This window comes from Dendrobates tinctorius, unplaced genomic scaffold (genome assembly GCF_039654945.1).
Source record: "Dendrobates tinctorius isolate UK_male_01 unplaced genomic scaffold, ASM3965494v1 ptg000028l, whole genome shotgun sequence".
NCBI classification, from domain to species: domain Eukaryota; kingdom Metazoa; phylum Chordata; class Amphibia; order Anura; family Dendrobatidae; genus Dendrobates; species Dendrobates tinctorius.
Window position 1 is genome coordinate 14,209,483 of NW_027361696.1, and position 61,180 is coordinate 14,270,662.

At 49.2% G+C, this 61,180-nt stretch overlaps 1 protein-coding gene across 4 annotated transcripts; it reads right to left on the reverse strand.

Moving 5' to 3' along the window:
• Positions 1–22,991: 22,991 nt before the first annotated feature.
• Positions 22,992–44,826, reverse strand: LOC141085119 (rho guanine nucleotide exchange factor 19-like). 4 transcript variants are annotated; one of them, XM_073570232.1, is made up of 14 exons: positions 44,634–44,826; positions 40,964–41,200; positions 30,952–31,168; positions 29,673–29,737; positions 29,341–29,582; positions 28,838–28,998; positions 28,587–28,739; positions 27,583–27,712; positions 27,439–27,513; positions 27,158–27,250; positions 26,661–26,821; positions 26,274–26,435; positions 25,882–25,965; positions 22,992–23,551 (listed from the first exon to the last, which is right to left on the reverse strand). In XM_073570232.1, exons 1-13 carry the CDS (start codon positions 44,788–44,790, stop codon positions 25,902–25,904), a joined length of 1,917 nt encoding a protein of 638 aa, XP_073426333.1. In that variant the 5' UTR covers positions 44,791–44,826; the 3' UTR covers positions 22,992–23,551; positions 25,882–25,901. The 4 variants fall into 4 exon arrangements, with proteins under 4 accessions (XP_073426333.1, XP_073426337.1, XP_073426336.1 ...); XM_073570236.1 differs by having other exon boundaries at positions 44,614–44,640; XM_073570235.1 differs by having other exon boundaries at positions 44,517–44,634.
• Positions 44,827–61,180: the final 16,354 nt, after the last annotated feature.

Sequence of the window (61,180 nt, forward strand, 5' to 3'; positions counted from 1 at the left end):
TTGATCTTCCAATGAGAAACTCATGGTGGAGGGCGGCATAAGACAGGCCAGTGGACAGGAAGCTGTAGAACAACAGAAATTGATAAATTTAGAATGCCTAAAGTCCAAAAACATCAGTTACATGCCGACCAAACTTGGTAGGAATTGAGATAGAATAACACACACATATTTGGTTGTACAATGACTAAGTGATATGCAGTACATATTAGAGCTAACATTCTGGTGTGTAAGTTGAAACATATTTGGAGTAAGATGAGGGCATAAAACTGTCCAAGAAGGCCAAAAAACATACTTTAGCACACACATTATGAACATAGAGAATGTGGTTGTGTAGTACATACCGTATTGTGAGTAGAAGTCGCTCCTCTGCAGATATCGCTTTGCGCATCCATGTGTCCTGAAAGGTTATCCCAGGGCGCAATGTCTCCAAGAGTCGATCAAATGTGGAAATGCTCATGCGACAGTACTGGTAAAATTTCTCAGGATGCTCCCGCAGAGAAGAATAGAGGCGGTGAAAATGACCTCTTGTGAGTCGTTGACTCAAAAGTGGATGTACCCACATGCGTCTCCTCCGCAGATCCACTATCACTGGGTATGGTTGCCCAAAGCGCCGTGACAAAAGCCAGTTAATGAGAACCTGCTCAGTTGTATTGAATCTCAGACCCTCTGCCATGTTGCACAAAGAACACCAACACACCTCGTGAAAGCAAGCTCACAAATGGACAGTATGGAGGCAGCCACCTGTTTCTGAGTGTATAGATAGGGTGCAGGCTAATGATTTAAATTGTTAGCAGGCCTCAAAACCGTTAAATGTCCATTTTGCAAGGCTGCGAGAAAATCTCGCCATACGGATTACATACGGATGCCATACGGATTACATACGGATGCTGACATGCGCAAAATACGCGACCGCACCTGGCTTACGGATGACCTACGGAGCACTATTTAGGGGTCATTCATCCGTATTACGCATGTAAACTACGGAGCGTATTTTGCGCTGGTTAGTGTGATTCGAGCCTTAATGTCTAAACCACTGGCAACAAAAGTGAGTACACCCCTAAGTGAAAATGGGCAAAATGTTCCCAATTAACCATTTTCCCTCCCTGGTGTCATGTGACTCCTTAGTGTTACCAGGTCTCAGGTGTGAATGGGGGCAGGGGTGTAACATTTGGTGTTATCGCTCTCACTCTCTCTTGTACCTGTCACTGGAAGTTTAATATGACTCCTCATGGCAAAGAACGCTCTGAGGATTTGAAAAAAAACAATTGTTGCACCACATAAAGATGGCCGAGGCTATAAGACGATGGCCGACACGCTGATACTGGGCTGCAGCACGGGGGCCAAGGCTATACAGCAGTGTAACAAGACAGTCACCTCAAAACCTGCCTCGCCATGGACGACCACAGAAGCGGAGTGCATGGACGGACGGGCTCAGCATCATATTCAGAAGTCGTCTGGTCAGAATAGACATGTCAGTGCTGCCAGCATTGCTGCGAAGGTTACAGGGGTGGGGGGTCCGCCTGTCACTGCTCCGACCATACACCTTGCTGCAGAGGTTACAAGGGTGGGGGTCCTCCTGTCAGTGCTCTGACAATACACCTTTCTGCAGAGGTTACAGGGGTGGTGGGGTGTGCCTTTCAGTGCTCAGACCATACATCTTGCTGCAGGGGTGGCGGGTCCGCCTGTCTGTGCCCAGACCATACGACACGCACTGCATCACGTTGGTCTGCATGGCTGTCGTCCCAAAAAGGAAGCCTTGTCTAAAGATGATGCACAAGAATGTCCGCAAACACTTTGCAGACGAGAAGCTAAGGAAATTAATTACTGGAAGCTCATCCTGTGGTCTGATGACCCCAAGATAAACTTGTTTGGTTCAGATGGTATCAACCATGTATGGCGACAACCAGGTGAGGAGCACAAAGACAAGTGTGTCCTGCCTACAGTCAAGCATGGTGGAGTGTCTTGGTTCAGGGCTACATGAGTGCTGTGGGAGGCTACAGTTCACTGAGGGAACCATGATGCTAACATTTACTGTGACATACTGAAGCAGAGCACAATTCTCTCCCTCCGGAAACTGGACCTCAGGGCAGTATCCAATATGATGACCCCAAACACCTCCAAGACGTCCACTGCCTTGTAAAGAAAGTGAGGGTAACGGTGCTGGACTGGCCGAGCATGTCTCCAGATCTGAACACTATGGGGAATCTGTGGAGCAACCGGAAGGTGTAGCAGCGCAAAGTCCCCAACATCCACCGACTCTGTGATGTCGTCCTGGAAGAGTGAAGAGGATCCTAGGGGCCACCGGTGATGCTCTAGTGACCTCTATGCCCAAGAGAGTGAAGGCAGAAAATAATGGTGGACCCAAAGTATTCACACTCTGGGCACAATTTGGCCATTTTCACTTTGGGGTGTACTCACTTTTGTTGCCAGCGGCTTAGACATTAATGGCTGTGTTGTTATTTGGAGGCAGTACGTTTACCCTGCTATACAGGCCGTACACCGACTACTGTACGTTATATCACAGTCAGATCTTCAGTGTCGTCCCAGGAAAAGATAGAATAAAAGATTTACAAAACTGTCAGGGGTGTACTTACTTTTGTGATGTACTTTATATAATGTCTACACACAACACTCAGCCTTAACATTAATGCCACTGACTATCTGCCATTATCTTGCACTTTCTCTTATTGAGATTTAATATTAAAGCTTCTACTTTGTGCCATACCATTTTCCCACTGAGCTTTGGGCTCTTATGTTGGAATCAGGAGACATGGATAATTGTAAGAGCCTGAGTAACTGTGACCAAGGGGCGTCCCCACTGAAGAGCTGTAGCGCAAATTGCCAGGCTGACCCCTGTCCACCAACGTGAGCACCCAAGCTGGACATCGAGGCCGGGTGCGTGGACTTTATTATATTAGGGGCACGAGGATGCACTCTGGCAAGTGGACAAGGTGACGAAGGCAGTGAAATAGGGGCGACGTCCTGCTAGGTTAGAGGGTGATGCTCCTGACATCACTGATATACTAACATGATCAGACATGAGACCCCACCCCCTTATACTGCAGCACCATCTATCACTACTCCCAACCTGCCTGTATACATGTGTGAGAGGTTGTCAGCCCCCCAAAGCTGTAATGTCCTTTGTGTATATGATTTCTGTATTATGCACTTGTCTGGTAGCGGAGATTCCTCGTATTTTTCTACTGGTTGCACAGTTGATGTTTTACATTCAGTCTCGGTCATTGCTTTCCTCCCTGCACAAATAACCGTATCTCTTATTATTCAGAAACTCAGAGGTCATTAAAAATAATTGACTGTGGCCAATGAGTTAGTCGCCATAGTGGCACAGGTGGGCTCCCTGCCTTCTGGATTTCTCAGCTCCCGACTCCATGTCTCCCCGACTTCTTGACTCCTCAGCTCCCGACTCCTTTGCTCCCCGCCTTCTCAGCTCCCCAACTCCTTGACTCCCCAACTTCCTGGCTCCCCCCCCGACTCCTTAGCTCCCTATCTCCTGAGCTCCCCGACTCGTCAACTCCCTGGCTCCCTGATTCATTGGCTCCTTGGCTCGCCAACTCCTCAGCACCCCAATTCATAGGCTCCCTGGCTCTCCGACCCCTCGGCGGCAATTTCTGTGTTTTGTTAGAGCTGCACACAGACAAGTGCCAACCTCAAGAGCCTGGAATAGCTGTGGCTACACAGCTCCAACACCACACACACTGGGTGGATGGAGGCCACTAGGACACCGTTGGCCTCCATTAGTGAAATGTGGCAAATGTGACGTGAATTCTGCTTCCCAGGGTCAGTTCTGTTAGTCTCTCGTATTTGGTGCCACAGGATTCGTCGCTTGCAGATAACGAGCATGTGCGCGGGGATTTTATCTCGTGTCATGGTCACTTTAATTGTAGAATAAAGTTAAAGAAAATGTTCACTTTGTAACTGGAAGAACATGGCAGCGAGCGGTTTCCACCAATCTAGGCCATGTAAGTGGCAGCAGAGGGGTTAGTCTGACATGTCCTGTGATTGCTGGGCTGTTTTTCTGTTCTCCATTTGTCATCTCTCACATTCCTGCTGGTCCCCCACCTCCCATCTATAATCTGTCCCTTCACACTTTCTTCTTGTCCCACTGAGAGTGGCTGTGAAGGTAATGAGGGGGAGGACGTGTTCATGTGTGTGTGTTGTCTCACCTGTGTCAAGGGCTGGCAGCCCCCCCCCCCGGGGGAGGGTCACTACCATTAAAGGATGATTATTGCCAACTCTCAGCCGCATACATTTGGAACGATCACTGACAGCCACATGATTAGAAATGATGACCAGTAAGAATTTATAGTTATTTATGACCTCGGTTGTGGCTGCTCCTGGTCTTCATTCTGTTTTTTTTGGTCTCAAGTCAGATCAGAGCCAGAAAATTTCTGCATGAAAACCGGACTCCTTCCCAGAAAATGCGCGGTTTTTGCGCGTTTTTTTCCGCGCGTCCCCAGTCTCATAGAAAATAACTAAAAATGCGGACTTTTCCGCAAAATTGATGAGCATGCTGCGTTTTTTACCGCGATGCGTTTTTTCGCGGAAAAAACGCATCAATATGCACAAAAAGTGCAAAATGCATTAAAATGAATGGGATGCGTCTTTTAAGCATTTTTGCCGGTAAAAACGCGAAAAAAAAAACGCTTACATGGGCACACAGCCTTAAGAACCAGCGCCCCCATTGTGAAGATTACCAATCGCTAGTCACACCAGGGACACAATACTGACACAGGGCACAATAATGGCAAGGGCACACAGACCCCACACTATGGGGGATGATTATTATTTTCCTTTTTCACAAATGGGAGGTGTTGGTGCAGCTGTGAGGACCCAGAGCCCCCCCCCCCCCCGTAAACTCATTGCCTCCCCTAAGGCCTGTTTCACACATCAGTTTTTTGTGTCAGTTAAAATCCGCTAAAATGGCGGAAAGCGGATCCGTTCCAGTACTGACCTCAACGTTTGCCACCGGACCGTTGTTTTAACGGATCCGGCGCAGGAAGAATCTTAAAGGAACTGCAGCCCGGGGAAGAGAGAGAGAATTTTCAGCCGCCAGAACAGAGTTTAGGGTTAAATTTGCGGCCGAGGCAAGTCCTCCGGGCATGCGCAATGTAAAATGCGGATCCGGCCGCCCGAAAAAAACGTTGCATTGTCCGTCCAGGCATGTTGGCGGACGCCAAAATTTTGGCGGATCCGCAAAAAAACGGATCCAACGGATGAACATCCGTCAAGATCCGCCGGTAATGCAACTCAATGGGGAAAAAAACGGATCCGCAAGCAAAATGGCGGATTCGTTTTTTTTGCAAAATCGGCAGATCTTGACTGATGGTGACAAACGGATGTGTGAAACAGGCCTAATAGGCTCATTATAATCTACTTATAGACAAGTCGGACTGTGTGGAGCTAATAACCCAGGAGATCTGGTGCTTGACAATGGGGACTCCCCGAGAAACAGAGGGGTCTAATAAATAATTTTTCTGAGGGAGGGGAAATGATGTAAGGGATTCCCCAGGCATTTATCATATTGATGGCTTTTACTTAGAATAGACTCTCAATGTTCAAACATGGAGATCTGGCATCAATCAGCCTGTTCTAATGATACATATACATCAGATTACTGATCCTCCCAAACCACCACCCCGAGCACATGAACGCTCGGGTTCAGCTGTGTGTGCGCATGTAATGATCAGGAAGAGGGGGGTAAGTCGCTGCTAGGTCCCTCTGTCCTGTTCAACTTCAGACACCTATGTCTTTAGCTCCTCACTCATATCCCCTCCAATACATCTATGTTTTCTTTTCTGTCCTTTCCTCCAGAACCTTCTGTCCTGTCCAGAGTCCGCTGTCTCCTCCTGTGCTACTCTCCAGGTCCCCTCTGTAGTCTTTTTCCAGGCCCTCTCAGTCTTTGTTCTCCTTAAGGCCCCCGCAGTTCTCGTCTATTTCCTCTTTCAAGCCCCCTCAATCCTTGATTTCCTCCTCGAGGTCCCTTCAGTCCTCATCCTCCTCCACCTCCAGGCCCCCTCATTCCTTGTCCTCCTCCTCCAGGCCCACTCTGTCTTCGTCCTCATCCTCTTCCAGGCCCCCTTGCTCGTTGTCCTCTTCTTCCTCCACGCCCCTCACTCCCTGTCCTCCTCTTCCTCCTCCTCCTCCAGGCCCCCTCTTTCTTCATCCTCCTCCACCACGCCCCCTCAGTCCTAGTCCTCCTACTCCAGGCCCTCTCGGTCCTCGTCCTCCTCCATGCCCCTTCGGTCCTCCCTCTCCTCCAAGCCCCCTCTGCGCTCATCCTTCTCCTCCATGCCACCTTGATCCTCTTCCACCTCCTCCTTCATGCCCCTCTGTCATCTTCTTCCTCCCCCATGTCCCTTCAGTCCTCATCCTCCTCCCCCAGTCTCCTCGGTCGTCCTCCTCCTCCAGGCCCCCCTCGGTCCTTGACCTCCTCCGCATCCTCTGTTGCCTCTGCTGGCAGCGGCTTTTCGCTTCTGAGAATACAAGAATTGGATGCTGAAATTCATCCTGTCCAATCCTTCTTTCCCTGATATCTGTTGCGAGTCTGGAAGAATTATTGTAATGTATTTGGTAAGGTCAGTAATGGCATCACGTAGCAACCTTTACCATTACCTTGGAGCTCTTCCCCGGTGAGGCTCTCGGCCTGTAGCCGGATCTGGGATCACTGCGTGACCCCTGACATTACAGCCCCCAGAAGTTTGTCTTTCTCTAGGTTTGCAGCTCTTCTCCCTATGATTTGGCAGATTTCAGGATTCTTTTGCGGCAACCTCCGTGGGACCTTTAGTGGGGCCATGAGTTGTCAGCCTACGTTCCCCCAAATAGACATAACTAAGAAATGACTGCATAGAAACCTAACACCAGAGGGGGTGAACCCCGCATTGGTATTTCTGCGTATCTGCTGGACCCTCAGAGCAGCGCTCAGCACACTTCTCCCCATGGACCACAGTCTGCCTGCGTTCTCTGGTATCTCGTTCTCACTGCACTGGTTATTGAGGTTTTACCTGAGCTGAGGATGATGCTGATGTGTAGCATCCGGGGATGAAGGGTGGGTCATGGCTAAGGTGTGCTCTTCCTGAGCAGAATACAGGTGTCCACCATTGAGCCCAGGCTCAGGACCTCTTTGTAGTGCGCTCAGACGACTGTAGCGTCACTCCAGCTCCCGATGACTTATGACAAGCAGCTGCCCGGGAACGCAGGAGTGGCGCCTCTGTTATAACGGAACTGTCCCCCTCATCACCAAGCAGGTCACAGACCCCCAGATAGAAGGAGTCACACAGTGTAGTGTAACTGATGTCACAGTATATATGATGTCACAGTATTCAAGATTGTGACAGAATATGAGCTGATGTAACAATGTATGTGATGAGGTCATTGGTGTGATCGCATGGCGCTGACTCTAGCAAGGCATATACTGGAGAGATGTGACATACTGTCACATCTGTCCTGTATATACTGACATATTCTGTCACATCCGTACTGTATGTAATGATGGCGCCGCTGTGCTGTATAGACTTGAGTATATGATGTCAGACGGGATGACATAATGAGTGCATCAGTATCGACCTTTTGGCTGAAGTGCTCCTGTTATGGAAATAGGGGCCCGCTCATTCCCACAGTCTCCAGGGTACAAAATTCTGTACGTTTTCACAGCTGTGTGATATTTACATTTCCTAGAGATAATCAGCCCCTGGGGACCTGACGCCATGTTGTGGCCCTTTCTCTACACTGATGGTCACCACCGGTTGTCTAATACAATAGTCTCATTTTTCTTCTGGTTTATAACATTCAGCGATGTCCGGTCATCTCCTTCTGTTACCAAATGGCCAAATGTTTATCTAGGTCACCCTACGGTCCGAGCTGCTGGACAGACTCTGTAGGACATGTAGGCTGGTGTGTGACATGAGGCTCCAGACATCCCTGATTCTGCTGGTTTCTCAATCATCTTTCATTTCTATTTTTTGACATCTAGGCATAATGGCCATCGGCCATAACCTATTATCATGTAAAGATCGGCTTCTACTGAGTAACAAAGCATAAACCAGGTGAGAACATTCATATGTTACTGTGTTTTATATGGAGAGTGAAGAGTAAGCCACTACCGGACCCCACTGTCCGTCCCCTCCCTCTGGGACCCTCTGGTCCCCTTTTTGTCCCCCAACTCCATACCTCTCTGTCCTTGTCCTCCGTACCCCTCTGTCCTTCCCCTGCCCTCTGGACCTCCAGTCATTCTCCATCCTCTGGACCCTCTGTCTGTCCCTACCCTCTGGATCCTCTGTTCGTCCCTGCTCCCTGTTCCCCTCTCTCGCCTTCTCCCCTTCCCTGCTCTCCAGACCCCTCTGTCCATCCTCGCCCTCCAGTCTGAGGAGAGTAGAGAAGCCTTCTCCACATCAGATGGTTGTCTTGTTGGTCAAAATGGTCAGGTTCAGCAAACTTCAATCTAACATGTATAGCTGCCCTAAGTTACAAGCCTTACAATGCGGTTTTACATGCTGATTATCAGGTTGGTTTCTTCTTTCCCTCTGCGAACTATGAACGTCTCCCCCTATCTCGTGTGCATCTCTCTCGTTGGCGCCATAATGGAGACTCTGTGATTAGTTCCTGACGCACTGATAGCAGAAGCGGCTGGTGTGGTGCCAGCAAGTGTAAAGTGACCTCCAGGCTCATAGCCGGTAACGCGACCTTCAGGGGAGGTGAACGAGCGCGCTTCCATGCACACCTGCAATGGTTACGGTGGATCAGCGGAAATGGCAGAGCTGATAATTACAGCCAGGAAGATCTGTATCTCACAGAGGCCCTCAGTGTGAGCCTCACACACAGGTACAGCACCAGGTGCGGCTGTCAGCAGCCTCGCAGACCGGCCATAATCAGGCCCATATTACATATGCAGATCTCGGTGGAGCGGACAGCATCATGAAGACATTTTATGCTCTTACTTCAGGCCATCAGTCCAGTCATTTTTCAGAAAAATGCAGGCAAAGAAATTACCCAGATGATACTCGTAGTGGTTGAGCTGATACAGAAGTCGCCCCTGCGCTCCGATTTGTTCTGCCATCTCTCAGAACGATGGGCTGGGGTCAAGCGCTGATTCAGCGGCGACACACGTCCATCTCCAGACCTGTGTACCTCAGCTGTGAGAATTAGGGCTCAGGAAACAAGTTTGTTTCCAGTGTGCAATTATCCTGTGCGTACCAATTCTATCCTATGGGCTAATGCACATAGACACGGAGAAAACCCGCAGCGAGCGTTATCCTGGTCACTGATCAACTCCTGAGCACATCCACAATACTGAGGCGCGGAGCTGCCCATCATGTCCGTCTGAGAGCGGACCTAGGTCTGCACAGGCTTTACTCTCTGGATGTGAGAGTGGGAAGTTTCCAGACCTTTCATCATGCGGGGTGAATCTCCTTTTCCATTGATCCATGTGATATGTTCCTGAAGGTTGACCAGAGGGCAGTCGGATTGGCAGGAGCGCCCGGTCTGATGGGTGCCACCGGCACATTCTTACCGAGCATTTAAAGTCTCTTTTACACATTACCAGGGCCACGTTTGACCATGAACACCGGCCGCTCGCATTGTGTGTGACCTCTCCAGAGGGACGTGACATTAATGCTCCTTCCATCTTGTGGGGTCGGCCCCTCGAATCGTCCGGCTCTCGGAGCTTTGAACTTCCCTCTCCCTTGGTATTTTCAGTGCCAGGAGGCACCGACCTTCGGCAGTTTTACAGCACAACACCTGGATGACAGGCTGCGGAGCTTCTCCGTTCACTGCTCAACCAGTAGAACAGGGTTGGCCTGTAGGTATTTACCAAGGTGAACATTTCTCCTGGAGGAAGGGGGTAAAAGCTGCCGTTGCCCCTCCTGCAATTGCTTGTAATCTTGTAAATTCGCCCAGTAGACAGGTTGCAGCGACATGAGACGTGTTTATGTAGAGGCCGCTGCAGGCGCGGGTCGTAAACCTCACCTTTTATTTTTTCCTTGATACTATAAACCAGGCATGTGAAGAATGGATTTATGGCTCTGTAGCAGAAACTGTCCATTCCCAGCCGCATAGTCACCGGTGCCTTCCCGGCAGTCTCCCGGGTCGCCCTCTGCACAGTAACCTGGCATTAATTACCTGCCAGCGGGTTCAGACGCCACCGCTGCTTTGTGTTCATTGTTTGTCACCTGGGAACCTTGTAAATGGTCTGACACATGAAACACCCGGTAAATTACTACCTGCACGACGGCTGCGACCCACCGAGGTTTATTGTAAGCTCTTGAGATTGAGGGGGCGATATAACACGACCAGGGCGTAAGGACTCAGGACAGATGTCACTACTGCTGATCATGAGGGGCATCACTCAGACTGAGGGGTCCATGCTCATCGGGATGGTTTAGACAAATGTCGTACTGCAATGTTGTGTCCGTTATGTGAACTCACATGACACAGCCTGATCGCCCTTGTAGCCCTTGGTATAGTCCGCTTTTCAGTATATGGCCAGTGGAGTTAGTGCGAATTGATTTGCCGAACCCAGTCTAGTGTCTATGTTTGTGATCTGCAGTCACCACCTGGGAGCCCAACCATCCGCCTCTTACTGGACTAAATCATCAGCTCGGGAGCAACATAATCATTGCAGCGTGACGCAGATGTGACGCCCTGCGAGGCAGCTAAGAACCGCGGGTGGCAGATAGGAGGCAGTGAGCCGAGCTCCTGTCAGGCAGCCATTCATTACAGGTGCATGTACACCACCTCTAACCCCCAGACTTCGTAGGCTGCCTCTACTAGTACGACACATGGCACGATTGCAGTCCTTGCTGGTCGTTTTCAATTCCATCCAGATGTCAAAGTATGAGTATTGCTAATATTGGCGTTGTGAGCAGGAATGATCTGCAGGACTTTAGTGAGGCTGCGTACCCTCTGATCGGTGACTTCATCTCCAGGGACCAGACATGTGGGATCACCGCCACTCTGCTGCCGGCAGCTTCCTCGCCCGCTTCTGTCCTTTTTACAGCTCTGCATTTGGATGTTGGCATCAGACTGGGACCATAAAGCCTCTCTTCATTCAGCTTGTCCTCATTTACAGGTTGGCTCAGTGCAATCCTAAGGCCAAAAAGAAAGGACTCGAGGGGGGGGGGCAGGGGTTCACTTTGCACCACCTTGCCACATTCGGTTGGGGGTTACAATAAGTGTGATCCCCCAGTTGACATATTGAGGCTCATCGTCCCCTTGTGAATGTGCAGCAGAGGTAACAGAAATGGCGCAGTGACGCCCGGATGTTTTATATTGAATGTCACAGTTAAGATTAAAGCAAATGTCAAGATAACAGAATAAGGAAATAGGAGGAAAAACCCATCAGACATCAAAAGGCGAAGGAAGGCGTGTTATCTAAAGCAAATAAGCCGAAACCACGGTGGAGAAGGCCAAGCCCGGGGAACAAGGGCACCTGAGCAGAGCGAGGACTGGTGACATCCTGAGGGGCAGCCTCTGAGCTCTCTTGGAAAGTCCCAGCCTCAGATGGAGGGTCCCGGCCGAGCGCCAGACTTCCTTCCTGATTTCTGCTCTTATACGTTTGGGTCATTTACTTTCCACATACGGTCCAGGCCCAGATCACCGGTGTCTACAGAAATAACCCAGGCCCCTATGTGACACCCATCATCCGATGCCAGTGGTCAGTGACTACGTCCTGATGACGGAGGACATCGGACCCACAGGGCTTGCTGGGACCTATAGTTAATTGCTAAATCCCAGATAGAGGATTTTGCCGCTTTCTTCTCTCTAAAACAAGCAGTTTTCTTTCTCCTGCTGCTCTCCATTGACCCTAATACCCCAAAGGCGTCACTGCCTGATTGTGACATGAATGTCATTTAAAGGATCAGAGGATCCCCCTCTATGAATAAGCCACTCAACAAAGAGGATTTATTAATCTCCAGTGTCCTAACACCCTGACAATCATGTCACACCCATCGACTGCAGGGAAGGGGCTTATCCCACCACAGAGTTAAATAATCAGTAATCCCTGTTCTCCATCTCAGGGGGGCATTTACAATAGATGCCAGTGCTGCTTAATAATAGCAGCATTATATAAATACTGCTCTGTAGTTCTCAGGAGACTCTGTGCTGCCAGAATAGCCACATAACAACGGATGCTAGGTGGGTATTATAATCTCACAGCAAGCAGGGGTGCTGACTCTACCCCACATATCCCAATATAAGGTCGCCTATTCCTGTGTATAGCACTCGAGTCTGCATGAATATCCGTATCTAAGCTATATTTACCAGACAGAGACCCAGCCTGCCGGGTGAGTGTCATGCCGAGACCTAGCCTGCCGGGTGAGTGCCATGCCGAGACCCAGCCTGCCAGGTGAGAGCCATGCCGAGACCCAGCCTGCCAGGTGAGAGCCATGCCGAGACCCAGCCTGCCAGGTGAGTGCCATGCAGAGACCCAGCCTGCCAGGTGAGAGCCATGCAGAGACCCAGCCTGACAGGTGAGAGCCAAGCAGAGACCCAGCCTGCCGGGTGAGAGCCATGCAGAGACCCAGCCTGCCGGGTGAGAGCCATGCCGAGACCCAGCCTGCCGGGTGAGAGCCATGCCGAGACCCAGCCTGCCGGGTGAGAGCCATGCCGAGACCCAGCCTGCCGGGTGAGAGCCATGCCGAGACCCAGCCTGCCGGGTGAGAGCCATGCCGAGATCCAGCCTGCCAGATGAGAGCCATGCCGAGATCCAGCCTGCCAGGTGAGTGCCATGCAGAGACCCAGCCTGCCAGGTGAGTGCCATGCCGAGACCCAGCCTGCCAGGTGAGTGCCATGCAGAGACCCAGCCTGCCAGGTGAGAGCCATGCAGAGACCCAGCCTGACGGGTGAGAGCCATGCCGAGACCCAGCCTGCCGGGTGAGAGCCATGCCGAGACCCAGCCTGCCGGGTGAGAGCCATGCCGAGACCCAGCCTGCCGGGTGAGAGCCATGCCGAGACCCAGCCTGCCAGGTGAGAGCCATGCAGAGATCCAGCCTGCCAGGTGAGAGCCATGCAGAGATCCAGCCTGCCAGGTGAGAGCCATGCAGAGATCCAGCCTGCCAGGTGAGAGCCATGCAGAGATCCAGCCTGCCAGGTGAGAGCCATGCAGAGACCTAAGCTGCCAGGTGAGTGCCATGCACAGGGCCATCCCATCGGGTGTGTGCCATGCCGAGACTCAACCTGCCAGGTGCATGCCATGCACAGAGCTTTCCCGCCAGGTGAGTGCCATATCTGGAGTATGAATTACCACAGCCTCCAGACCGCTCAGGTAGACATCAGATTTCAAATGAAAGTTAAGAATCTGCTTAGTAGAAAATGGCAGAAATCTGTCTGGTTTCCTGACTCTGCGCCTGCATCAGCGAATGTTCTAGGACCTGTTGTAGGCCATTCACCTGCTAAGCTCCGTTACAGGAGGCCACTCTCCGCCTCCCTCGACCCCTGAACTTCCTGTTTGTGTTGCTAGAGCCGGAGCAATGAAATGGCTGACACTGTGAAAGGCCGCGTTCAGGATGGAGAGTCAGCCAGATCCTCAGTGCCGGTCCATTCATACAATAAGCTCTCGGCTTCCAGACCATTGTCTCCAAACAAACAGGAGTTCAGCTCATTCCAGCATGCATGCCGGCATCCATTACTCCATGCACTTCCAGAACAGCGAACTGCTAACCCCATGTGTACTGGAGGGCATAGGACGTCATGGGTAGATGGACATTGTATATAAGACTGCAAATGGAGCAGAGTATTATTCATCAATCCTCTGATAGACAGAGTTGATTAGATATTTCACAGTTTATCTGTCTGGAAAAGCTTGGTGATAGCCAGTGTCATCTCTGAGTGGCTTGGAGTTCAGATTATTTTTTTTTATTTGGACCATATTGTGTTGGCTTGCTGCAGTCTGGTGCATGAAGAATGAAAAATGTGTAATTCAAATGCAGCAGCCAGCAGAAGCAGCAGCGAGCCCAGCGCAACTATCAGTGATCAATCCCGTTTGCACCTCCGCTATCTTTCTCCTACTATCAAATGAATCTCTATTGGCAGACTACTACACATCATTTTATCTCTGCAGTTGTATGCACATTACTAGCTGTAGAATTTGTCTAATGTTTTAGGGCTTTGTCTTTCTATCACTGTTATAAGTCACCCTATAAAGGCTGCTGCCTTCCCTGCCTCTGCTTTTATACAGACTCATTCTGATTGCTGTCCAGAGTACGGGTAGTGATGCACAGCTAAATCAGATATGTGAATCTGTCCTAAATTTGTCATGCTTTGCGCCACATTTGGTATGTGTTGTTGACTTGTTCTAGATACCCCAGTAAAGCATATAGAAAACGTGGGGACTATTGGTAAGTGTGTGAAGAAGGATCGTGGCCTAGATCATGATTCCCTGTGTCGAAACTGTGCCAAAACTGTAACTTTGTGAAAAGATGCTGCAGATGTACCCTCCAACACGAGACTGGTGCAATCTGCACCATTGGCCGTCTTTGGCAAGATGCCCACCGGTGTATGGATGAGGACAGTGGGAGCAGCAGGATAAAGCTTCCTGTGAGGCTGATCCTTGGCCATATTGTCCTGGCTTTCTTCCAGCATGGTTTCTATATAATCACAAGGAATTCGACCCGGGGAATTTTTCTGCTTTTGTTGTTTTCCGCCTGGAAGCTCATAAAAACGTCCCTGAACAAGGCTGGGAGGAGGCGACAAGCTGAGCAGAATAGTGACTGTGAAATAGCTGCCCCAGTCACACAGCGGCGGGGGGGGGGGTCCCTGAAGTAGGGGAGCATCTGCGGCACCGAGCTACAGAATCTAAGGCACAAATGTCTGGGATAAATGGAGAAGAAATGAAACTCCAGTCTGTGTCTAAAAGCCCTGCCGCTGCTGGGGGGGGGGGGGGTCGTCCTTCACAACGGACAAAGCTGGGGGCAGCTCTGCTGTTCAGGGGCCATGTAAAGCTGGGTGATAATCTCTGCAACAGAGGCTTCCAGAAACTAATTTCACTTTTTAGGGTTGGCGGCCAAGTTACAGAAAAGTATTCGAGCGTTCACTCTTTTGAGCGTCCTGCTTGCTGTCAGTGAATGGAAACCTTGATTACATTCAATAGTTGGAAATCTGCCCTGACTGAACACTTGTCACAACTCCTCGCTGATCTTAAGCTACAGTTTTCGTGCTGTTACTACATAATCGTTAGCAGGTGCCCTTTGCTGGCCTTTTTCCCGGGTGCTGCCTAAAACAATTGCTGCCACGTTGCATGTTTTGCAGCGAGAGGAGTAAGATGCTGCAACTTCTGCAGTCATGGTATTAAGCCACCAGATGAGAGCGTGTGAACGCAGCCTTAACAATCCCAACTAACGAGCAAAAGATGATTGTTGGTATGGTTACATTGGGCCGATAATTGGCAGCCAGCGTTCCCACGAGTCATTATTGGTCTATGTAACTGGACAATTTCATTTACTGTTCCATTGTAACAAGTCCTCAGTTGTGTGAGCAGGAGTAGAAGGCTGGAGAAACTGTAATTATACAATGACTAGGCTTCATGTTCATGAGCCCGGAGCGGTCCCGGTGTCCAGGGGGCAGTGTGTACTTGTGGGCGGCCATCTTGGCTCCCTGCAGCTCCCCGCATCTCATTGACCTGCGTTGAGGAATGCACAGATCTCCATGACAATGGCCCAGTATGGCGGCCCCCGCTGAGCTGCTGCCGTTTCTTGCCATTGACAATCATTTTTTCCTTTCCCTCCGCTGTTTCCTGTGTCTGCAAGCTCTGCGAGTTATTTGAGCTCAGGAAAGAAGGGTCTGAATCCGATTTTAAGACCTCGTTACCAGGAGCCGGGCCTGCTGCCAGAGACCCTGCGACCTGTGTGTGGAGAGGCCTAGCTGCAGGTTTCCATGAGGAGATGGAGGGGTAGAGGCCCGTGCTGTCGTGTCCCCTCATTCCTATCGCAGTAAATCACGTCCATGGTGGAGAGCCGCGGCTCGATGGCTTTACCAGACTTTCCTCACACTTCATTATCAGTCCGCTCGCCGCAATTCCCACATAAATGGTTTCACAAGACCCCAATTAAGTTTGTCTGCCGCGTGTGAACCACGCTAAATGAACGCATGAAGCTGCTTCCAAGTATGGCGGGGGCTGAAGCAGCTGGCGGGAGATATTAGACGAACGTCCGCTGATGCGTCTGAAATCGCAAATGACTTCTGCAGTGTCTGCGCCAATATCCTCATGACAACACTTCCTGCCCTGTGCTCGGGCCTTGTCCAGCCTGATCATCGCCACGTTGTGTGCGACGCAATGGAGGCCACAGTCGTCAGCTACTCCGAGAACAGATCTGAGGACGTAAGAAAATGGAAAGAACGTTTGATAAGGCCTGTTTCACACTTCCGTTTTTTCAAATCCGTCAAAATCCGTTGGTTTCCGTAAAAAAACGGATCCGCCATTTTTTTGCAGGATCCGTCAAAAAAACGGATCCGTTTGCATCAGTTTCCGTCAAAAAACGGAAACGGATCCGTTTGGCGGACACAAAAACGGAAGTGTGAAACAGGCCTAAGAGAACAGATGAGGATTGTGCTGACTGACAGGAGAAGAGCGGATGACGGATGGCGCATTAAATACTGCTCCCTGTAGTGACCGCTGTGCTGGGACTGCCTTTTGTTCAGACGGCAAGCACAGCATATGGACAGTCTCCTCCGGGGCAGAGAGCAGCCTGGTTAGCAGGGCCACACGGCCACTTTAGTTTTCTGACCTGGTTGCAGGGCAACATCTCAGCAAACGATTGCAAATGTGTTCATACACGTGATGTGACGTAACCGTGTGATGGCAGCCACAAAAAATGTGCACCTGGATGTGTGGTTACAGGTCATAACGACACTTGCAGGATAACGATGTGCGTCCCGGGAGGTTCAGCCGCCCCGACACTCAGGATGGTTTCCTAGGCATCTGGCCACCATCGGAACTAAAAGATGCTGGATGATTTCTGCAGTTGCTCTCTGTATGGAAAAGTGCATAATTGCTGTGTTTTCATATATGGTGAAGGACCGGTATACAGACACACAGGGGCTCGAAGAGCTGATCTGTAGGCCCTGCCTCATCAAGAATGACGCGGAGCGAGCACTCGAGTAAATGCTCCAGTCATTAATGTAGGCCACGGCTACAAGTCTGCGCCAGTCAGGGGCCGCTGTACTTTTCAGTTGTAACTTTGTCACAATTGTGACCCAAATTATGAAGAATTTGAAGGATGCACTTATCTCCATTCCCCTGCACCCCTCCTGCCAAACTTTACCAAGCTTTCAAAAAATTAGCAGATATGTCATAAAAAAAAGCCTGAAGCCACAAACGTTTTGTACAGATACGAGTTGAATAAAAAAAATTACTACAACATTTTACTGCAGTTTAACAACAGAAAAGTGTCGTAAATCGCTCCAACCGGTGAATGGGGTCTACGAGATGCCCCTGACTCTCACGATCGGCTGCAGTCTCAGATTCAGACCTAGTGTCCAATGGGACATTGCAGATCCTAAACCGCATGTGAAGGGGACAGACCTTTTTCTGGCCACAAGTCTTGTATGATTCTTTGTGTTGAGCCTAATCGAGGGGTCTGCTGCGGTGTGGACTGAGGACCAGGACTGTGGCGCTGTACTCAGGTGCACTTGGTGTCTCTCGGGGCCATGTGTTAGCGCTGCTGTAATTGAGCTGTGAGAGCTGGGTACATAATTATCCTTAAAGGTGAAATAACCTTTTAGGGTTTTTGTCACACGGTTCTGAACGCAGGCTGCGTCATATCCGAGTCATGTGACTAATTGCTGCTGTTAACATGAATGGAACTCGCAGTCAGGAGGTTTATTACATGACGGAGATGTAATTACAGGCTTGTTATACTTTTATTTTCGTCTAGCATGTTCTCCTTCCTCCTTTAGCAGATGACAGATCAGACGGCATTCAAGCAGGACATAAATAACCGTGGCCCCTGGTCCCGAGGCTGCGCTGGCTGTGGGAGTGCTCCTCTCTATATAGCATACATCATGACAAAGCAATGTGCTGCTGTTAACTTCAGAATGAGGCCGGGATTGGAGACGGCGGGATCAATGACGCGGAGATTGGAGATGAAGGGATCGGAGACACCAGGATCAGAAGCGGCCAGGTCAGAGATGCTGGGATCAGAAGTGACGAGATCAGAGATGGCAGGATCAGAGGCACTGGAATCAGAAGCGTCAGGATCAGAGACGGTGGGATTGGAGGTGGCGAAATCAGAGATGCTGGGATCAGAGATGGCGGGTTCTGAGGCAGCAAAATCAGAGATGCTGGGGTCAGAGACATCGGCATCAGAAGCGCTGGGATCAAAAGTGTCAGGACCGGAGGCACTGGAAACAGAAGCGTCAGGATCAGAGAAAGCAGGATTGGAGGCGACAAAAATCAGAGATGCTGGGATCAGAGACACCGTGAACAGAAGCGGCGGGATCACAGATGCTGAGATGCCGTGATTGGAGACATCAGGATCAGAAGCGTCCAAATCGGAGGTGGGATCGAAGATGCTGGGATCAGAGACAACAGGATCAGAAGCGAAGGGATCAGAGACGGCAGGATCAGAGACACAGGAATCAAAAATGTAAGGATTGGAGGCAACGAAATCAGAGATGCTGGGATTGGAGACACTGGGATCAGAACTGGCGAGATCACATACACAGATTGGAGACACCAGGATCAGAAAACGAGGGATCAGAAATGTCAGAATCAGAAGCGACAAGATCAGAGATGGCGGGATCAGAGACTTTGGGATCGGAGATGCCATGATCGGAGACATTGGGATCACAAGCGGCGGGATTAGGGGCTCCAGGATCACACCTTGCGGTCATATAATAGGTTTTCACACAAATTTTCTTTCTTGCAGCAAATACTCTAAAGTTGTGGATTATCACTGTATGGCCCTGTGGCAGCTCTAATGACAGTCAGTCACCCACCTCTTCCAGGTCCCCAAACATTTACTCTCTGCTGCCGGTACCGTAGGATGTAGTGATTGTAAGTCTGTGTGCCCAAGTTGCGTTTTTTCAAGCGTTTCCGCAGCGTTTGTGCCGGCTCAGACGTTGCAGAAACGTCTAAAAGGAGCTTCAGGATATTTGCCCACGTTAGCGTTTTTAAACGCTCAGGAAACTGATCCCCTTCCCAGAAAACGCGCGTCTTTTTTCTGCGTGTTTTTTGCACAAAAAGCCAAAAACGCATGCAAATTAATTTGAAGCTTCTTTTAAGCGTTTCTGCAGCGTCTGAGCCGGCACAAACGCTGCGGAAACGCTTAAAAAAGCGCAACGTGGGCACAGCCTTAAATTTGCATGCGTTTTTGGCTTTTTGTGCCAATGCATGGGTTTTTTTTAAACGCTCAGGAATCGCTTACCTGCAAAAAACGCAGCATGCTCATTAATTTCTGCATTGTTGAGCGTTTTTAGCCTTTCCCAATGTTCCCAGAAAACGCGCGGCTTTTGTGCAAGAAACGCGCGTTTTCTGGGAAGGGAATCAGTTTCCTGAGCGTTTAAAAACGCTAACGTGGGCACATAGCCTAACTAGTCACATTAGGTACTCCGTCTATGTACCCAGGTCACACAGGGCATACCTCCCACTACGTGTGTGAGTCACACGGGCATTACTGCCACTACATGTATGGGTCACACGGGCATTATTCCCACTACGTGTGTGGGTCACACGGGCATACCTCCCACTATATGTCTGGGTTACCCGGGCCTTACGCCCTCTATATACCCAGGTCACACAGGGCATACTCCCACTATGTACCTGGATCACACAGGGAATACTCCCACTACGTTTGTGGGTCACACAGGCCCTACTCCCTCTACATGTTTGGGTCACACGGGCCTTACTCCCACTACGTCTGGGTCACACGGGCCTTCCTCCCAGAAGTGCTATTGCACCCTTTCATACACATGTTCTGCTCAGTGACCCCCTTCATGGCCCCATCCTCTGTGCACACTGAATCAGGTGGGGCTATCACAATTCATCCTGAGACTTCTGATTCATGAATGGCATTCTAGATTTGCAGTGAAGACTGACACGTACAGCATCGGACACTTCACACTGGCTGTGCTCCCCTTCATGGTCATATTTGTGAAATCACCAAAAAAACTAGCGCAAAATATATATAAAAAAAATCCAAATGACAAAAGTTCTCGTCTGGCAGGTTTCAGCAAATGAGGTGGAACAGGGAGGCCCAGTGCCGGAGGAGAGGCGCCGCTGGTGTGTACAGACCTTGCCCTATATACATAAAGGCGGCGGAGAGATACCCCCTACATCACCGAGGAAGTAAATATATGGGGGGGTGGGCATGGACCCCAGGAGGCCGCAGCCACATGGGCCAGGTCGGGGATATATTAAGGGAAAATCCTGCCGATGGCTCTACTTGTCCTGTGCATGGGGGCTGGGGTCTGTCAGGGCAAAACCCACTTGTACAGCCATGGAATTGGGGTGCGGAAGAGGACAGGATGCTTACAAACTGTACCACCAGGGGGAAAGCTGTACTCTGAGTTTTGCAGTGAGGCCCTCTCAGAATATTGGCCTAAACTGATGGGTGTACGGACATGTCAGTAATTGGGGTGCACAAACTTACTGCAGCTGGGATCACACCTGCCTTATAGGAATCTCAGGGTCTGATGTGAAGAGTGGTCTGTGCCTCATGTGGCGGGCCCCATATAACAACATGATGATGGCCTTATTGCTGGCAATTTGTGAGCAGTTTTATGAGTGGGCACAATGGTCTGAGGAAGTGGCCACATGCCCGGCTACTATGGAGCAGCCTCCACCCACTAACAGGTTCCTGTGAACAGTGCTTTATGGCTCCTGTAAGGTGCAGAGACCTGGCCTCTCCTCAGTGGGCACCGCTGTAATTACCCCACCACTATTATCTCCTCATCTCTTTGTGCCTTTGATGGAGTTATTTACGGGTCTTTGTTCCTTTTCTCACTGTGATTACAGATGCAGAAACCTGTGCTGCACTGAGGGACACTAGGCTTCTCCAGAGGTCGAGGGGTTAATCGGGTTCTGGGCCGCGGCATTGGCATCAGGTCTGTCATTACTTTCACTGTCAGTCCTGATCTCTATATTGACCAATCACTGAACTAAATGAACGAACGTGACACGGACCGCCACAGGTGTATGAGGGTTCACCGTGCAGGCAGCACGGGTGGCGTGTGACACCTTCACCCATACCCTGGTCCATAACAATATTGATGTCCTCAATCATCCAGATATATGGATAGCTTGCTATTCAAGAGCCTTGGAAAGCTTGAGCCCCTCAAACTGGAGTGGGGGTCATAGTGGTTGTGTGTCATATGATATAGGTTTTAGGGGTGTATGATTCCCATGAGACCCCAGTGTGGGGGCAGATGAGGTCCACAGTCGGGGCTGAAGCTGACATGGGGCTGATTGAAAAGCTCAACCTGTGGAGAAAGGAGACTTCACTCCAGTGCATATTTTCCACAAGAGAAAAATGGGAGATTGATGGATGTGACAGATGGGGGCTGCTCAATCACAGACGTGCCAGCCCCTGTCAGAGACCAGAGAGGGCGACATGGCCCTGGTGCCAGCAGCTGGAGGAGCTCTCCATACTGGTGTCTGATGCCAGGAGCGGCCTGACCACTGGTGGTGACATTTACCTTCGCCAGTCTCCTGCTCAGTGACCTCCTGTAGCATGTCTACAGCCTGTGACGGACTCTGTCCTATCAGACTTATTAATCATGTGCCATTTAGTGTGGAGGCACCTGCGTTTATGGCCACAGACAGGATGGCAACTTGGGTGCCATCCACCATGGGGGTCTCCATTATAAGGAGCGTATACCACCTGCTATTGTTCTTGTTATAAGAATATGCATTTGGCTGCACCGTTCTGTACACTTAGTAGTATACAGAGACCTCCATCTTGTAGTTAGCAGCATCTACCGTATACCTCAGGCTTTGTGCAAGTCTTGAAGAATTTGAGAAAACAAGCTATCTTTGTGTTGATGGTCTGGGGCGTTCTGGCAGGAGATCCTTTCAGTTCGGCGATGGCCTCCAGTTCGTATCGTTTACACGAAAAGGAAACCGCAGTGTAACGAGACACGGAAATCGAGCCAAGCAGACGCAGACGGCGAAGTGACTGTGGGGAAATCGGTGCTGGGACTTGTAGTATTGCTCTCACTGACAACGCAGCTCTCCTCCAAGGGCTCCACACAGACATTGTAGCCTCAGTCAGTGTTTATTCCACAGTGGCATGTCATCCACTCTGGTACGAGATGGGACAGATGCCCCAGAAGAGACTCGCACACTGCACCAGTGGCAGTGTGCAAAAAGGATAAGGATGAAAAGTTTTTCTGTTTTCCTACTGACTGCTCTCTTTACAGCGCTGCAGGATATGAGTGCTACATTGTTCGTCATGATAATGCTTCACATGCAGACACTCCATAGTGTTCTCCACTGTGATCAGAGGGAATTCCAGGACAGCTGCCCCCAGTGGTGAATGCAGCTCAGCACATCATGTCCTGCTCCGTCAGGGGTATTTACTATCTCCCCTCAGGAATCAGCCCACATATTTTCCAGTTTTGGATCATAATGGTGACCCCCCCTCCCCATTTCCCCTTGCAGTAATGACAAATCTGACTCTGAAGTGTTAATGTCAGAAAGGGCTTACATAGGAGCAAGGCTGCCCCCTTCTGTCAGTATCAGGTACTGTAATACAATCAGATTCTTCACCACATGATGACCTTGCCAAGAAGAGAGAGGGCACAAACATTAAGGAACTCGGCAGTGACTAATGCTTCCCATGACGAAGACCTCCCCAATATCATGACACAGTGACCTTCATCGTTAAGGTCTGTCCCAAGCAACATGATCATTAACAATAAGCAATTTACACTTCATTAGTAGTGAAATCTGTGAAGACCCATGTCAGGAAAGGCTGTAGCCCACTGTACAGTGTCGGGACCACCATTACTTTCAGGAAGAAGTAGAGCTGCCAACAATCATCTCTATAAAATACGTTTATTTCATACGTTAATAAGACACATAAAAGACGACGGGAACAAAACGTTCTGATGTCTCAGGACCTGCACGTAATGTCCCGGATACAAGGGTCTTGTCCTGATCCACAATTGTAGATGCACCCAAACAAGTCACTGTATCCATGCACCACACTGACTGATGGACGTAGGGAACGGGGTCCACGCTGCAGATCCGGGGTAAAAGCAGTACAGAAATAAAGTGAAAAGACCAAGACAGATGAGGACGGCTCCTGCTGCTCACAACAGCCAGATGAGTTGTATGCTGAGGCCGAACATTACATGTACGAGCAGAGGTTGTAATATTCGGCCTCGCCATACTACAGCTCACGCACGGGCAGAGGTTGTAATGTCCGGTCTCAGCATACTACAGCTCACGCACAGGCTATAATGTTCGGCCTCGCCATACTACAGCTCACGCACGGGCAGAGGTTGTAATGTTCAGTCTCGGCATACAGCTCACACACGGGCAGAGGTTCTAATGTTCGGCCTCAGTCCCAGGAGCAGATTTTCCAGTTTATCTTAAATCCTACAAAGCAAAGTCAGACATAAGTGACATTGATGGCAGTAAAGGTCGCTGACCCCTGCACCACCCCGATCGATGGCTCAGAACGATCCTATACCGTCCCTTCCCGTCACTAGGACAATATCATTAGTTAGCGTAGATTATATCATGGCGGTTACACAACATACAACTTCCGGATATCACAACCACAGCTCTACTCACTAGAAAACTATTCAACATTATCAAAGCTGAAAATGGAGAATTCCAGATTGAAGACTGTAGAGATAATGACCGAGAGAAAATGGATAAAGGAAATGCTTTTACCATTGTCACCGATAGAAGTCTGCACTCGGAACATTTATCCTGATGATTGTAAAGGCGCAACAATCATCTGTTATTGGTGTAGTGGCAGCGAAGGCGCAGGGTCATGGGCCGAGCGGTCATCACCCACCACTGGATGACAGTGACCAGCCTTATTCAGGTGTCTTATTGGGTTCTATTAAAGGGATAACAAGCGACAGGAGAATCATTGTATCCCCCATCTTACAGACCACCATTACATTCCTGTATACTATTCAGCCATTGTGCAGAACTGTCCACCTGCTCTCCCCAGCATACAGCTGCCTGCAGATCTGAAGAAGGGTCAGGTGTGTAACGGGCTGCTCTGACATAACGCTGGGAACGGCTATTTTCATAGGACACTTAAGCAGTTGTCATCGGAAATGTATTACTGATGAGGAGGCTGTAGTTGGAGGATTCTGGAATCACCAAGATATACGGGAGGGGGAGGGAGGAAAGGAGATTGGGGAATGGAAATGTACGCCGTATCCCAGAGAACACATTGCCCAGGAGGTGACGTCAGCACACACCATATCCCAGAGAACACATTGCCCAGGAGGCGATGTCAGCACGCGCCATATCCCAGGGAATACATTGCACAGGATGAGACGTCAGCACGTGCCATATCCCAGAAAACATATTGCGCAGGATGAGATGTCAACATGCACCATATCCCAGAGAACACATTGCGCAGGAGGCGACGTCAGCACTCGCCATATCCCAGGGAATACATTGCACAGTAGGCGACGTCAGCACGCGCCATATCCCAGAGAACACATTGCCCAGGACGTGACGTCAGCACACACCATATCCCAGAGAACACATTGCTCAGGAGGCGATGTCAGCACGCGCCATATCCCAGGGAATACATTGCACAGGATGAGACGTCAGCACGCGCCATATCCCAGAGAACACATTGCCCAGGACGTGACGTCAGCACACACCATATCCCAGAGAACACATTGCCCAGGAGGCGATGTCAGCACGCGCCATATCCCAGGGAATACATTGCGCAGGATGAGACGTCAGCACGTGCCATATCCCAGAAAACATATTGCGCAGGATGAGACGTCAACATGCACCATATCCCAGAGAACACATTGCGCAGGAGGCGACGTTAGCACTCGCCATATCCCAGGGAATACATTGCACAGTAGGCGACGTCAGCACGCGCCATATCCCAGAGAACACATTGCCCAGGACGTGACGTCAGCACACACCATATCCCAGAGAACACATTGCTCAGGAGGCGATGTCAGCACGCGCCATATCCCAGGGAATACATTGCACAGGATGAGACGTCAGCACGCGCCATATCCCAGAGAACACATTGCCCAGGACGTGACGTCAGCACACACCATATCCCAGAGAACACATTGCCCAGGAGGCGATGTCAGCACGCGCCATATCCCAGGGAATACATTGCGCAGGATGAGACGTCAGCACGTGCCATATCCCAGAAAACATATTGCGCAGGATGAGACGTCAACATGCACCATATCCCAGAGAACACATTGCGCAGGAGGCGACGTTAGCACTCGCCATATCCCAGGGAATACATTGCACAGTAGGCGACGTCAGCACGCGCCATATCCCAGAGAACACATTGCCCAGGAGGCAATGTCAGCGTGTGCCATATCACAGGGAATGCATTGCGCAGGATGAGACGTCAGCAAGTGCCATATCCCAGGGACACATTATCCATGTGACATCATTGTGCACCATATCCCAAGGTATACATTGCGCAGGAGGCAATGTCAGTGCGCGCCATATCCCAGGGAATACATTGTGCAGGAGGCGGCGTCAGTGCGTGCCATATCTCACGGACACAGTGAAGGTGAGAAGTCAGAGCGTGCCATATCCCAGGAAATACATTGTGCAGGAAGCCGCGTCAGCGAGCGCCATATCCCAGGGAATACATTGCGCAGGAGGCGACGCCAGTGCGCTCTACCTTGCAATGGAAGGATTCTGGAAGAAGCATGATAAACGGATAAGCCTGCATATTGGCGATTTACCTTGAGGTCTTCCCTTTCAATTAGCAACTTGATTCATGCGACATCTGTTGTGTTATCTTGGAGATCCAATGCTGCTTCTCCAACCTAGTGGGAACACAACATATAAAGCATTAGAAAACACAGGGCAGCACGAGGCCTTGATTACATATATAGTTTCTCTCACACACATGTACACATCGCCCTGTAGATCAATATTGTGTCGCCATCTGACAACCTTAACCATCCTCACAGTCTAAGGGTTTTTATCTCACATGAGTCACCGATATTCTTGATGTTCTCTTATGAGAGGGTCACTTCACTCAGCTCATGGTCTTGGATTGGACTGCAGATGCTTCACCCTTCTTGGTTTGTGCTATATTGGTCTTGTGTAGTTGAAGGTGGTCTTAACTTACTCGCTGTGAGCCTGTAGGACGATCTCACAGCTTAGGCCACTGTGGTTTTGTGTCAGGCGCAGTAAGAAGACCATTGTGGGGAGGCCGAGGGCCTTGGCCTTGACATAGTCTGCTTTCACTTGCCCGCGTCTCGCATAGTCAGTCACTTGGAAGCGACCAGCACTGGATGGAGGAGAGAAAAGGTACCATCCATAGGTAAGCGGGAACATGGGCTGGTCACATACTCTAATACAAGGCATGAGCGCTCAGGTTTTCATTGTATAAAGCTCTGATTCCGCTTGTAACACATGACATTTACAAGAAGAGCGTCACATCAGCCTGCTTCTTCACCTTCTACCATATTATGCTGGAAAGATGAATTTCTCTAGTTCTCATATACATACTTACTCTGTTTTGCTGGATAGAAGCAGCAAATCGCTGAAAAGATGGAGATAGATAGGTTTGCTGGCAAGACGCGGACGGTGACCAACACCCATCTCTTGGAAAAATATCCTCACCAATTCTCCTTGGTGAACAAGCACACGACCCCTCGAGATAAGCGGAAAAGACTGCAAAAGGAGGTCCAGCAATTACAAGGCAGTCAAACAAGAACAGCCACCATGGAAGCAGTGGAGATCACTGGCCAGAATGAAGGATGTGTGGCTACATGGGTCGGGGGAACAGGGATTTGGGCCCATTCTTTGTACACAGCATTGTATCATTACATAAAGAGGTCTCTAACGTGATGTGGTTTAAGTTTGTGAGGAATAATTGGGAAATACGCACCGAACATTGAGAAGATCCATTTTCTTGCCATGTCCCATAGGTCAGGAAACAAGCGGTTACCGTAATGACTTTCTTCTAAATGATATATACGTGAAGATAAATAGGTGAGAAGCCCTCACCTTGGTGTGGAGGAAATCTATCCTCTTCTCTAGTAAGACCAGCTCCTCTGTTTGCATCATGCACCTCACCCCATCATTACACCGAGACACAATCTGCGGACAGAAGACACAGCCGGCTCTGTAGACTGTTACAGCAGTTTATATCAAATACAATTCATGATGTGATGTTTTAGACAAACTCCGCTCAGAGGATGGAAAGGCTTTACTTCTGGCAGACTGGTCAGCTGTGAACCTACACTCAATATTAGACCTTCCTGGCCAGTTACTCCTCCAGTGCTCACCTCTCCAACTGCAGACGCTGCCTCACGTACAGATGACGACAACACAACGTTACTCTCTGACAACTTCAGGATATTCTGCAACAAAATCAATTTGTTGAAAACCAGATGGGCACTACACCTCTGGATTCACTGACGCCCTTTTACCTCCAGCAGGATTTTCAGGCGCGTTATCCTTTGGAATGGTAGAACCAGGAATGATTTCAGGAGTTGTCTCTTGCATACCGGCTGCTCTTCCAATTGCTGGAGCACCTGCAGGAATCTTCCATTTTCTTGACTGGTAGAAGATAAAAGATCAGCGTCAACAAAAAGTCTTTTGTGATTACATTCTGAATATCACCACCCCCTTTCATAAATGTTAAGGTCTAGAACGTGGAATATGAGCCTGTGCACCTCTGAAGACATCATGCTGAAAACCAATCGAGCCCTCACACTGACTCGTGTGTAAAAATGGCTGCAATATTGGTTGTCAACGCTTTAGCAAATGAAGAAAACTAACAAAGAAATAGCTGAATTATACTTCTAAGAACTTGTAATTGGACAACTCTGAATTCCATTAGAGTCTCAGGCTGGACCTGAAAATGGTTACGACTTATCGTGTGCTAATAGATTGCACACAGTGATTGATATCACAGGATAATGTCATATGAATATGGTCATGTTGCAGTTGCCCACCAGATATGAAATTGTGACTTGCCCGTAGCTGTCACTATAACTTGCAGGCCACAATACAACCGCATTTACACTCCTTATGCTTCAATGTAGAAGCAGTATTTTGAGACTTTTGGTGATATTACACATTTTGGAGTCACTGTGCAATTCTAGCCTTATATTTGAGTTTAGTAATGAGTTCCCCTTAAGACTAAGAAGTTGAACTATGGGAATACTAGGACAAGTCCAATCATTGAAGCTGTTCTTGATAACATCCATGCTACCATTGCAATAGTGAGCGCAATAATGTCAACCGGGTCAGATACCCAATGATCCATATTATACAAGATTCCAGCATTATAAATGGCACATGGAGAGCCAGATGCAGATTTTGCACTAGAGTCCAGGAGCTTCATGTTACTCAACACTTTAAGTCTGTTCTGGAGCGACTGTGGATGATGTAATCAAGAGGCAAACCTTTGTCCTTGTCCTGAACTTACATTAACTGCTGCATCAGTTTTTCTTGGTACATCTGGTTGGTGACATAGGGAATGTAAACTCGCTGGAATTCATTACAATGCCTCAGAACTCTGTCACCGATATCATGTAGGTGTATGTCCTTCTCCAAACCTTCTTCCAGATCCAGAAGAAATCTGCAGATATTGGAGACTACAGAAGTCAATTTCAAACTGTAAAACAACCAAGAAAATGATTACGAGTGCACTGACATGAGCTATACAGAGAAACGGACCTTTCACTGACTTCTCGAACACTGGGAAGATTGGAGAACAGGGTGTGCCTGTCTGAGGTGCCCAAACACTCCAACAGTCTCCGGGATTTCTGGAAATGACCAGTGGCTACAGACAGACTGCGCTGGTAGGAAGCCTCCGACGTCACCACCTCAAAAATAGCCTGTGGACCAAGATCCAAAATTATGAGCCAGAGTGTTACAGTCTGAGCAATTAGAAGTAGATGGAACAAAAGTTGTAGTAATGAATGGAGGCACCTCACTCACATAGTACAACTCAGAGGCCAGGCCCATAGTCTTCCGAATATTAGTGGCACCAAGTTGTATAGTGAAAGCCATAGAAGTTTTTTTGGCCTTCTATATCAAACAGCCATGTGACCAGTGTGAGTCTATACTGGATATCAAACCGTCAAAAGAGATAGCATTGATAGCAACAGGTAGAACTGGCTATGAAACCCTTTCATGACCCAGCCCTTCCATACAAGGACCATTCAGCCAGTGCTCACCTCCTGAAGTTGCCGCTTCTGGGGGCTCATTTTCTGAGCAATGCCCTTTCCTTTAACTTCTGGAAGTTCTTGCCACAGGGATGCGGTGTAATGCGAGGGTCCTTCATTGTTCACATTACTTTCAAGTATAGAAGAAGAGAAGAGACCAGCAAAAGAAAAGGAGGCATCTACCGAGAAGATAGCCGGGGACAATGCTGGAGCTCCATTCGTGTAATAGACACAATAATCTTGATATAGCGGCTCTGAACAAGGAACGAAATATAGAATATGAGTGATTATGGACATCAACACAACCAAAAGGAGCGAACCACTGAAACAGAAGCTCTACTAACGCGTGTGCACAAACTTGGACTCTTTCCGCTTCCACCGACGAGACTCCATCAGTCTTCCAATCAGGCTAAGTAGAATGACATTGTTATTAGCACAGAGGTTCAGGTCAATGAATCGATTACATTCAGTGGTCTCAGTGGAGGCTTAACGTTACATCATTTCATCACACATCATGGAGATTTGAAGAATGTTGGCTTATAAGGTCTGATCAGCTGCAACGATCGAGGTTTATGAGCCCTCAGTGAATCTAATGTGTGGTCAGTGTAGTTTAAAGAATTTAATGAACCACTCAGAGAAATGGACTCCTTGGCGTACACAGCTACAGTACAGCCAGAACATATGGCATGCATGTCTCCACTAACCATGCTGGTAGAGCGTTTTACCCAATACGGTTCTTTAGTCATGATGATCATAGTTCTAACTTACAGCATAAAGGCTTCGTGGTCACTGTTACAGTATGGAGTCTACATTGTAGCCAGTCGTGTCTAAGAACTCAGTGTCACATTAGGAAAGTGATAGATGAATTGATATATTTACAGGATCCTGGTCTAGTGGTGAAATCAGTCTGTGGTCACCAGATGAGCCCCATGAGCCGCCTCCTATCTGCCAAAATCCCTGGCTTCATATTTCTCTGAACCTACTAATCCGAAGAGGCACCGGCTGGTAGGAAAATGTTTGCACCACGCCATCCAATGGCAAAGGAATGCAGATATGGCGGCTGGACTAGGGTCCTGCAAATCAATCTGCTCATGTCTAAGTAATCTGAACAAAACTATTGCAAATTTAGTCTGGAGTAGTTGCCCATAGCAACCAATCCAGGTTTTAACAATGAAAACGGCCCTTTGCAGCAATTCTGATGTCTCCCTGAATATGTCACACTACATTCCCTCGTGATTATGTTTCAGACATACATGAGAAATTCTAAATTGAGCCTGGAAATAATGCATCTTGTGAGTCATAACAAATAAGGAATACATGGGTTTATGCTGAATTGTGCATCCGAAGCATTCCGGGTCTACAGGCATCATGAAATTCGCACAAAATCAAAAAGACTGTTTATCACCTTGACCAATTTCTAAGCAAAGAATCGCATGATCTGATGATGGCTAACAGAGAAAGCAAAGCATGGACAAGTAGAAGAAACATAGGCATAACTTAAGAATTTTCTTCCTAAAACAGGAAAACAAATTACAAAAAGGCGCAAATGCAATAATGAATCTGGTCCAATGACAAGAATTGGTGGTGTGGATCTATTACATCTGAGTTTATGGTGGGATGTACCTGGGTTTTGGGGGGCTTATGTTCATGCTCTGTTCTTCCAGTACTTTTTTCTGAGGAGGTGGGTTTTCTGAGGAGCTGAGCAGAGGAGCCTCTTGTACATCAGTCTTTGTGTCCTCTTTGTATTCGAGTCCCATAGAAGAAATACATGGGTAAGTCGGACAGAAAGGAGGTTGGTAGATGGGATTGTTGAAGACCTTAGATCCCCCGAGTTCACGTTCTGAAAGAGATTTACAAACATTATTCTTTCTACTTGCCGCTGGCCTTTTCTAGACACCTCCATCATGTGAATCTCTCCCAAGTGGGGGACCGGAGTACATTTGCATAAAAATTCGGACATTTTAAATTAAATCGCAATGATTCGACCGCAAACATCTTGAAAACATAAAAACGCAGACTAACACGTAAATAGACTTAAAAGTGCACAAATTAAAAGAATTTAGCACAAATCAAAAACAGGTTAAAAACACCAAAAAAACAGACAAAAGAGGTGCAAATGCAATAATGAATCAGGCCTATAGTTTCTAGTAGACATTAACCCCATACATAATTAGTCAGACCGACAATATATCTCCTCTATAGTCCTGCTATACAACACTACTGGCCTGATAGCTTAATGCACTACATCCTGGCACAAGGCCTCGTGATAGTGTCTGTTAGCATCTTCCTGTACTGCATTTACAACGCAGACACTGAACAAGCAGAAAGGTCAGAAAAATTAGATACTATTGCATGGTACTTAAAAAATAAATAAAGCTACAGAATTGTGAGCACAGTTCTGGATGCAAATGGAGTGTAACCTGAAATCCAGTGATCGTTTTCTCTACAATAATAATGTTACTGGTGATCACCATGTTTCCTGTACACTATATACAGAGCTCATGTGTATAATGGCACTGGAGATCACTTACCTATATACTATATACACAAAGCTTGTGTATAATGGCACTGCTGATCACTGAATTATCTGTACACTATATACAGAGCTCCTGTGTATAATGTCACCAGTGCTCACTATTACCTATACACTATATACAGAGACTATGTGTATAATGGCACTGCTGATCACTGTATTACCTGTATATTCTATACTATTTACAGAGCTCATGTGTGCAATATCACCGGTGATCACTGTATTACCTGTACACTGACATTATGGTCAGAGCTCGTGTATAATGTCATCAGTGATCACTATTACTTGTACACTATATACAGAGCTCCTGTGTATGTCACTGGTGATCACTGTATTACCTGTACACTGACACTATATACAGAGCCCATGTGTATAATGTCACTGGTGATCACTATTACTTGTACACTATATACAGAGCTCCTATGTATAATGTCACTAGTTATACCTCTACACTATATACAGAGCACCTGTGTACACCGTCACCTGTAATAATTTTAGTGTTATTAATTTTTGTTAGTGATCATTGTGGTATTATCTAGTCATTCTTGTATGTGTTGGTAATATGTGGCAGTATTATTTGTCCTCCTTATATGAAAATTATTGGTAATATTGGGCTTGGTATAGTAGACTGTTTAGTAACAGGATGGTGGTTGTATTCAGACACTGCAGTAGTTATATGTGCTCATGGTGTGGCGGCATTATTTGCTCACTTACAATATGAAAATACCAGCTAAAAGTGTCACTTATAAAATGATCTCGTTACTCGGTTTTCTGTGTTCTATATTTTATCTGTTTTTTTACTAATGGGGTGAGGACAATGTCTTTATAGGTTGACAATGCCTCTTGGGCCAAAGCATCTAAGCAACATCCTGGGAGTAGTATGGGGGGGTACAGGCCTAGATTTTGCCTTGGGGCCCATAGAACTCTGGTTACGCCACTTGCAGGATAAGCACAGTAGTTGCTCCTCATGTGACGTACATTGAAGTTACCGAATCACTGATCAGTGTGTGATGACGGAAGAGTAGGACATGTCCAGGATATTAGAGTAAGGCCAGGGTCACACTTGCTAGTGCAATGCGAGAAACTCGCGCAAGTCTCTAGCATCAATACACTGACGCAGGCGGTTCGGACCGGAGTGTTCAGCTGCATAGAAATGATGAATCCAAAGGGAGTTTGTAGCTATATTCCGCGCTGCCGCTTTAGACAAATTCCAGGAGAATGCTGTATGATTGCAGTGGTTTTATTCTACGCGTTTCAGGGGTCTCATGCCCCCTTCATCAGGAAATACCACAAATACATACAGGTATCACAGACATAAATAGGTTTGGAAGGATGCTGGATTTCAAAAAAATGAGCGCCAACAAGTCAGATGATGCAGTGTCAAAGTTCAATGACACCACATGGTTAACAGTTAACCTAAGATATATTACAAAAGAATACGTATTTTAAAAGATTTTTTGATTAAATTTTCGTTTACAAAACAGATAAAGTCAAATTTACGATTTAAACAAAAAAACAAAAAAAAAAAAAAAAAAAAAAAAAAGGGGAAGGGGGGAGTTTATTCCTGTTTAGAGGTGGATACCTTACAAGTGGACTATCGTATGGAAACAGCAAACCGCTTTTTTTCATTGAAAGCATTGCAATCTTTATACAAAAAGGGGAAAAAAGTAAAAACATAATTTTAATTCTTTACCAATAAAAAATATATAATTTTAGTTAAATTCTAAAAAATTAAATATAAAATTATTTTTTAGTATAGAGGAAATGGGTTAAAAAATAATAAAAGATGCTAAAAGCAGCAACACACGAGAAGCTGCACAGCAGCCAGCGCTGCTCAGAATGAGAACGCAAACAGCATGGATTCATTACTTCACTAATACAAAGATCATGGGCAAATTTTAGATATAACATGAAGCACATAAAAAAGGGGGTTAATATCAGATGCAGCAACACACAGGACGCTGTGCAGGAGCCAACTACTGCTCAAAGAAAAAACGCAGGATAAAGCGGCAGAGTGAATGGGTGGCTTCATTAATAGATAAGATCGCAGGCAGCTTTAGTGTTCACCCCCTGACACATAAGTCTTTTTACTGTGAAGGAGTGGCAGTAACATTCTTGCACTGTTCACTAATCTCTATGACTAGGCAATATATGCATGGGAGCTGAGTTAAAGGAGAAATAAGATACTATTATCAGCCGGGGTCATTCTTTCATGTCAGACTAGTAGAATTAGTAGCGCTTACCCGGGCTTAATTAAAGAAGAAAAAAAAAAAAAAAAAAAAAAAAAAAAAAAAACACCCTTCAAAAAATTCTTCAAAAAATGCAACTAACAGAGAAAATGTTTAAGACAGAGGTATGAAAGTGATTGCTCCCAAGGGCAAAAGGAGCTAAACCTGATAAGAGGCTATACAGGATTTTCATATATATAACACTCTTTTAGAGCTAACGCACAAGCAATATTTAAGCAAATACATAAATAATTTTTTTTTTTTTTTTTTTTTTTTTTTTCTTCCTTTTTCTTTTTCTTCCCCCTTCCTCTCTTTTTTCCTCTTTCTCCCCTTCCTTTTTTTTTTTTTTTTTTTTTTTTCCCATCAGACCAAGGAGGCACAGTATTGTAAAATTAATTATAAATATAAATATAAATATAAAATTGCAATTAGGTATTGCATTAAGTGCAAACAAATCTATAAAAAAATATATAAAAAACCACAAGGCGGGGACTGCATAACTAGGTTGACATTATAAACAAGGGAAACTGACACAAATAGTGCAAATAAAATTTTAAAATTTTAAATTTAAATAGAACAAAGAGAAATTATCGCAAAGAACTCAGAAGCCATCTATACACATGAGGGTTTTTTTTTTTTTTTTTTTTTTTTTTCCTTTTAAGGTTGCAGAGCATGTGAATATAGATATAAACAAAAATTCCACTGTCTAGGTAAAAACCTCAGTTATTTCATTTAGACCCTGTGGTTTCAGACTCCCTAATTTGTAGATCCAATAGGCTTCCTTTCTATTTAGTTTCGTAGATCTGTTCGGTGCACATTTAGGTATATGATCGATAGGGCTAATTTTTAATAGTTTCGAATTCTTATTATGTACCAAGGCGTAATGTCTGGACAGCCCATGAGTAAGCAGGCCTTTTTTAATATTATGCCGATGGGAGTTCAGTCTGAGGTGTAGGGGTTGTGTGGTCCTCCCCACATATTGCTTACCACAGGGACATTCAATGACATAAATGACAAAGTCAGAGTTACAATTTAGAACAAAAGGGATCATAAATTTCTCTTTGGTAGAAAATGAAATTATATAATCAGCTTTATGATTTATATTAGAACAGCATAAGCAGTTCCTCGTGCCACATTTAAAGATTCCTTTAGTTGAATTCAGGGTGTAACCGTTAATGGGGCTAGCATGAGGTCTCAGGCGGCTAGGGGCTATTAGATCCTTGATTGTGGGGGCTCTACGGAATGTAACCCCGGGATTCCTAGGAAGGATATTGTTCAGAATGGGATCGTTCAGTAATATATGCCAATTCTTATGAAAAATTCTACGAATTTCATTATGTTCAATGGAGAATTGCGTTATAAAATTCATTGAAAAGTTCTTATCAGTAATAACTTGCTCTTTAGGCTCCAGCAATGCTCTCTGATTTACTTTGATAGAGTTTTTAAAGGCATTCTTAATTAAATGTGAAGGGTATTTTTGGGCAAAAAATCTTTTCTTTAAAATATTGGACTGATCTTTAAAGTCAGTATCCAATGAGCAGTTTTTTCTAATCCGGTGAAATTGATTGTTAGGAATGTTATTCAACCATTTATTGTAGTGCCCACTATTAAAATGAATGTAGCCATTGGTGTCTACTTTTTTAAAAAATGTTTTGCTACATATTCTGTCTTCTTTAATAAAAAGGTTAATATCTAAAAAATTAATTAAAAGACTGCTGTAAGCTGCTGTAAAAGAAAGATCCCAGTCATTACAATTTATTGTCTGAATAAAAGTTTCAACATTGTTAGTGGAGTTGTCCCAGATAAAAAATAAATCATCAATGAATCTTTTATAAAAAATAATATTTTTGCTCCAATTTTCATTCAAAATAAAGGAATTTTCAAAAATCCCCATGAAAAGGTTAGCGAAAGTAGGTGCTACCTTCGAGCCCATTGCGGTCCCCTTAACTTGTTGATAAAATATTTTTTCAAAGGTAAAAAAATTATTTTTCAATATAAAATCAATACCTTTTAAAATAAAATCCTTTTGAGCCAAAGAAAGTCTAATGTCAGATTTTAAAAAATGATGAAAACAATTCACACCTACATCATGTGGAATATTAGAATAAAGTGCAGTCACATCCATAGTAATGAAAACATATTGTGGTTTCCAAGTGATTTCTTGGAGTAGATACAATAGATGAGTTGAGTCTCTGAGGTGACTTTTTAATTCAAATACATGCGGTAACATAATCCTATCAATGTAATGAGCTAGATTAGAGGTTAGAGAGTTAATACCCGCAATTATCGGTCTGCCAGGAGGATTGCAAAGACCTTTATGTACTTTAGGTAAGTGATAAAAAAAAGGAATGCTTGGGTTTTTAATGCTTAAAAACTTTTTTTCTTTATAATTGAAAATATTCTGGGAAAGACCCTCGATGATTAAAGCATTATAGGCTGTAATAGATTTAGAATAATCGCTAAATGAGCTTTTAATATAGTAGCTAGTATCAGATAAAATTCTATGAGCTTCATTAATGTAGTCACATCGATTTTGGATTACAATCCCACCACCTTTATCAGCCTGTCTAATCACAATCAAACTGTTAAGAGAAAGGGATTTCAATGCTTGTTTCTCTTGTCTATTAAGATTAGGTTTCTTCCTTTTACTAATGCCCCTCCGTGTTATTTTTTCAAACTCTTTTTGTACAATATCGCTGAAGGCATTAATCTGATGACTTTTGTCCTCAAGGGGATAAAAATTAGATTTATAAGGTACATCGAGATGAAAAAGATCATGAACATCTTCATCCATTTCAGCAGAATCCTTTGTGGTGTTTTTAGCAAAATGTCTTTTGAGAGTTAATTTTCTAATAAAAATCTGCAAGTCCAAAAAGAGGTCAAAATCCTTCGATTTATTATTAGGGCAGAAGGATAATCCTTTGGAGAGAAGGGCTGTCTCACTACTGGTAAGATCATAATCTGATAAATTAAAAATATTAGAAGCATGACCCTCCTCACTACTTGTTAAGGTAGTATTTTTCCTTTCTTTTTTTCTCCCACCTCTTGTTCCTCTAAAGCATTTTTTCTTTTTCCTTTTTTTGGAAGAAAGAACTGATCTATTTGAGGTGTGCTCTTGAGAGCACAGGGTAAAAAAGGCACAATACCATTTTTGGAAACATTGGAGTTATCCAGTATAATGGTATTAATAATTTCTGAGGAAGTAATAGCACTTGTTGTGGGAATATTCACAGTATCAAGCTCATTAGTATTGAAAGGTTGAGAGGGTAAAAGCATGCTTGGTGTAGTATCATGTATAGATAAATCCAGTAATGAAATGGGAAGGGGGGAAGATACCGATAGGGAAACATTGCCCCCTTTCTTTTTGAAGGTGGAGGACATTTTTACTTTTTCCATTTCCTTATCAGCAATGTTTTTGTTAATCTGAATTTTAATCTTTTCAAGGTGTTCCCTTGCTTCAAGCAGGGTTTGGGAGTGATTAAGAAAACTCTTATTAAGAGCTTTGCCAGAGGATTTTGGAGTACTCATATTATCTGGGGGGATACTGGAGACAGGATTATTGTCCAGATTAGTAATAGGAGTTTTGGTATGGAGGGGTTGTGGGCTAGATCCACCCGAATCACCATTTGATTTCTTTATTTCTGTAAGAGATACAGTATAGGTCTGTTTATTAATAGGCTGTAGTGAAGCAGAATCATTTTTAGTAGAGGCAATTAAACAATTGCTCTTTAAGTTCTTATTCTCGTTATTGTTTTTTCGTTTATAATCTTCCCTGTCCCTCTGTAATTTTTTGGATTTCTTCATTATCGTGTCATTTTCTAGCTGCATAATAAATGTCGTCACATTTGAATTTATTTTCCTATATTCTGGGTGCGCTATAAACGGTAAAAGATCATTGGAGATTTGTTTGATCTTAATTGTTGCTATATCGCAAAGCTGGGACCTCTTTTTAAAGAGGGCAGATAACATTTCTGACATGCAATTATTTACAATATTATTCCAGTCATTTGTGAACTCACAGTCATCCGGAAAAGGTGATTCATGCATTATTCTGAGACCTCTGGGGCAGATATTTTCTCTCAAATAAATCGAGAGAAAATGAGCATCCAGATGAAAGTGAAGTTCTTCTTTAAGTGCTTCCTTGAAACTATAAAATATTTTACGAAGATTTCTAGTTTCTTCATCAGTAAATATGTGTTGATTCAGATCCACAGCAGAGCTGGGTTCAACACAACCAATTGTCTGTTTAATCAGGCGTTCTCTAGAGGCCAGTCGATTCTGAAAGTATTCCATAGTCAAAAAAAAAAAAAAAAAAAAAAAAAAGGTGAGAAAGTAACGGACCCTCTGCTGCTGTGCAGTCTTGAACCAGGAGGATTTTCCAGATCCTGCTAGTTGATAACTATTGCAAAAAAAGGGGGAGACAAAAAAGCGCAATAGGGTCTTATCCACGTTACAAAAGACAGTATATCATGAAATATGCTCACCTGGTTAGGATGAGATAAGAGCGTGTAGGTAGCGGCTGCTGCAGATCCACAGGTCTTCAGTGACCAAAGAAATGATGAATCCAAAGGGAGTTTGTAGCTATATTCCGCGCTGCCGCTTTAGACAAATTCCAGGAGAATGCTGTATGATTGCAGTGGTTTTATTCTACGCGTTTCAGGGGTCTCATGCCCCCTTCATATGTATTTGCTTAAATATTGCTTGTGCGTTAGCTCTAAAAGAGTGTTATATATATGAAAATCCTGTATAGCCTCTTATCAGGTTTAGCTCCTTTTGCCCTTGGGAGCAATCACTTTCATACCTCTGTCTTAAACATTTTCTCTGTTAGTTGCATTTTTTGAAGAATTTTTTGAAGGGTTTTTTTTTTTTTTTTTTTTTTTCTTCTTTAATTAAGCCCGGGTAAGCGCTACTAATTCTACTAGTCTGACATGAAAGAATGACCCCGGCTGATAATAGTATCTTATTTCTCCTTTAACTCAGCTCCCATGCATATATTGCCTAGTCATAGAGATTAGTGAACAGTGCAAGAATGTTACTGCCACTCCTTCACAGTAAAAAGACTTATGTGTCAGGGGGTGAACACTAAAGCTGCCTGCGATCTTATCTATTAATGAAGCCACCCATTCACTCTGCCGCTTTATCCTGCGTTTTTTCTTTGAGCAGTAGTTGGCTCCTGCACAGCGTCCTGTGTGTTGCTGCATCTGATATTAACCCCCTTTTTTATGTGCTTCATGTTATATCTAAAATTTGCCCATGATCTTTGTATTAGTGAAGTAATGAATCCATGCTGTTTGCGTTCTCATTCTGAGCAGCGCTGGCTGCTGTGCAGCTTCTCGTGTGTTGCTGCTTTTAGCATCTTTTATTATTTTTTAACCCATTTCCTCTATACTAAAAAATAATTTTATATTTAATTTTTTAGAATTTAACTAAAATTATATATTTTTTATTGGTAAAGAATTAAAATTATGTTTTTACTTTTTTCCCCTTTTTGTATAAAGATTGCAATGCTTTCAATGAAAAAAAGCGGTTTGCTGTTTCCATACGATAGTCCACTTGTAAGGTATCCACCTCTAAACAGGAATAAACTCCCCCCTTCCCCTTTTTTTTTTTTTTTTTTTTTTTTTTGTTTTTTTGTTTAAATCGTAAATTTGACTTTATCTGTTTTGTAAACGAAAATTTAATCAAAAAATCTTTTAAAATACGTATTCTTTTGTAATATATCTTAGGTTAACTGTTAACCATGTGGTGTCATTGAACTTTGACACTGCATCATCTGACTTGTTGGCGCTCATTTTTTTGAAATCCAGCATCCTTCCAAACCTATTTATGTCTGTGATACCTGTATGTATTTGTGGTATTTCCTGATGAAGGGGGCATGAGACCCCTGAAACGCGTAGAATAAAACCACTGCAATCATACAGCATTCTCCTGGAATTTGTCTAAAGCGGCAGCGCGGAATATAGCTACAAACTCCCTTTGGATTCATCATTTCTTTGGTCACTGAAGACCTGTGGATCTGCAGCAGCCGCTACCTACACGCTCTTATCTCATCCTAACCAGGTGAGCATATTTCATGATATACTGTCTTTTGTAACGTGGATAAGACCCTATTGCGCTTTTTTGTCTCCCCCTTTTTTTGCAACAGCTGCATAGAAAGACATGCAGCCACACACTCCGGTCCCGAGTGCCAGCAGCCGTGCCGGGTAATGAGGAGAGTTTCTCGCATTGCACTCGCAAGTGTGACCCCGGCCTAAGGGTGACCTTTGTGTAATTCCTTGGAGGACACTCCTTGGCCTCTGGAGTTTGTGCATTATCCGCTCATTGTTCTACACAAGCTAATCTGTTTGTTACATGGTTCCTTCTAGTATTTGTGGACTTGTGCCCCCTCATCTTTACACAGGGGGATAATCCGGCTCCAATGTCCTTCACCTCTTCAGCGGCGACAATGCTGCAATATATCTGCGATAATCCCTACTAGTTCACTATATACGCCAGGCAACAAAGGCTGCTCCTCCTGTGACCCTGGATGCGGTCACTGAGCTCACTGAGGCCATGGAGCCGGTGACTGGAGAAGCTCTGCAGGGCTTCTGGAAAGTCTTCCAGACATGATATTGTTCATCTCCATCTTGCCGATAACTACAGGGAGTACCCTCCTTCCCAATCAGAGTTCACCCGAGACACAGAACAATAAGTCATGGGGTGCTTGTGCCGGGGCTCCCCCAGTACCGTGCACCTCAACAACGTCCTCTCTTGGGTGCAGACACAACTTACAGCTGGCATAAGATTCAAAACACCCATTATGTCAAGAGTCTAAAAAAGCTGAGTGAGCACTTACATGGACCTGTCATGGTGAAGATCGCATCACTTTATTTACCTTCGATGTGGTCCAGGGCTGATTGTAAACCGACATCATCATAAGATTTCCACTTTCCACCAGTAACTCGCTTCTTGTGACGAAACAGTCGTGGCAGCAGTCCCCGCTCCTCCCTGCAGGTCTGCAGGTTCACCAGGGGCTTGCAGGCCTCTGGGCAGGAAGCGCAGCGCTTCACTGTCACTTCCACGGGTGGAGGAGACTCACTGTGTGAGCGTTTTCTGCAGAATAGCTCCATATCTGCAGCAGGAAACAATTGATTTAAAGGGAATCTGTCACCTCATTTTCGGCTTCTCAGATAAAAATATCATTGTATAGAGCGTTTTCTATACATTTCCCACCTAGTTTTGAATTGCCCTAACTCCCCATGTATCACCCAAAAATACGTTTTTCTTTCACGCGCGCTGTATGTAAATTAGTTGGGTCCAGTGGGCGGTGTTTTTGCTTCCCTCCATCCCCCCCTTGGCCGTTGTACGCAATATTTCAGGTAATTTCCGTAGTTCTGGTCCATATTTTGCGCGTGCGCATTGCAATCTCCACTCGCGCTTGCGCAATATGCTTTACCCAACTGCAGGCAAAGCCGAAAAGCATTAGTTCGCGTGCTCCGGTGAACTATGTCCTGGAACACAGAAATGGCAGCAAAATACTTCCAGGACATAGCACTTCCGGCGGCTACAAACTACTTTTTTCCGGCTTTGCCCGCAGTTGGGCAACGCATACTGCGCACGCGCGAGTGGAGATTGCAATGCACAAAATATTGACCAGAACTACGGAAGTTATCTGAAATATTGCGTACAGCGGCCAAGGGGGGATGGAGGGAAGGAGCAAAAACACCGCCCATCGGACCGGACCCAACTAATTTACATACAGCGCGCGTGAAAGAAAAATAGGTATCCTCTGTATCAGTCTGTCATTGTCAGTCTGTTTACTGTAAGTGATATCTGTAATTTGTATGTAACCCCTTCTCATGTACAGCACCATGGAACCAATGGTACTATATAAATAAATAATTTTTGGGTGATACATGGGGAGTTAGGGGAATTCAAAACTAGGTGGGAAATGTATTTATCTGATAAGCTGAAAATCAGGTGACAGATTCCCTTTAATGAACAACCCGTATTAGGCTGTGTGCACAGTGCACGGTGCGGTTTCTGCTGCGTTTCCGCAGCGGTTTTGCCGTTGCAGAAACGCAGCAGTTCCGCTGACCAAGTACAGTACAATGAAACCCTATGGGGTTTCAAAAACGCTGTGCTGACGGTGCGGTTTTTTCCGCGCGGTTTTGCTGCGGTTTACAATTGTTTGTGCGGTTTCCGCAGCGGTTTCATACCTCTACCACAGTAGAGGTGTGAAACCGCAGGGCAAAACCGCAGACCAAAACGCAGGAAAACCGCAGGTCACTTTACCTGCGGTTTTACCTGCGTTTCCGCACGGAAAAACCCGCAGCGGAATCCGCAACGTGTGCACATAGCCTTATAATCTACCACAGATTTACAATACAACCTGTAAGAATCACATACAGCACCCACTAGAGGATTCATGGAGAACTAGACTTACATGGACACTGAACAAGAAGCATCGCTTTATGCACAGCGATGTAGATGCATAAACCTGTGTTCAGAAGAAAGTGTCCATATATACAAAATAAGAGCCGATCCTAGGAGTTACAATCAGCAAAAAGGTGATACTAAGCTATATATATTAATATACGTACATACACCCAGCAGACAAGGCAGGAGGAGTGGTACAGCGCAGTGTATATATACAGGACAGGAGGAGGGGTACTGTGCAGTGTGTATATACAGGACAGGAGGAGTGGTACTGTGCAGTGTGTATATACAGGACAGGAGGAGTGTTACTGTGCAGTGTGTATATACAGGACAGGAGGAGTGGTACTGTGCAGTGTATATATACAGGACAGGAGGAGTGGTACTGTGCAGTGTATATACACAGGACAGGAGGAGTGGTACTGTGCAGTGTATATACAGGACAGGAGGAGTGGTACTGTGCAGTGCATATACAGGACAGGAGGAGTGGTACCGTGCAGTGTATATATACAGGACAGGAGGAGTGGTACCGTGCAGTGTATATATACAGGACAGGAGGAGTGGTACCGTGCAGTGTATATATACAGGACAGGAGGAGTGGTACCGTGCAGTGTATATATACAGGACAGGAGGAGTGGTACCGTGCAGTGTATATATACAGGACAGGAGGAGTGGTACCGTGCAGTGTATATATACAGGACAGGAGGAGTGGTACCGTGCAGTGTATATATACAGGACAGGAGGAGTGGTACCGTGCAGTGTATATATACAGGACAGGAGGAGTGGTACCGTGCAGTGTATATATACAGGACAGGAGGAGTGGTACCGTGCAGTGTATATATACAGGACAGGAGGAGTGGTACCGTGCAGTGTATATATACAGGACAGGAGGAGTGGTACCGTGCAGTGTATATATACAGGGCAGGAGGAGTGGTACCGTGCAGTGTATATATACAGGGCAGGAGGAGTGGTACCGTGCAGTGTATATATACAGGGCAGGAGGAGTGGTACCGTGCAGTGTATATATACAGGGCAGGAGAAGTGGTACCGTGCAGTGTATATATACAGGGCAGGAGGAGTGGTACCGTGCAGTGTATCTATACAGGGCAGGAGGAGTGGTACCGTGCAGTGTATCTATACAGGACAGGAGGAGTGGTACTGTGCAGTGTATCTATACAGGACAGGAGGAGTGGTGCTGTGCAGTGTATATATACAGGACAGGAGGAGTGGTGCTGTGCAGTGTATATATACAGGACAGGAGGAGTGGTGCTGTGCAGTGTATATATACAGGACAGGAGGAGTGGTGCTGTGCAGTGTATATATACAGGACAGGAGGAGCGGTACTGTGCAGTGTATATATACAGGACAGGAGAAGTGGTACTGTGCAGTGTATAAATACACAGGACAGGAGGAGTGGTACTATGCAGTGTATATATACAGGACAGGAGGAGTGGTACTGTGCAGTGTATATATACAGGACAGGAGGAGTGGTACTGTGCAGTGTATATATACAGGACAGGAGGAGTGGTACTGTGCAGTGTATAGAACATTTACATGTCAGACAAGCTTCTGATATGGTTGTATAGTTTTGTGAGGTTGTCGCCATCTAGTGAATGTATGATATTATAACACTCAGTGACCGGCAGTCAGAGGTTCATTCCTCTGCTCTATACGTTACTCATACATCCTCAGTCAGATGAGCGTTTCCCCACCTATAGAAATCTGCACCTTCTCACCAAACATCAGAATGATGGTGCCAATAAACTGTATGAACCTCAGAGTAGAAAAAAAAAAAAGCCAGTTGTTTCAGTGTTAGGCCGGGGTCACACTTGCGAGAAACTCGCACAAGTCTCGCGTCTCAATAGCCAGCACTCAGACCGGAGCGCTCAGCTGCATAGAAATACATACAGCCGCACACTCCGGTCCTGGGTGCCGGGTATTGAGATGCGAGAAGTTTCTTAGAAGTGTGAACCCAGCATTAGCAGGATAGTATGAAACACAGTAGCACAAACCCGTTCTTCCCAGACTATGGTGGACACCAGTGGTCTTGCGGCAGAGCAGACACTTCTGGCGGACGTTTAGCTGTGAACTCCACTGATCTGCTCTCACCATTGCCCTAATGCCGTTACCTGTCTCCCAAGTTGAGAAGCCGCACCTGAGCTCTGATATTAAGTAACCTCCGGCTCCCGGCTGGGATGAAGACCTGGGATGAAACCACCGGCAGCCGGAGTCTCCTCTCAGGCCTCCAGTGAGCCATCTACATGCGGCGTTTAGCTCGATCTCCATTATATAGGACAGGTCTTCTCATACAGTGCGGCAGCGAGAGTTTTCATAACAGCGCAGTCAGATGGCCACATAACACGTACGAAAATCACATCGCAATGCACGGCCCGGCCGGCGGCTCTCCTGTCCCGAGCGTCACAGCACGTACTTCTCGGAGACCACTGGTTTATTATCATTAACGACTTATTCAGTATTTATCCAAATGTTACCGAGAAAGACTGAGAAATATATGTAACATAGGCATCAATTACTACTGCAGGTGGTGCAGCATCAGGCGACCTCCAGGAAAGTTATACTACTGAAAGCCACTCATGATCAGTAATGTATGTATACAGTGACTGCACCAGCAGAATAGTGAGTGCAGCTCTGGGGAATAATACAGGATGTAACTCAGGATCAGTAATGTATGTATACAGTGACTGCACCAGCAGAATAGTGAGTGCAGCTCTGGGGTATAATACAGGAGGTAACTCAGGATCAGTAATGTAATGTATGTACACAGTGACTGCACCAGCAGAATAGTGAGTGCAGCTCTGGAGTATAATACAGGAGGTAACTCAGGATCAGTAATGTAATGTATGTACACAGTGACTACACCAGCAGAATAGTGAGTGCAGCTCTGGACACGCCCAGGAAGAGGAGGAGTGTTGCAGCTGAGCGTCTGCAGGCTGGGATTTTGCTAAGCTCCTGGGAAGGGAGGTTTTTCCTGCAAGGACTTTCCATCTGCCCCCTTCCCAGGAAAGAGGACTCTCCCTGGGACTGAGCGCCGGGGCTGTGCCCCTGGCTCCCACCCTCCGGCAAGCCAGCTGGGGGTGGGGGGCCTCATCCACCACCAGGAGGCCCAAGGCACAGCCAGACAGTCCCAGGGATGGGGAAAAAGCGGACACCAGGGGGCCGCAAGGCTCCAGGGTCCGGGACCCCTGAAGTGAAGGCTGTGGCGGGCCCTTCCCCCGGAGGTGCAGCAGCCGGCAGAGGTGAGGCAGGGCCCCCCCCTTAACATCTGGGGCTCCAAGGTTGCGGGAGAGCCAGCTACCACCTACGCCTCCCGCATTCATGCCCACCTCTCCGAGTACGAGGAGGCCGGCAAGCAGCTCAGGAGACTCCGGGGGGAGTTGGAGGGAGCCCGGGTCATCAGTAAAAACAGGCTCCCTGCCTCAAAGAGAGTGGAGGTCACCGCCACGGTCAAGCGGCTGAAAGGGGAGATTCGGGCCCTGGAGGACCGGCGAAGTACCATCATGGCCGGCAGCGGCCCCTTCCAGGAAAAGCTTCAAAACGAGGACCGGTTCAGGGCCATGGCCGGTGGGTCTCCTGGGGGGTCAGGAGTCCCCATCCAGGTGGAGGAAAGCGAGGAGGAGGAAGAGCAAGATGGCGCCCACACCACATCCGGGCCACCTCCACCTGAAGACCTGGCGGACACCAGCGTGAGTCAGGTAACATGCAGCGGGATAGCCCCCGAGCAGGTGGCCCTCCCGCTGGACTCCAGTAACGCGGAGGAAAGCGGGAGCGAGGGGGAGGATGGAGGGAGCGGGAGTAGTTCTGAGGGGGGCTGCCTCATCCTTAAACAAGTACGGCAGACTGAATCCCCAGCACGGTTTGGCACGCTGTTGTTTGGGTATGAAGTCTGCCCGGAGGATGAGGCAACCGGGAAGAGGAGAAACAGGAGGCGCAGGCGTAAGGCCTCTGAAGGCGTGGAGGAACAACTGGTTTTTGCTCCTCTTCCCGGGGCCCCTCTGTCCCGCTGTGTGGAACCCGCTACCCACCCCGGCTCGGGCCCTGTGGTGGGTCCGCAGCGAGGGAGCGGGGAGAGAGATGACTGTTGTGACCTGACTGTCGCATCTGGTGACAGTTCAGACCAGGGCAGCGACATGGAGGTCGGTGCTGGTTGTGGTGTTGGTGGTGGTGGTGTCCAAGCTCAGCCCTCGGTGGCAGGGGGGGCTGGCCTGGCACCAGGTAAAGTTGGTACAGCCAGGGCCGCACCTCCGGCGGAGAGTGCTGGGGCTTCTGGACCCCCCACGTACGGATCCGCTAAGTCTGGATCGCTAGTGGGGGTCCAGAAGCCTAGGAAGGGCGAACAGAACATCAAGCAGCAGCTGAGGCGGTGCAAAGTGCTGGTCGCTCCCATGTCGGCGCCTGTGGTGAGAGCGGGGTCTCCGGCACGTCGACCCAAAAAGGGGTCCGTGCAGGGGGCTCCGCCGCCGCTGGGCGACGAGGGGGAGTGGCCGGCCTTGCCTGTCTCAAGTGGTGGGCATGGGGTGGCAGCGGTGGTCCGTGAGGGGGGCGTGGCCTCCCCGAGTGTTGCCCGGCCTGCAAAGGCTGTGGCGTGCGGGGGGGGCATGTCCTCCTCGGCCGTCGTCCCACCCGCTGCGTCTGCGTCGCCCGGGGGGGCGTGGCCTCGCAAGGGGTCGCTGCTCTGCCCGTGGTGGCTGTGACTGGCGGGGGGGGGCGTGGCCTCAGCGGTCGCGGCTCCGCCCGCTGTGCTCGCGTCACCCGGGGGGGCCGTGGCCTCGCAGGGGGCCGCGGCTCTGCCTGGGGTGGCTGCGGCCGGCGGGGGGGCGTGGCCGCTGCGGGCCCGCTGCCCTCTGTCCCACCCACCCTTCTAAGTAATGCTGTGCTGCCCCCAAAAGCTGGCGGAGAGTTGTCGGGGTCCCCGGCCCACCTACCTTAATCTGGGGGTGCGGGGACTCTGGCGCTCCCTGGCAAGCCGGCGGTGGGGGTGAAGAAAAGTGCAGGGCAGGGAGCGGTGCCAGTGGCCGTCCCTGCCCAGAGCAAGGAAACCTTAGAAAAAGGAAAAAAAATGGAGCTGAAACCAGGAGCTGCTGTTGCTCCTAGGCCCAGCCAGGGCAGAGTGCATGATGTCATCTGCACTGAGGCATTTAAAGGGGCAGCAGCGCTCCTGGACAGGAGCTGGAGTAGCTCCCAGCAAGAGAGCTCAGGGCCCCCAGCAGGCAAAGAGAGGAACTGCACTGGTTCGGGAAATGTAAATAATGTAAATAATGTTACTATGTTCACCAATTGTGCGAGTGAGAGTGAGTACGAAAGTGGAGTGGACATATTTGAGGAGATGTTTGCTGAAGTGAATGGTGATATGAGTGACATGGATGAGGGAGTGAGTGCTACTGTGAATGTGGGTGAGTGTGCTGGAGTGAATGCTGGGGTGAATGCAAATAATAAAAGAGTGAATGGGAGAGTGAGTGGGAGGACGAATGAGGGTGCTGGCACAAGTGGTGGTAGTGGTGGGAGGGCTGGCCCGTCTGCCCCCCTGGCCGCAAGACCCCAACATAGTTATGCGGGGGCCGCGGCTGGGGGTCGGGGTGGTCCTGGGGGGGTCTCCTCGCCTCCGGGCTCCAGGGACGGCGCTTTGCACCACCGTTTCCTGGAGGCCCTCAAAAAAGGAGAAAGGTCGATAGTGGTAGAGGGGAGGACAGTGGACTTGTCTTTCTGGATAGAGAGACACGGCCTTGCTGCCTTCCAAAACCAAAGGGAGGGAGGGACTGTTTGGTCTCTCCCCACAGCCGGGCAGGGGCCGCAAAGGAGGAATGTGGTCCGTCTTAGGTGGGGGGGCAGTGAAGCTTGTCCACCTAGGAGCAAGGTGGTGGAGCTCCTCCTTAAGATGGGCTTCGGGGCGAATGACATCTTTGCCCTGATACATCCTTCGGCGTCCCGCTTCTTCGACGTCAGCTTTGTGCTGCCAGAGGGGCTTGAGCTCTTCTGGTCTAACTATGAGCTGGTGCGGGAAGAGCCCGGATGGCGAGACTTCGTTGCGCAAGCGGTGTCTCGCCAAAATTCCGTCAAGCGAGTGACCGTGGTCACTTGTAACGAGTCACTTGCCGGCGTGGACATTATGACGTGGCTTTCCCGTTACGGGGAAGTCACCGAGGTCCCCAAAAAGAACAGGGACGAATTCGGCATCTGGTCGGGGGGCTGGACCTTCATGGTTAAACTGAAGGTTTCCGGCGGCACGGTCACCCACATCCCTTCCTCGGCGTTCCTGGGAAGGGACAGGATCCTGGTCTTCTACCAGGGGCAACCGAAGGTCTGCCACAAGTGCGGCGACCCCACTCACTTCAGCGCTAGCTGCAAGGTACAGAAATGTGCCTTGTGTGGTGGGGTAGGTCATCTGGCCGCCTCGTGTAAAGACATTCGGTGTCACTTGTGTGGTGACCTAGGTCACCCTCTCAGCCGCTGCCCTCGCTCCTTTTCTAATGCCGCTGCAGGCCCGGCGGGAGGAGTCCGTGAGGGAGAAACCTCTGGCGGCGCTCCTGCAGCTGTGGCAGATGGTGGCGGAGGGGAAGGGGCTGAGGGACCGGTGAGGAAGGGCAATGCCAAGGTGAGGGGCCCCGCGTATGTGCGGAGGCAAGAAAAACGCCATGGGGGTGGGGGGCAGGTGAAGTCTCGGGCAACCGGGTCGATGCCTGCTCCTCCCTCCAGGCCCGTGGCAAAAGCCTCTGAGGTCCTGAGGGAGAGTGTGGTGAGAGAGGAGATCAGGAGGATGGAGAGGGAGGATAAAGCGGCTGACTCGGACGGGTCCTCACAGTATGAAAGTGTTGATGAGGAGGTCCAGGAGCAGCCTACAGCAGCGGGTGGCAAAAGTAAACGTGCCAATCGTAACAAATCGGGGGGGAAGAAGGCTGGCAAGCCTTCAAAATCTCCCCCGCCCCCGACCACCAGGGTGCGCACGGAAGGGCCCGCTGACCCCCCTCTGATTGATCTCTCCAACCGGTTCAGCGTCCTCGGAGGCTCGGATGATGGGCCGCAAGACGAGGATGCTGGGCCGGGGGTACCACCGGAGGGTCCTTCGGGGGATGGTGGGGTCCGTCCCTCAGGGGGCAGTGTTCCTCCTGGGGGGGGGGACAGACCTGGAACCCGGGGGCGAGGACACCGGGGGGGTGGGATGGACACAACGGGAGATTCCCTGAAAAGGAAGGTGTCCGACCCCTCCCCAGGTGGAGGGGATAGCAGTGGTAAGAAGTTGGCCATCCAACTTGATCACCCATGATGGCGGAACTCGCCCCGTTGACCCCGTTGACGCTGGCATCTATTAATGTTGCCAGCATAAAGTCAGATGCGGCTCGCTTCACGGCCTTTGATTTTTTCTCCCGGATTGAGGCAGAAATTTTATTCTTGCAAGAGACCAGACTAACAGACATGGGGGCCATCTATAAAGCACGGAGGGAGTGGAGGTGCGGGCCCTCATACTGGTCTCTTGCGGCCGAGCCGTATAGCGGGGTGGCAGTCCTTTTTAAGACTGCAGCTGTTGAATGCCGACGGGTTACTGAGTTGGAAATGGGGAGGTGCCTGATCCTAGATGTCTTCATGAGGGGACAAGAGCTCCGGCTCATCAACATCTACGGCCCGCAGTCCAAGTGGGACCGCAAATGTCTCTTCCTGAGGATCAAGCCCTTTCTTTTTACGAGCCGGCAGGTGGTCTTCGGTGGGGACTTCAACACCATTACGAGGTCCCGTGACCGGGGGGGTCCCGGAGATCGCCTGGCTTATGATAGCGTCGCGTTGAATAGCATAGCCAGCGAAGCTCGCCTGGTGGATGTCCACATCCGGCACACCCCAGGTCACGGAGGTTTCACCTACCATAGGGGTAGCTGTAGGTCTAGAATAGACAGGTTTTTTTTGAAGGAGGACGCCATCTTTTCTGCTGTGTCCGCCGTTGAGGTGGAGTTCTCCGATCACTGTCTAATTTTCTTTTCTCTGAATGTTGCAGAGACTCATCGGATGGGAAGAGGGCTGTGGAAGCTCAATTCGTCCCTGCTGGAAGAAGCGGAGGTGAGACAATCCTTCGAGGACTTTCTTCAGAGCCAGGTACCGCTGTTGGTTCTCTGTAGTAGTAAGTCAGAGTGGTGGGAGATCTTCAAAAAGCGGGTGGCGGGGTTCTTCCGTCAGCTCTCGAGCCTCAGGAGTCTGAACAGGCACCGCTTGTACCAGGCCCTGGGGAGGAAACTCGAGCAGCTTGTCTCGACTGGAGGTGACCGTGAGGAAATCTCCAGAGTGAAATCTTTGCTCAAGAGGTGTCAGTATGATAGACACACATCTTTAGTTTTTGAGAGGGACTTCGGGAAGTACCGCTCACCCGACCCTTACAGAAACTGTAAGATGTCAGTGAATTGTAAGATGGTGACAGGACTGATCGACAGTACGGGGTCCCTGAACAGATCCAAATCAGGGATCCTGGAGGTGGTCAGATCCTTCTACTCACACCTCTTGGAAAAGAAGGATCTGGATCGGGACAGGATGTCGGCTTTCCTGGCTGAAACCGTCCCTGAGCCAGGGGGTGATCCCTCTCTTGGTGTTTTGGCAGAGGAAATCAGGGAAGAGGAAGTGAGACTGGCCATTGATGGGCTTCGGCCCAAGAAATCGCCAGGTCTGGATGGCTTAACATCCGAGTTCTATAAGACTTTTAGGGACTCCTTGGTCCCCCTCTTGACAGGGGTATTTAATGAGTGTCTCTCCTCAGGCACTCTTCCCGACTCAATGAGGAAGTCAGCCCTCATAATTCTGTCAAAGGGTAAGGATCCGTCCCGTATCGAGAATTGGCGTCCCATAGCGCTTCTCGATACGGACCGGAAGGTTCTGGCCAAGGTGCTGTTTAATCGGCTGGTGAAGTTTGCACCCCGGCTCCTGTCAGGGGCCCAGCATTGCTCTGTTCCGGGCCGCAGTACTTTTAGTGCTGTGCTCGGTGTCCGAGAGGCAGTGGAGCAGGGTAGGGCAGGTCACTGGAGGGGGTACTTGCTGTCATTAGATCAAGCGAAAGCCTTTTGACCGGGTCAACCACGAGTACCTCTGGTCCGTCCTTTTGAGGTATGGTCTGCCTGGGAGGTTTGTAAAATGGTTAGAGATCTTGTACCAAGGGGCTGAGACTTTTCCGCTGGTGAACGGTTGGTCAGGTCGCCCTTTTGAGGTGGGTTCTGGGGTCCGTCAGGGCTGTCCGCTGAGCCCGCTTTTATACGTGTTTGCGATCGATCCCTTCCTAAGGAGGGTAGATCGTGGACCGTTGGCGGGAGTCGGGATGGACCAGGCGGGCTCTGGGTCCTCTCTGAGGGTGGTGGCGTATGCTGATGATGTTTCCCTTTTCGTGTCCTCGAGAGGGGAGGCGGATTGGGTCATGTCGGAGGTAGTGCGCTACTCGGAGGCATCCGGGTCCATGATCAACCGGGATAAGTGTGAAAGTCTCTGGCTGGGAGGGGGAGATCCCAGGTTTGATCTCCCGGACACCCTTCCAGGGCCCCAGGCCACCGCCAAAATTCTAGGCATCGAATTTGGCCCCGGGGATTACCCCCAGCAAAATTGGGAGGGCAGACTTAAGATCGCCGCCCAAAAGGTGGACCAATGGAAGGGTTGGTCTTTAACCCTGAGGGAAAGGGTTGCCCTGGCTAAAGGCTTTCTGCTACCTTTATTAATATACCTGGGCAGTGTGTGTGCATCTTGCCGGAACCTCTCTGGACACGGGTCTATAGCCTGTTCTTCCAATTGTTATGGGGGAATAGGCTCAACCTAATCAAGAGGGAGGTTACATACCGTACGAGGAGACTAGGCGGGTTGGGTATGGTCAACCCGGTGGTGTTTCTAGTAAACACCTTTCTTAAGACTAACATCTCCAACCTCTGGCTAGAGAGGGCTCCTCCGTGGGTAGTCTCCTGCAAGGGTTGGCTTTGGCCTTTCTTCCAGGAATGGGAGACAGGAGGGCAGGTGAAGGACCTACGCACACCTCATGGGCATCTCCCGGCTTACGCTACCCCGGTTCTGAAGGTGATCCGCCGGTGGGGTCTGGGAATGTGGGAAATCAGGACCATGTCGAGGCAATGCCTTGACAGGAGGGTCCTGTTGACCCATTTCCAGAAGCCCCTGGCCCTTAAGGATTGCCCAGGCCGGGATCTGGAGGTCGGGCTGGGGCTTTTAAATTCTAAGCGGATCCCCATGAAGTTTTGGGACTTGACCTGGCGTTGCTTCCACGGGAGGCTGTATGTAAAGGATAACTTGAAGTGCAGGAAATCCGATGATCGGGGTTGTCCCCGTGAGGAGTGTGGCGACGTGCTGGAAAGCATGGAGCACTTCCTGCTTCAGTGTCCCTTTAATGCAGAGGTGTACAACAGGGTGAGTGCTTCCATACGCTGGCCGCGGCTGGCGTCCCTCTCCTACGCTGAGTGGGCCTATGGAGCGTTCAGATCCCTGGGTGGCCGGGACCCGTGCACTTTATTCCTAGTCAGTGTAGTGGTTAGGTTCTACACTTGGAATGCACGGTGCCTAGTTTCGACGCGGAAAAAAACCCTCCCAAGGGATGAGGTGGTAGGAAACATCTTGGGTGACCTGGTGAAGGTCCGTTCTTTGGAGTTCGAAAGGTTGGGTGTGAGGAAGGCCTCTTGGCTTTGGAGAGGCCTCTCCTTTTAAAAACGCACTCAAGGGAGGGCTAGCTCCGTGTGAATGAGGGTAGGGATAGCATAAGTTTCACTGGGTGTGTTAGGGACAGTAGTAGGGGCAGATAGGGACAGGGAGGGACAGGCACTGAGGGACAGATAGCGAGTTAGTTATGTTAAGTTAGGTGGAGTAGGGACAGGAAGGGACAGATAGGGACAGTTTCTTTAGGGACAGAAGCAGGGACAGTCTTAGTTGTTAAGGGACAGGGTGAATGAGTTAGTGAGGGACGGGGCCTCGAGAACTCCTTTTCCTGGTGGTGGGCTAAAAGCATGCCACTCTAGTCTTTTTGTTTTGGAAACATAGAGCATTAATGGATATTGGGCTTGCAGGCACTGAACTTGGGCCTGTAAGAAAGGTTTTGAAGGGTATGGTGTATTTAGTAATTAATTATATTTAATTGGTGTTATATTGTATTATGTATTGTATTGTATGTTATTATGTGTTGTGTATGTGTTATTATTTTCTTTTAGTTAGAGGGCATGGGAGGGTATAGTGAGGTTGGGAGGGGGGTGAATGGGGGAGGTGAGAATGGAAAAATCAAAGGACCCCAAGTCAAGGGAAGTGGCAAGTGGAGATATACCATGGACCATGGAGGAAGAAGGCATGCTGGAGCACATCGGAGGCAAATGGTGGAGGGTTTTTTTTTTCTTGAGGGGCATAAAACTTTCGTGCTCCTCAAGTAGATGTGATAGGCCACGAACTGTTATGGACCTTGTGGAGTGATAGGCCATGGACGTATATGGACCTGTGGTGAGGAAAAAAGGTGGGGGGAAAAAAATTATAAAAAAAAAAAAAAATTATAAACAAAAAAATATAATAAAAAAAATTAAAAAAAAAAAAAGAGGATAGGGGTGGTAAGCTCGGTGGCGGTTCTTTTTGCCAAGTTAATGGCTAAAGCTAGTTTTGAGGCAGTATGGGCCGGAAGTATTTCTTTAGTTATTTGTATATAGGTATGGGTGGGAAACGTGAATGGGGTGTGAACGGGTATGCATGAGGATGAATGGATTATATCTGGGGTTTTTTTATTTTTTAAATTGTATAGTGTTGGTGGAGAGTTCCTGCTGGGGGCCTTCCAAGCTGGAAAGCTTGAGGACCACAAAGGACATTGCAAGTTTTGCACAGGCGTTGTATGTTTCTGTATGGTTTTGTCTTGTTTTTTAGTTCTGGAATGTTGTTTTTGTCTGTCTTATGTATTATGTATTGTGTTTTTGATATTTTTATAATAAAAGAGATACAGGAGGTAACTCAGGATCAGTAATGTAATGTATGTACACAGTGACTGCACCAGCAGAATAGTGAGTGCAGCTCTGGAGTATAATACAGGAGGTAACTCAGGATCAGTAATGTAATGTATGTACACAGTGACTACACCAGCAGAATAGTGAGTGCAGCTCTGAACATGCCCAGGAAGAGGAGGAGTGTTGCAGCTGAGCGTCTGCAGGCTGGGATTTTGCTAAGCTCCTGGGAAGGGAGGTTTTTCCTGCAAGGACTTTCCATCTGCCCCCTTCCCAGGAAAGAGGACTCTCCCTGGGACTGAGCGCCGGGGCTGTGCCCCTGGCTCCCACCCTCCGGCAAGCCAGCTGAGGGTGGGGGGCCTCATCCACCACCAGGAGGCCCAAGGCACAGCCAGACAGTCCCAGGGATGGGGAAAAAGCGGACACCAGGGGGCCGCAAGGCTCCAGGGTCCGGGACCCCTGAAGTGAAGGCTGTGGCGGGCCCTTCCCCCGGAGGTGCAGCAGCCGGCAGAGGTGAGGCAGGGCCCCCCCTTAACATCTGGGGCTCCAAGGTTGCGGGAGAGCCAGCTACCACCTACGCCTCCCGCATTCATGCCCACCTCTCCGAGTACGAGGAGGCCGGCAAGCAGCTCAGGAGACTCCGGGGGGAGTTGGAGGGAGCCCGGGTCATCAGTAAAAACAGGCTCCCTGCCTCAAAGAGAGCGGAGGTCACCGCCACGGTCAAGCGGCTGAAAGGGGAGATTCGGGCCCTGGAGGACCGGCGAAGTACCATCATGGCCGGCAGCAGCCCCTTCCAGGAAAAGCTTCAAAACGAGGACCGGTTCAGGGCCATGGCCGGTGGGTCTCCTGGGGGGTCAGGAGTCCCCATCCAGGTGGAGGAAAGCGAGGAGGAGGAAGAGCAAGATGGCGCCCACACCACATCCGGGCCACCTCCACCTGAAGACCTGGCGGACACCAGCGTGAGTCAGGTAACATGCAGCGGGATAGCCCCCGAGCAGGTGGCCCTCCCGCTGGACTCCAGTAACGCGGAGGAAAGCGGGAGCGAGGGGGAGGATGGAGGGAGCGGGAGTAGTTCTGAGGGGGGCTGCCTCATCCTTAAACAAGTACGGCAGACTGAATCCCCAGCACGGTTTGGCACGCTGTTGTTTGGGTATGAAGTCTGCCCGGAGGATGAGGCAACCGGGAAGAGGAGAAACAGGAGGCGCAGGCGTAAGGCCTCTGAAGGCGTGGAGGAACAACTGGTTTTTGCTCCTCTTCCCGGGGCCCCTCTGTCCCGCTGTGTGGAACCCGCTACCCACCCCGGCTCGGGCCCTGTGGTGGGTCCGCAGCGAGGGAGCGGGGAGAGAGATGACTGTTGTGACCTGACTGTCGCATCTGGTGACAGTTCAGACCAGGGCAGCGACATGGAGGTCGGTGCTGGTTGTGGTGTTGGTGGTGGTGTCCAGGCTCAGCCCTCGGTGGCAGGGGGGCTGGCCTGGCACCAGGTAAAGTTGGTACAGCCAGGGCCGCACCTCCGGCGGCGAGTGCTGGGGCTTCTGGACCCCCCACGTACGGATCCGCTAAGTCTGGATCGCTAGTGGGGGTCCAGAAGCCTAGGAAGGGCGAACAGAACATCAAGCAGCAGCTGAGGCGGTGCAAAGTGCTGGTCGCTCCCATGTCGGCGCCTGTGGTGAGAGCGGGGTCTCCGGCACGTCGACCCAAAAAGGGGTCCGTGCAGGGGGCTCCGCCGCCGCTGGGCGACGAGGGGGAGTGGCTGGCCTTGCCTGTCTCAAGTGGTGGGCATGGGGTGGCAGCGGTGGTCCGTGAGGGGGGCGTGGCCTCCCCGAGTGTTGCCCGGCCTGCAAAGGCTGTGGCGTGCGGGGGGGGCATGTCCTCCTCGGCCGTCGTCCCACCTGCTGCGTCTGCATCGCCCGGGGGGGCGTGGCCTCGCAAGGGGTTGCTGCTCTGCCCGTGGTGGCTGTGGCTGGCGGGGGGTTCGTGGCCTCAGCGGTCGCGACTCCGCCCGCTATGCTCGCGTCACCCGGGGGGCCGTGGCCTCGCAGGGGGCCGCGGCTCTGCCTGAGGTGGCTGCGACCGGCGGGGGGGCGTGGCCGCTGCGGGCCCGCTGCCCTCTGTCCCACCCACCCTTCCAAGTAATGCTGTGCTGCCCCCAAAAGCTGGCGGGGAGTTGTCGGGGTCCCCGGCCCACCTACCTTCATCTGAGGGTGCGGGGACTCTGGCGCTCCCTGGCAAGCCGGCGGCGGGGGTGACGAAAAGTGCAGAGCAGGGAGCGGTGCCAGTGGCCGTCCCTGCCCAGAGTAAACAAAACTCAGCAAAAGAAAAAAAAATGGAGCTGAAACCAGGAGCTGCTGTTGCTCCTAGGCCCAGCCAGGGCAGAGTGCATGATGTCATCTGCACTGAGGCATTTAAAGGGGCAGCGGCGCTCCTGGACAGGAGCTGGAGTAGCTCCCAGCAAGAGAGCTCAGGGCCCCCAGCAGGCAAAGAGAGGAACTACACTGGTTCGGGAAATGTTAGAAATGTAAAAAATGTAAATAATGTTGCTATGTTCACCAATTGTGCGAGTGAGAGTGAGTACGAAAGCGGAGTGGACATATTTGAGGAGATGTTTGCTGAAGTGAATGGTGATATGAGTGACATGGATGAGGGAGTGAGTGCTACTGTGAATGTGGGTGAGTGTGCTGGAGTGAATGCAAATAATAAAAGAGTGAATGGGAGAGTGAGTGGGAGGACGAATGAGGGTGCTGGCACAAGTGGTGGTAGTGGTGGGAGGGCTGGCCCGTCTGCCCCCCTGGCCGCAAGACCCCAACATAGTTATGCGGGGGCCGCGGCTGGGGGTCGGGGTGGTCCGGGGGGGGTCTCCTCGCCTCCGGGCTCCAGGGACGGCGCTTTGCACCACCGTTTCCTGGAGGCCCTCAAAAAAGGAGATAGGTCGATAGTGGTAGAGGGGAGGACAGTGGACTTGTCTTTCTGGATAGAGAGACACGGCCTTGCTGCCTTCCAAAACCAAAGGGAGGGAGGGACTGTTTGGTCTCTCCCCACAGCCGGGCAGGGGCCGCAAAGGAGGAATGTGGGGGGGCAGTGAAGCTTGTCCACCTAGGAGCAAGGTGGTGGAGCTCCTCCTTAAGATGGGCTTCGGGGCGAATGACATCTTTGCCCTGATACATCCTTCGGCGTCCCGCTTCTTCGACGTCAGCTTTGTGCGGCCAGAGGGGCTTGAGCTCTTCTGGTCTAACTATGAGCTGGTGCGGGAAGAGCCCGGATGGCGAGACTTCGTTGCGCAAGCGGTGTCTCGCCAAAATTCCGTCAAGTGAGTGACCGTGGTCACTTGTAACGAGTCACTTGCCGGCGTGGACATTATGACGTGGCTTTCCCGTTACGGGGAAGTCACCGAGGTCCCCAAAAAGAACAGGGACGAATTCGGCATCTGGTCGGGGGGCTGGACCTTCATGGTTAAACTGAAGGTTTCCGGCGGCACGGTCACCCACATCCCTTCCTCGGCGTTCCTGGGAAGGGACAGGATCCTGGTCTTCTACCAGGGGCAACCGAAGGTCTGCCACAAGTGCGGCGACCCCACTCACTTCAGCGCTAGCTGCAAGGTATAGAAATGTGCCTTGTGTGGTGGGGTAGGTCATCTGGCCGCCTCGTGTAAAGACATTCGGTGTCACTTGTGTGGTGACCTAGGTCACCCTCTCAGCCGCTGCCCTCGCTCCTTTTCTAATGCCGCTGCAGGCCCGGCGGGAGGAGTCCGTGAGGGAGAAACCTCTGGCGGCGCTCCTGCAGCTGTGGCAGGTGGTGGCGGAGGGGAAGGGGCTGAGGGACCGGTGAGGAAGGGCAATGCCAAGGTGAGGGGCCCCGCGTATGTGCGGAGGCAAGAAAAACGCCATGGGGGTGGGGGGCAGGTGAAGTCTCGGGCAACCGGGTCGATGCCTGCTCCTCCCTCCAGGCCCGTGGCAAAAGCCTCTGAGGTCCTGAGGGAGAGTGTGGTGAGAGAGGAGATCAGGAGGATGGATAGGGAGGATAAAGCGGCTGACTCGGACGGGTCCTCACAGTATGAAAGTGTTGATGAGGAGGTCCAGGAGCAGCCTGCAGCAGCGGGTGGCAAAAGTAAACGTGCCAATCATAACAAATCGGGGGGGAAGAAGGCTGGCAAGCCTTCAAAATCTCCCCCGCCCCCGACCACCAGGGTGCGCACGGAAGGGCCCGCTGACCCCCCTCTGATTGATCTCTCCAACCGGTTCAGCGTCCTCGGAGGCTCGGATGATGGGCCGCAAGACGAGGATGCTGGGCCGGGGGTACCACCGGAGGGTCCTTCGGGGGATGGTGGGGTCCGTCCCTCAGGGGGCAGTGTTCCTCCTGGGGGGGGGGGGACAGACCTGGAACCCGGGGGCGAGGACACCGGGGGGGGTGGGATGGACACAACGGGAGCTTCCCTGAAAAGGAAGGTGTCCGACCCCTCCCCAGGTGGAGGTGATAGCAGTGGTAAGAAGTTGGCCATCCAACTTGATCACCCATGATTTCGGAACTCGCCCCGTTGACGCTGGCATCTATTAATGTTGCCAGCATAAAGTCAGATGCGGCTCGCTTCACGGCCTTTGATTTTTTCTCCCGGATTGAGGCAGAAATTTTATTCTTGCAAGAGACCAGACTAACAGACATGGGGGCCATCTATAAAGCACGGAGGGAGTGGAGGTGCGGGCCCTCATACTGGTCTCTTGCGGCCGAGCCGTATAGCGGGGTGGCAGTCCTTTTTAAGACTGCAGCTGTTGAATGCCGACGGGTTACTGAGTTGGAAATGGGGAGGTGCCTGATCCTAGATGTCTTCATGAGGGGACAAGAGCTCCGGCTCATCAACATCTACGGCCCGCAGTCCAAGTGGGACCGCAAATGTCTCTTCCTGAGGATCAAGCCCTTTCTTTTTACGAGCCGGCAGGTGGTCTTCGGTGGGGACTTCAACACCATTACGAGGTCCCGTGACCGGGGGGTCCCGGAGATCGCCTGGCTTATGATAGCGTCGCGTTGAATAGCATAGCCAGCGAAGCTCGCCTGGTGGATGTCCACATCCGGCACACCCCAGGTCACGGAGGTTTCACCTACCATAGGGGTAGCTGTAGGTCTAGAATAGACAGGTTTTTTTTGAAGGAGGACGCCATCTTTTCTGCTGTGTCCGCCGTTGAGGTGGAGTTCTCCGATCACTGTCTAATTTTCTTTTCTCTGAATGTTGCAGAGACTCATCGGATGGGAAGAGGGCTGTGGAAGCTCAATTCGTCCCTGCTGGAAGAAGCGGAGGTGAGACAATCCTTCGAGGACTTTCTTCAGAGCCAGGTACCGCTGTTAGATCTCTGTAGTAGTAAGTCAGAGTGGTGGGAGATCTTCAAAAAGCGGGTGGCGGGGTTCTTCCGTCAGCTCTCGAGCCTCAGGAGTCTGAACAGGCACCGCTTGTACCAGGCCCTGGGGAGGAAACTCGAGCAGCTTGTCTCGACTGGAGGTGACCGTGAGGAAATCTCCAGAGTGAAATCTTTGCTCAAGAGGTGTCAGTATGATAGACACACATCTTTAGTTTTTGAGAGGGACTTCGGGAAGTACCGCTCACCCGACCCTTACAGAAACTGTAAGATGTCAGTGAATTGTAAGATGGTGACAGGACTGATCGACAGTACGGGGTCCCTGAACAGATCCAAATCAGGGATCCTGGAGGTGGTCAGATCCTTCTACTCACACCTCTTGGAAAAGAAGGATCTGGATCGGGACAGGATGTCGGCTTTCCTGGCTGAAACCGTCCCTGAGTCAGGGGGTGATCCCTCTCTTGGTGTTTTGGCAGAGGAAATCAGGGAAGAGGAAGTGAGACTGGCCATTTATGGGCTTCGGCCCAAGAAATCGCCAGGTCCGGATGGCTTAACATCCGAGTTCTATAAGACTTTTAGGGACTCCTTGGTCCCCCTCTTGACAGGGGTATTTAATGAGTGTCTCTCCTCTGGCACTCTTCCCGACTCAATGAGGAAGTCAGCTCTCATTATTGTGTCAAAGGGTAAGGATCCGTCCCGTATCGAGACTTGGCGTCCCATAGCGCTTCTCGATACGGACCGGAAGGTTCTGGCCAAGGTGCTGTTTAATCGGCTGGTGAAGTTTGCACCCCGGCTCCTTTCAGGGGCCCAGCATTGCTCTGTTCCGGGCCGCAGTACTTTTAGTGCTGTGCTCGGTGTCCGAGAGGCAGTGGAGCAGGGTAGGGCAGGTCACTGGAGGGGGTACTTGCTGTCATTAGATCAAGCGAAAGCCTTTGACCGGGTCAACCACGAGTACCTCTGGTCCGTCCTTTTGAGGTATGGTCTGCCTGGGAGGTTTGTAAAATGGTTAGAGATCTTGTACCAAGGGGCTGAGACTTTTCCGCTGGTGAACGGTTGGTCAGGTCGCCCTTTTGAGGTGGGTTCTGGGGTCCGTCAGGGCTGTCCGCTGAGCCCGCTTTTATACGTGTTCGCGATCGATCCCTTCCTAAGGAGGGTAGATCGTGGACCGTTGGCGGGAGTCGGGATGGACCAGGCGGGCTCTGGGTCCTCTCTGAGGGTGGTGGCGTATGCCGATGATGTTTCCCTTTTCGTGTCCTCGAGAAGGGAGGCGGATTGGGTCATGTCGGAGGTAGTGCGCTACTCGGAGGCATCCGGGTCCATGATCAACCGGGATAAGTGTGAAAGTCTCTGGCTGGGAGGGGGAGATCCCAGGTTTGATCTCCCGGACACCCT

Coding starts and splice junctions, on each gene's coding strand:
- LOC141085119 (XM_073570232.1), bottom strand. CDS start 44,790: ATGGAGATCGAGCTAAACGCCGCATGTAGATGGCTCACTGGAGGCCTG. Junction 27,251..27,438: donor CAGCGTCTGCAGTTGGAGAG/GTGAGCACTGGA, acceptor TTCTGTCCGCAG/ATTGTGTCTCGGTGTAATGA. Junction 26,822..27,157: donor TAGATTTCCTCCACACCAAG/GTGAGGGCTTCT, acceptor CTCCTTTTGCAG/TCTTTTCCGCTTATCTCGAG.